Genomic DNA, 72,089 nt, shown 5'->3' with positions numbered 1-72,089 from the left:
CAAATCTCATTTCCTATGCCAATGCTAAACCTGGTTTTTAATATGGGATAGAGTTCTCTCCCACTGATCTTAAGACTCTCAAAGCAAAGGCTGCAACTTGCATCTTATTTCTGTGTTCTTGAAATAGCACAGTCCCAAGGTCTAGATTGGTAGTGGCCAGCTGAACATGAAACAGCTTACAAGAATCTGGGCCTCTGATGGCCAGGGTTTGAACTAGTGCAGTTTTGCTTTGTTCTGTTCTTTCCACTCTTGTTTGTGAGATTTCTTCACTAATTTGATTAGTGGTTTACTGATTTCTGCAAATGTAAGGATATTCTCGCAAAAACGTAAGCAATTCCAAAAGTGAATCTAATACAATTATCACTGTGGGGGCGTGGACTCTCATAATCAGTTCTACCCTTTGGTGATCCCAGCATCACCCTCCCTTCCTGACCTAAAACTATTTCTGAATATTTCACTTCAGGTTGTACCAACTGAGTTTTGTCATGATTAGCTTTAAAGCCTGTGGTTTTAGTTATGCTGATTACTTCTTGGATATATTCCTGGATTTTCAGTTCAGTTTTTCCATGTACCAACACATCATCCATGTATGATGTAACACATTTTGATGGTAATTTCATCCATGTTTGATACATTTGATCTGAAAGTCTTGAGGTACATGGATAAAACAATATTGCTTTCCCTCATAGTTAAATGCTTCTTTTTACCAGCTTTGCTCTGCTAGTGGAATTGCAAAGAAACCATTGGCTAAGTCAATAACAAAAAATCAGTGAGACATTCTGCTTAGTGCTACAACAATTTCAGGCATCTTTCCACCACAAACAACCTGAGAGGTGGCTACCTTATTTAAGTGTTAAAAATGCAATTTTAGGCTTTTTTCTTTGCTTTTAACCCTGGTCAACATGGGATGTTAAAATTTTAGGTCTTTCCGCTAGAACCTCACTTTCCAGTAAACTTGTTGATGGTGGGTTGGAGTCTGTGCTCTGCTTCTTGTGGGTGTTGATATTGGTTTTTTTGGGAAGGAGGATCTGGACCTTAATACACAACTTCTATTTTTCCACATTTTAACTTAGACACACAAAACTTGAGGAAATTCTGTTACCCAAATATCCACTGTTTTTACTTCCTCCGGATTCTTAATAACAAAGCATCAATGACTTGCAGGAATCACTCCACCCTCACCTCCCACTGGTCACCTCCAATTCCACAAACATCCGTAGCAAAATCTGCAGCTAATCCATTTTGTTTCAGCAAGGCTGTGCCAATAATTCCCTGCTGTTTATAAGAGGGATCCTCCCATTCCTATACTCAGAAGGAACTCCTGAACTTGGCAGCTATTTAACTGCAGGCAGAGATCTTAATACAGATGCTTGAACATCCTTTCATGCATATAATACAAGTTTTATCATTTTTTTCACTTTCTTGAGTTCCAGCTGGAACAAATATTCACTGAAAGGTGTTTATTGACACTGTGGTATAAATTAACATCATGGCACTAGTGGTAGTTAATGTTCTTCCTCTGACCACTTGGGACTAATATTATTATTGGCCATTTGCATTGGTTATGTTGTAATTTTGCCACTAGACCAGGGGCAGGTAGGCAGCAGAGTGTCCCTAGTCTTCATTACTGAGAGGAAGAGATGATGCCTGAAGACTTCACTGAGAGGGACCTGTTCTGTTTTGGAGTTTTCTTTCCTCCTCCTCATCTGTTTTTTTGTTAGCTTGACAAAACAAGCCAACAAGGAATTTGTGGATTCTATCCCATTTTCTCGTATCTTTGCCTCTTTTTCTCAAATTTTACCATTAGTGTTCCCTAAAGGAAGTTTTTATCATGTTCTCCAGGGGTCTTCTGCAGTTACTGTTACCACCTCTTTTTACACAAAGAGCTAAACCCACACTGACGACTGTTTTCCCATTCCTGTTCCTTTTGATCTTTATTTTTAAATGAAGCTGTGGGTCCTTTATGACTGTATTTCTGAAAATTACAGTATGTGCAGACCTTTTGTCAGATCCATAGGACTGAGATTTCCTTGCATTCCTTCTTACCTTCATTACCTTGTCCATTTGTTGAAGCTGAATTTGCAGCTCTTCCCATTGTATTTCTGCTTGATTCTCAGGTCCCAGAATTACTCTTGCTGACTTAACCCTTGTACCATTGCTACTTTAAAGGCACTGTGGTTCTTTTAACTCAGATACTTCGCCAGATGCCAATCCCAACATTTTTTCCAGGATTCATATGATTTTACATTCTCATAGCATTCTTCTAGGTGGAATAACCTGCTAGCCGAATCTCCTTTCAGTGCTCAGATAACTGTTCTGAGACATCTACCTAGTAAATTTCTTACAGGAGATTCTTCCTGCAATGTCGCTGATAATCATACTCCACTCTGAGGCAGTGTTTTTAAAGGCTGTGCAATCCTCACTAGTTAAGGAAAGCTAATCCTTAAGGCCTGAAAGCCCCATTTTACAAGTTTCTGAATTCAGTGGCCTCAAGGTTTAAGCAATTACTCTTGTTTGTTCTGCAGTCAGATCAATTGCTATTGTTATAATCTCCCAAGTTTTAGGAGCAACACAACCAAGCAGAAGTAGCCAGCACTGTGAGTTCTGTTTTTACCACTGTTTTGGTTATAACTGCGTAACTGGATCATAAAAGCCTATTTTGTTCTCACATTAACATGACTTTTCAGTATAGTTGTGGACTGAGTTTCCCATATATCCCTGTTTTGTTCTGGATAGAGAAATGTTAACATATTCATTACTTATAGTTCACAGTTGTGTCCTGGGTGACTGCTATCGAAGTAAAAGGGCTCTCTGAGTGTGCAGAAATCCATCTGTACAGTGTATTTCAGGATCTGTCTTCAAGTTAGTAAATGGTTCACTGCAAAGCTATAAGGTGAACCTAGCAATCAGAAACTGAGAACCTAATCCCTGCTCACTGCAGGGGGGTTGGGCTAGATGATCTCTCAAGGTCCCTTCCAACCCAAAGCATTCTATGATTCTACTCTTAAACACCATTGGACTAGTATTATATACCCAGATCAAGAGAAAGACAAAAGTCTAACTTTTTACTATCGTCTAGATCAAAGATGATGCACAACAGAGGATTTTGGTAACATTTGCCATTATTTCTACTCATATTTTGCTGGCATAGAAGATACTTCTTTTTTCTGTTGTTCACCCCCATCTTTTTCCATATATTCATATAAATATATGTGAAGAAGAAAGGGGATTTTCGTAGGTGAATAATGTTGTCATTGCTTTCCTCTAATTCTTATCATTGCTTAACACTAATGGATGAGTCATCTGATATGGCATGACAATCAAGTCCTTATCTGTATCCATGTGATCTGCTGGGAGGAGGTCAGTTTACTCAGTTTACCATTATCAGAATAAGCCACTACTATTAATATTATGCTAACACAAAGGATTTTTTGGTCACTGCCATAGTGGTGACACATAAAAAGAAACAGGGCAATAACTTCTACCCATTCTTGGGGTTAAAATGTTTATGGGGAACATCTTACTATGAAATCTCGGAGTAAGCATTTTTCTGCCTGCCTGTCTTCACGCTCTTGTGGACCAGAGGAAATTGTCAGTGCAGGTGCCAGATTTCACTGGAACAAGGTGAACTCTGTAACAAATTCAGTGTGATCACCCAATCTAACTCCCAGTATATGAAAAGGCCATACATGCATTCATGATGCTATAGACTTATCTTCATTTTTAGGCCTTACAGAAGCATGTACATACACTTTCCCTGAGACACCTAACACCCTTAAATAGTTCAGTCTACTTGAAATATGAATATAGGTGGAAATCAATTAGGAAAGTAGGTGGTAATGCTGTCCTGTGAAGTGGCCTGCCACACCAGTATTCCGAAAGGGTATTTGTCACAGATATATTTGGGACAAGATGAAGTACCACATTTCAAATAATTTTTGTTCTTGTAAACATACAAATTCACATAGTGTGGTGGGTTGACCTTGGCTGGATGCCAAGTGCCCACCAGAGCCGCTCTATCACTCCCCTTCTCAACTGGACAGGGGAAACAAAATATAATGAAAAGCTCATGGGTCGAGATAAGGACAGGGAGATCACTCAGCAATTACCATCACGGGCAAAACAGACTCAATTTGTGGAAGATCAGTTTAATTTATTACCAGTCAAATCAGAGTAGGAAAATGACAAACAAAAACTAAATCTTAAAACACCTTCCCCCCACCCCTCCCTTCTTCCCGGGCTCAACTTCACTCCCGATTTTCTCTACCTCCTCCCCCCGAGTGGCACGGGGGACAGGAATGGGGGTTGCAGTCAGTTCATCACATGTTGTCTCTGCCGCTCCTTCCTCCTCAGGGGAGGACTCCTCACACTCTTCCCCTGCTCCAGCATGGGGTCCCTCCCATGGGAGACAGTCCTCCATGAACTTCTCCAACGTGGGTCCTTCCCACAGGCTACAGTTCTTCACAAACTGCTTCAGTGTGGGTCCCCCGTGGGGTCACAAGTGCTGCCAGCAAACCTGCTCCAGCCTGGGCTCCTCTCTCTCCATGGGTCCACAGGTCCTGCCAGGAGCCTGCTCCAGCGTGGGCTTCCCACAGGGTCACAGCCTCCTTTGGGCACATCCACCTGCTCCAGCGTGGGGTCCTCCCCGGGCTGCAGGTGGATATCTGCTCCACCATTAACCTCCATGTGCTGCAGGGGCACAGCCTGCCTCACCATGGTCTTCACCAGGGGCTGCAGGGGAATCTCTGCTCTGGTGTCTGGAGCACCTCCTCCCCTCCTTCTTCACTGACCTTGGTGTCTGCAGAGTTGTTCCTCTCACATATTCTCCAGCTGCAGTTTGTGTCCCACTGGGGTTTTTATTGTTTCCCCTTCTTAAATATGTTATCCCAGAGGCGCTACAACCATTGCTGATTGGCTGAGCCTTGGCCAGCGGCGGGTCCATCTTGGAGCTGGCTGGCCTTGGCTCTGTCAGACATAGGGGAAGCTTCTAGCAGCTTCTCACAGAATCCACCCCTGTAGCCTCCCTGCTACCAAAACCTTGCTATGCAAACCCAATACACATACACATTAGATTTGGATTATCCAGTTGCTGTGTGAGAAATTCTTCCTGGTCCTGTCACATACAGTAATAGAAATCTTTCTTTGCTAATATGTTGCCAAGATGTTCCATAAATAACCTAGCCAGATATGTTCGCCTCCCTCATGTGCACCATACCATGGGACTGGTTTTGGTTATAGGATTTGGCCTTGTTCTGGTCACACCTGCTTATAACTGCCAACTCAATGGACCTCTTCATGAACCGATTGCCAGTCATGTGTGATCACTGCAGAAATCGCCTGTCGTCTTTAGGATGTAGGATAACCTAGCAATATATCTGTGCCCAGACACCATGGAAAATGCTATAATGTCTTCTGCAAATGGCCCATGACATGGAATCACTACCAGATCTTTTCCTCTAGTGGTTAGATAAAAGGCTTTGTTCACATGCCACCAAGTCCCATAGATACTCACCAGAGGTATTTTAAAACAGATTCATTTTCTAAATTCAGTTCTGCTTCATAGTATTGACTTATACAAGAAACCCCAGAGGATGCTCCTGTTGAGGAATCCCTGTAGTATTTAATAAGCAAACCTTTTCCACAGGGGGAACCTGTGGATCCTTATGATGTGGGCCTTAGGATCTCTAATTTCTACTGGAACAGCATTCCTAGTGTGCCAGGTGCAGACGCTGAGTACAAGAGATATAGGCCTTTTCTTACAGTAGCAGGTATCTCAGTTTGACTAGGTGCTCAAATGAGCTCATGAGAGTTGCTTCCTTGAACACTGTTCCATACTAACAAAATCACTAGCTGTCAGTGAATGGTGACATGGAAAACAGGGCTGCTCTGAACACTTTATTTGGTCAGGATGAGCTATTAATCATTCATTATTTGTTGCTGACTATGAAGAGAAATCAAGGAATTGTATGTAGTGTCATGACCCTCACACAGGGTCACATGTCATTGCGTGCAAACAGAATGTAAACTGGGCAGAAGTAGTGACTCAGGGTTCAGTCAGAAAGGAGGAAGTCCAGAGTGCAACGGGTGAGGAAATTGGAATATGAGCAGGGATCACTGTATTCCTTCAGTTATCTCTGATGGTGCTGAAACACTGTCCTAAGCCTAATGGTTCAAGGGTCCCTGTAAACATCGACTTTTTGTGGAGCACCCCCCAGCCGTTCTGTCTCTGGCCTACAGCCTTCATCTCCCATTCTCTCTGGGAAGTAGACAAGAAATCATGTGATTTCACAGTCCACGCAGGGAAGTGGAGAAAGCATTGAGGAAGACCCGCTGAGGCTTGCCGATTAGTTAAATACTTTGTATTGGTTCTTTCTGCTGTTTATTGGGCAGGAAGGTCTTTGTTTACTAATATTACTCTAAGAGTTTGGCTGTGCTTAGCACTTCTTAAATTTCATTGATCATGTAGCTGTTTAATATGGTATGTCACTTTTATACAAAATTTATGCTTAGAAATGAGTAAGAAATAAATAAGAAAAAAGATGAAATTTGGATTTTCAAGGCAGAAGTCTAATAAATTCAAGTTTCAGTGGGAAATGTATGGGAAAAGGTTGTTCTGCCCTTGATATGGATAATATTTGGGAGTACAGCAATAAACCTTGTTGGAATCAGAATACATTTTAATGATCTTATGATATGCCAGCTTGTCAAAACTGGAGTGAGTTTTGATTGAAAAAGAACAGAGAAAAATATAATTCTTTGATTTCTTTTTATAGTCGGCAACAATGAATGACTAACATGCAGAACATGGTCATAGTGCCATAATCAATCTCTTATGAGATGAAGTGATTAATTTTAGTCACTTCATTACAATAACAAAATTCAATATACAAGATTAATAAGTAAGTATACTTCCATACTGCTACAGCACAAGAAAGTCAAATTAGTTATAGAAATTAAAAATATTTGCCCACTTTTGAAATAAACCCCAGTTTGGGGTACTTTCCTCAAAAAAAAAAAAAAGCTGTGAAACAGTTTGAGTCCAGAGGATAGCAATGTCAAAGATCAGTAGCACAAACTCTATCCAGAACTCTATCCAGGTTATAGGAAATGTTTTTTTTTTTTTTTCTAGAGAGGACAAACAAAACTTGTGAAAGCAGCACTAAAATTTCAAAAGTACTGCAAAGTGGAATGGAAGAAGTTGTTCTTCATATTTGCTGTGGATAGGAAAGGGGTAACAGGTCTAACCTATCTCAAGGACATTTCAGGTTAGACATAAAAACTTCCCAACAGTTCTAGTAGCCTAAAAGTCTCCATCTTTGTTTTTGGAAACTACCAACGGAGTGACACAACTCAAACATCTGTCAAGAATGACAGATGGAATAATTGATCTGATCTGGAGGAAGGAGTATGTACGGGATGACATTCTGAGGTCTCTACCACTCCTCATTGTTGTGATTTGTAAGGGGTATGATGAACTGTAACTGTAGAATAAAGAAATAAACAAAACTTTGGAATTCAGTATTAATAGGCAGAAGCTAAACAACAGGTTTTTTCATTCATTCATTTCTTCTCATATTTTCCTGTGTAATCTAGACATTTCACAAACTGTATGGAATAGAATGCAACTATTTATAAAATACAATTTAAAATAGTAATGTAGAAGGGAATAAGTCAATAAGAATAGTATTGATTTCTGTATAGGATATAATATTAATACTGTTATATATTTCATATGTCATGACTTGAGTTTGCAAACTCCTTCCCCTCTTCCTCAGGAGTTCAGCTGTCTGTGATCCAAGACACAGCAGCGTAACCCTCTCTCAGACTTGTAAGGAAATTGCTAAATTCTGAGCAAGGACTGTAAAAAAGTTGATAGGGTGGACTTCTGTTTGAGAGGTAAAATTGCAGACAGAGGTAAGTAACACTCGAGGTGGAGCTAGGCAGCAGTTCAAGGATTCAAGAGGAAAAACATCATCATGAAAAGGAATAAAATCCTAAGGGAAAATTAGGGATTTGGAAGACAGCAATTGAGTCACACTGAGGATCCATTCCAGGGGTGTTAGAAGCCAGCCCTACCCCACCTCACTGAGAACTTCCTGGCTGGCAAAGACTTTTTCTGTTTCTTATGCGGGGCACTGAGCATATTAATAAGTTTAGTATTTCATTAATTGAAGTTACCTTTTGTGTGTAGTAGCTAATCAGTAACTGCTGAATACTTTTAAGTTGTGTATATTCAGCTTACAAAGGCTCTTTGTGCATGGCAAAAGGTGTCCAATCAAAGTGATTCAGTGAGGGAAGGATAAAAGCTCATTCAAGTTCCTTGGTTACTTGTACTGTTACAATGTTACCAGGCATATCCTTGGCTAAAAAAATTATCAGGGAAAAAAAAATTGGATGTATCTGTAATAATTTATGCTTTATTCAACTTCAATATGGAAAAATGTTTTCCACCTGCGCAGAAAGTCACTTTTATTATTGTTTTTCCATTATTTTTCATATAGCATATTAAATACAGTAAACTGAAATAAAGTCCTGAACACTTTTAAATCCCTAATGTTCTATACTATATTTCTTTGTATGAATATATCTTGGTTTTCCAGATTCAAAAGGCATCTGTTTTTCTAGATATGCTGACAGTGAAAACATCTGCTAATGCTCTAGAAAGATGGAACTTTTAAATCCTGCTTTAAATATTTTAAGAAATTTAAGACAAGCGTAAATACCACTTCAATTAAATACATTTTTCTGTTGTAACTGTAGTAAGAATCTCATTTTAAATGCAACTATACTGCAAGAAATGATTATGAATAGTATTATCTCCTCACATTAATGCATGAAACATGGTGGGACGACTCTCATGACTGGAGCGCTGCACTGGATGGCTATAAGCTCTTCAGAAAGGATAGGCAAGGAAGGAGAGGCAGTGGGGTGGCTCTGTATGCTAGGGAGTGTTTTGACTGTATAGAGCTTGACAGTGGTGACGACAAGGTAGAGTGCTTATGGGTAAGGATGAGGGGGAAGGCCAGCAAGGCAGATGTCCTGTTGGGAGTCTGCTATAGACCACCCAACCAGGATGTAGAGGTAGATGAAGCATTCTATAAGCAGCTGGCAGAAGTCTCGCAATCGCTAGCCCTTGTTCTCGTGGGGGACTTCAACTTGCCGGACATCTGCTGGAAATACAACAGCAGAAAGGCAACAGTCTCGGAAGTTCCTAGAGTGTGTGGAGGATAACTTCCTGACGCAGCTGGTAAGCGAGCCTACCAGGGGAGGTGCCTCGCTTGACCTGCTGTTTACTAATAGAGAAGGGCTTGTGGGAAATGTTGAGGTCGGAGGCCATCTTGGGCTTAGCGACCACGATATGATAGAGTTCTCGATTCTGGGCGATGCCAAGCGGAGGGGCAAGAAAACTGTTACTATGGACTTCCGGAAGGCAGACTTTGGCCTCTTCAGGACCCTGGTTGGGAAAGTCCCTTGGGAGGCAGTCCTGAAAGTCAAAGGGGTCCAGGAAGGCTGGGCCTTCTTCAAGAAAGAAGTCTTAAGGGCGCAGGAGCGGGCTGTCCCCGTGTGCCGTAAGAACAACCGGCGGGGAAAACGACCGGCCTGGCTGAATAGGGAGCTTTTGCGGGGACTCAGGGAAAAAAGGAGAGTCTACCACCTTTGGAAGAAGGGGCAGGCAACTCAGGAGGAGTACAGGGATCTTGTTAGGTCATGCAGGGAGGAAATTAGAAAAGCAAAAGCCCAGCAAGAAGTTAATCTGGTCAATGCTGTAAAAGATAATAAAAAATGCTTTTATAAGTACATCAGCAATAAAAGGAGAGCCAAGGAGGATCTCCATCCCTTGCTGGATGTGGGGGGGAACATTGTCACCGAGGACAAGGAAAAGGCTGAGGTACTTAGTGCCTTCTTTGCCTCTGTGTTTAACAGCCAGACCAGTCATCCCCAGGGTACTCAGGCCCCTGAGCTAGAGGATAGGGATGGGGAGCAGAATGGAGCCCTCATAGTCCAGGAGGAAGCAGTTAATGACCTGCTGTGCCACCTGGATGCTCACAAGTCTATGGGGCCAGATGGGATCCACCCGGGAGTACTGAGGGAGCTGGCAGAAGAGCTTGCCAAGCCACTTTCCATCATCTATCAGCAGTTCTGGTTAACAGGGGAGGTCCCTGATGACTGGAGGCTTGCCAATGTGACGCCCATCTACAAGAAGGGCCGGAAGGAGGACCCAGGGAACTACAGGCCTGTCAGCCTGACCTCGGTGCCAGGAAAGATTATGGAGAGGTTCATATTGAGTGAACTCAACAGGCAAGTGCAGGTCAACCAGGGGATCAGGCCCAGCCAGCATGAGTTCATGAAAGGCAGGTCCTGCTTGACCAACCTGATCTCCTTTTATGACCTGGTGACTCGCCTGGTAGATGATGGAAAGGCTGTGGATGTCATTTATCTGGACTTTAGCAAAGCTTCTGACACCGTCTCCCATAATATTCTCCTTGGGAAGCTGGCAGCTCATGGCTTGCATGGGCATACTCTTCACTGGGTAAAAAACTGGTTGGGTGGCCGAGCCCAGAGGGTTGTGGTAAATGGGGTTAAAGTCCAGTTGGCAGCCAGTCACGAGTGGTGTTCCCCAGGGCTCTGTTTTGGGGCCAGCCTTGTTTAATATCTTTATCAATGATCTGGATGAGGGGATTGAGTGCACCCTCAGTAAGTTTGCAGATGACACCAAACTGGGTGGGAGTGTCAATCTGCTCGAGGGTAGGATGGCCCAGCAGAGGGACCTGGACAGGCTGGATCAATGGGCCGAGGCCAACTGGATGAGGTTTAACAAGGCCAAGTGCGGGGTCCTGCACTTGGGTCACAACAACCCCATGCAAAGCTACAGGCTTGGGGAAGAGTAGCTGGAAAGCTGCCTGGCCGAAAAGGACCTGGGGGTGTTGGTCGACAGCTGGCTGAACATGAGCCAGCAGTGTGCCCGGGTGGCCAAGGCGGCCAACAGCATCCTGGCTTGTATCAGGAATAGTGTGGCCAGCAGGAGCAGGGAGGTGATTGTGCCCCTGTACTCGGTGCTGGTGAGGCCACACCTGGAATACTGTGTCCAGTTTTGGGCCCCTCAATACAAGACAGACATTGAGGTGCTGGAGCGTGTTGAGAGAAGGGCAACAAAGCTGGTGAAGGGTCGGGAGCACAGGCCTTATGAGGAGCGGCTGAGGGAACTGGGGTTGTTTAGACTAGAGAAGAGGAGGCTGAGGGGAGACCTTATTGCTCTGTACAACTACCTGAAAGGAGGTTGTAGTGAGGTGGGTGTTGGTCTCTTCTCCCAAGTAGTTAGCGATAGGATGAGAGGAAATGGACTCAAGCTGCGCCAGGGGAAGTTTAGGTTGGATATTAGGAAAAATTACTTTACGGAAAGGGTGGTCAAGCATTGGAAGAGGCTGCCCAGAGAGGTGGTGGAGTCACCATCCCTGGAAGTGTTCAAAAAATGGGTCGATGTGGCACTTTGGGACATGGTTTAGTCTAGTCTACCCTTGATTGGTTTAGTGTGGTCTTGGTAGTGTAGGCTAATGGCTGGACTGGATGATCTTAAAGGTCTTTTCCAACCTAAACGATTCTATGATTCTATGATTCTGTGATCATGGAGTCATATTTAATAACTTCAGTGATAAACAAACACCAAGAAAGTTGTTTTCTGTATATAGGAAATATCTCTCAAAGTGAGCTGTAGATTTGTCTGGATTTTCTGTTGTTGGTTAAATATAAGCCACAAAAATTTGAAGCTTTCAGAAACAAGACTGAGTTTGTGAAGCTGGAAACTGACACATTACTAACAGGAAGCTAGTGACATTACTTTAGTTTGTGGCAGTCCCCCTTCCTAGAATAAACAATTAATTCCAAATCAAATCGCAAGACAGTGAAAGTGGAGCTTTGTAATTTCATCAAAACATAACAACATAAAAAACATAAAACCATTAAAAAGTAGACTTTCTTTTTAAACATAAATAGAAGCTTGATGCTTACAATAACTTAATTTGGCCTCATGTTTAGACCAGGACAAATAAGATGTCTAACAATTCCTATAGGTGGTATCTTGTGGCTGAGCATACAGCATAGTTCAAGGAACACAAAGTTGTAATTTTCTGACTGTTTGATAATTCCCTTCATATAGGACAATTGTCATTGATAGAATGGTGGCCAAGTTGGCAAAATTCCTGTACAAAGTAGTATTCTTTTCCAGCACGGGAAAAGGCTGCTAAGATGGAACAGGAGTTCCCTGAGTATCATAAATCAGAGCTTGTTCACAGTTGTTCTAACCTATGCTAGGGCTGAATGTTGTTGAGGAATCATTACAGGATTCCTGGGACCCTCTCTACCATTTCACCTACTTGGAGCTTATTGCAAAATCCAACTCTCCATCTTTAATGGAAATAAAAGGAAAAAAATAGTTTGTGTTCTTTTCTCTGGTTATAATATATAAAGGCTTTGAAGTATTTGCCTCAGTTTCTTGTCTTGTTTGCTATTTTTATTGATAAGCATAAAAAAATAGTTTTTCTTGATACTGTTCAGAAAATTTTGAAGGTATTATGCCATCATTTCACAATGTTTTGACTCTGATGTCAAAGTTAGATTAAAGTTTCTGTGTCAGTTGTTTATTCTGATGTCATGTGTCAATTGGTCATCCTCTTTGCTGGCCTGCATCAGATAAAAAAAAAATACATGGAACCAATGTGTGATTTGTGGGATGAGATTCTCTTAACACAGATTCTTTTCTGTAAGCATCACTAGTTGAAACTTCACTACAAAACATGAGCGCCCTATTTTTCAAATGCCTTTTTCTGCCATTCCAGAAGCTGACTTATGATCAGTTTGTTCATGTAATATTAAGACATTTTGACCTATAGGAGAGGGTTGGATAAGTAAATTTAGATAAATAAATACATGGAAACAGTCTGGAATAATTAATAGTGAGTTACAATACAGAACGATCTGTGTTACCTAACTTAACTGCAGTCCAAAAATTGTTATATCATGCAAAATACAACTTGAACAATTTTGTGAAGAACAGAGCTATACTGACAAGACTGGTGGATGGTCTGTAAGAGCAATGAGTTAGAGAAGGATTTAAGGTTTGTCATAGGTTATTTTTACAGTACAATCTCTCATTGCAGTAGAGTGCCCAAGAGAGGTGATTCAAACCATGCATTTCTATCAAGTAGGAGAAGGGAAGTAATTGTGCTTCAGTCTACAGAATTACAATCTCTCCAGAACATTTCAAGGGACTTAATAATCATCTTTCAAAAATGCAAGTTTTTATGCTCAAAATTCTAAAAAAGATGTGTGAATATAATCCAGGAGCCATAAAACGGTTAGGTGAAAGGAAATTGGCTACTACTTAATAAAGAGAGGGTTGAGTAAACCTTACGAATATTTATAAGTATTTTCACATAGAAAAGATACCTGACAATGGAGGTCCTCATAGATGTAATAATAGCTAAAAGGTATTGTTCTGTCTTGAACTAAACTATTTCCATGAAGGGAAATGGAGCATAGAAGCAGCTAGCCGATAGGTGCAATGACCTTGTGAGCAATTGCAATTTTTTAAGTGAAACTAGATGTTTTCCTCATGTATAGGCTTTAATTTAGACAAGGTCAACTTTCCTGACCCTATGAGTGACTTTACAGAATTTTCAACCAGCTAAAATCTCTTAAGACATTTACCACGTAACTCAATAGAGGTAGCTCTTTGAGCTGTAGTCGTCATTATCTTCATAGAATCCCACTGATCCGCTGTGGGATAGGGCTGAGATGGACGTGCAGCAGAGTTTTGGACAATCCATTTTACACTTGCTTGTACAACAAGGGATTTGAATTGTCTAACAGTTCCTATATTTACCAGATCCCTGCTTCTTCTGATCATATGATAACAAACTGGTTTGGGAATGAATTTTTCATAGTTTATGAGCCTTAAATAGCTCAAAGGTCATAGATTGGTCATCTCTGTTTAAATCCATCTTCTGTGGGAAATTTTGTGACTAGTAAGTAGGAGGAGAAAAAGAAAGGTTTTCCTTCTTGGACTTTCTAGTGAAGTGGACGCCTCTTTCAAGATGTTCAGAACAACTTTGCATTAAATCAATGTCCATTTGATACAGACAATGTCTATATGAGATTTCATGCTTCAGCCTATAGAATTAAAAAGAAATCTCCCTTAATGACATCAAAGATTGGTTAAAGCTGGGAGTAAGCTTTTGATTTAACCAGATAACTGATCTGAGGGAAGACAGAAAGTATTTTTCAAACACTGGGTTTATGGATTCTGCTTATATATTTAGGGCAAAACAGGTTGCCATACTTCAGATGAAAAAGTATTTCTCCTCAGATTAGATTGACTGGCACCTTCATTCTTTCTGGGTCTTTCATACATCTTGGGTTGTGAATTAGCTACTGCGTTCACCTACATGTTTTTTATATACTCAAGTGCAGGCAATGTGCAGTGGTGATGCCTCAGATTCTTCTGTTGTTGGTTTATGACACAAATTTAATCTCTTCAGACAGAAATTATACAGTCTAGCTCAAATTATCAGTTTTAACATGGAAAAAACTGAATGATTTATAGTAGACCATGAGAAACAAGAGATTAAAAGAAAGATTTAGTGATCTTTTTCTGGCCTCAAATTCTGTGGAATTGTGAAGCTATGTCACTGAAAAGTCAAAGTACAGAAGCTATAGAGAAATACCAGAATTTTGTAGCTTATTAAGTAGATGTAAAATACTGTACTTTCCCAATTTTCCCACTTTTTTAATATCCGTTTAGCTGGTTCAGCTCCTAGAGTGATAAAACTGGTTGTAAAACAGTCTTTAATTTTCTTTGCACTACTGTATGCAGGCAATAGAAACTCTGGTACAAATTGCTATTCTGATTTATTTCTATTTCACTTTCTTACCATGATTGTACTGCAATAGCATTGAGACATTGCAATGAGGTAACAGAACATTGTGACAGATCTTGCAGTTTTCTCCATTTTCCCTTTAAGGTGAAACAGTTGTGAAAGACCTGCATATACTGTTTCATTTGTTCTCTAGAGTCTCTCATTCAACTTTATTCATTTTCCACTGAAATAATTGGACCAGTCCATTAAGACCAAGTCCAGCAAAGCACTTAGGCACACAAGTTAAAACCCAGAAGTATTCCCATTAACTGCTGTGGATAGAAGTCTATACAAATATCTCAGGATGACTTTTCATAAACAGATAATACTTACATTTACTAATCCTTTATATTTTGCTTGACTGACAATGGTAAACTACCCTCTCTAAAGTAATCCTCACTCTGATAAGACCCTTTGTATTCCAAAACATTGTAAAAGTAATCAGTTTTATCAAAATTTTGAGATTACAAGTATGCACGAATAAAAAGAACAAACATTATCTCTTCTGGTTAATTATCAGATTAAGTAAGTTTTGTTTGAGTAAAGTGATAGGAGACCTGCAGAGAAATTCATATAAATCTACCTGTCTTCTAGGACAAGGATTTTTATTTAACTTTTTAAAAATTTTACTTCTGTAAAAGCATTGAACATATCTGCTTTACTAGGTACATTGAAATAACAGTTAAGAAGTGCAATTAGTTTCCTTTAAATGTTTTAAATATTTGTTATTATTTTCATTGAAGTAATGCCTACAGATACTGGTAAAAACAATACATTCCACAATAAAATAAATGGTCCATTTCAAACCGTTTAGCATCTGAACATACATTCAAAAATCAGAAGGATACTAATTGAGCAGATTTCTGCTGACTGTAGCTATTTCCAAACTATTTCCAAATGGAGTCTGGAACTCATCTTGCTGTTCTGCAGTTACTCAAATGAGAAATGACATGCACTATAGTAAAATCCTGTTTTCTTTCAGGCTAGATGGGTCATGTTTTTCTGGATTAGACTCAGAAGAAGGGAAAAGGAGCAAAAGAGTAAAACATTCCTTTTGTGTTATTTGGTTTCATTCTCACTGTGTATTCAAGAATGGATTCATCCTTAAGTGTTACAGTTATTTGGAGCATTCAGCACTATCTCTAATAAGGTAAAGAGGAATTCCTTGGAGTTTTAAGGGGCATAATTAAGCCAACAGTAGATAAGGGGAACTTTTCCTGGTGGAAGACTAGACTATTCAGGCTTGTTTTCCCAGCTAACAGTGAAATAAATGTGTTTAGGGACTTTGCTAAATATTCCCTTTAGGAAAAGGGAGGCAGACCCCAAAGTGCATACACTTTAATCTCCAAAGTAGGTGAGGCAATGGGAGTGGGGAAACAAGAGAAAGCTGTTCATCGTCTCTGTTTTACATAAGAAGAGCAAAGTCCAATCATGCTGCATGTCCTTAACTGTACTAAGTCTGCTGATTTTTGAATAGTCTTTCAGAGGACTAGACGCAAACCAAGAACAACCTTCACAGTATGTCAATAATTTTTTTTTTTAGAATCAGAGATATTTGATAAAATTCACTGATAACTAAAATTGGGAAAATTCCAAATAACTGCATATGCTTTAAAAAAAATCTACTTTCTCATTTATTTTGTATATCTGTGCTGAATTGCAGAAACTATAATGCTTTTATCATTTGAATTAAATTAAATGAAGGACCCACAGTTATCAAACAGATACAAATATGAAATGTAGATGTTTGTAAGCAAACTCCAAACATCTGGGCTTGTTTTGACATGTTTATACTTGCCCGTTACGAGGATTCACTTGCAATGTATGACATTAGTAACTTTATTGATTTTAATAAGTATCTATGTTTTTCTTTTAAACAATTGGTCATTAAGATTACTGTCCTTGGCTTAATGGTTGTATATTTCTTGGTCAAATATTATTTTACAGGGAGCTATCTTAAATAAATTTAAAATGCATTCTGAAGATGAAAAGAAGCAGAAGCATACTGCAGATGGAAATAGTCATGAGATCACTGCATCAAGCCAGCATCATGAATCTGAAGACAAACAGTAAGTATTCTTAAACATTGTAAACATGTCCTGTATTTAAGCTTATAAAATTACATTATCTTATTTTCTATTTTATTTTCTATTTTATTTAATTTCATTTTTTATTTTATTTTACTTTATTTTATCAGGAAAGCCTAATAACAGAAAGCTCTCAATTTGAGAGTAGCATTGATTGACACATTCATTTTGTGCAGAAGGACCTTTTATCTTTTTCCTTTAAGAACTAAGTGTCCACAGTATTGACTACAGTGTATTGAAAAACATTTCTAAAATATGACAGAAATTATGTTGGAATGGACATCTTGGATACAGTTATGTCATCAGCTAAAAATTATCTTAAAATTTTTAATATGGTAGGGAAACAATATTTTACGTACCTTGAACATTTTATTTATTCCCCATCCCCCATGTGCAAAAATTTGATTTTATAAGTTATCTTCCTCTTTCCCATTTTGAAAGCTATGTACTGCTTCTGTTCACGACTTCCCTGATCAGATAATGGAACCACCAGCCCTTGCTGGTGTTGTTTCACCCTTGAGAGGGATGAACTGGGAAGAGCTTGACTTAAATTTACAGCAGACAGGAGCTGATGCTATTTATATACCTGGAGGTTTAAATACAAAAATCTCAAGAATGCTCAATAAATCATATTCATTTTACACACAATTGTTTCCTGTAAAATTATTTCATAAGTATATTTTACTTGAACATCATTAATATATTGCATTAGTGTTTCTGTGAAATGTTGTTGTTTTTTGAATGCACTAAAACTATCATACCTTTTAAGCATGGGAAATAAGAAGAAAAAGAAAGCGGCAAATGCTAAGATGGTCAGCCCATTTACACTGGTAAGATTTATTCTCTCTATATATGTGTACCTATATATACACACATGCACATTTCAAAGTGTAAACAAAAAATGGTTAAAATTATGTTAGAGTACTGCATATATGGTCTTGTCTTTACCAAATACTTTGACACTACAAAATATTGAATATAGTATAGCAATCAAGCAGTTCTTTTTGTGGACGTAGTTTTATTAAAGAAGCTGTCTTATTACTAATATGGATTCTTAGGAGTCTTCCCTTAGTAAGTTATCATGTTAAACATGCCCGTACTAGATTTTTGTTTGTGAAATGTAGAGATTTCTATGTTCAGTCATTTCTTCCGACACAATGAAAAGGGCCGTATACCTAAGATTATGTGTGATCTTGTCCTCTAAATTACCTGAGTCAGGTACTAAGCACATTAATTACCCCCATTAATCATTATTCAGTCACCTGAGTCAGCAGTAAAGGACAACTGATGGACTGATGAAGCTTAAAGTTAACAATTGTGTGCTAAAAAGTACTTTAAATTCCAGAATTTTTTTATTTTCTGTATATTTTTAAAAAGGTGATCTGTTAATATTTAATCAAAGTAAATCCTGGGTCGTCTTTTAGTAATACTGAAATGTTTTAAATTTGTATGTTTAGTGTGCGTAATGCACACCAATGATATGGCAAAAAACAGAAATAAAACTATAGCCCATCATGGTGGCCAATGCCCGATTTCTCTGCTTTGCTATACCAACTTGCACCTATATAATTACTTCATACCACTATAATTTACATCAGTAAACTTAATACTTCACAGTGCAGAATAAAGCCAATGGTTTTGTTACAGATGAGCTCAAGCTTTATTAAGTTCAATGGCAAGAGGTATTTAGGATTTCAATACATTTTGATAAAGTCTGTGCTACATTAGGAAGTTTTTCTGACTGCATAATAATGAATTTACAGTAAAAGTAACTATTGCCTTGATTATCACAATGCCATTAAAATTTCTTATAATTTGAACTTTAAATGGCAAATTTCTTATGCCTTGTTTTCATATGGCCTTTCTTACCCAGGTGCAGATATTGATGCATTAAAATAGTACACTTCTGTGGTTTTGAGAGTTTATAGTATAGAAGCACTTACATTAGAAGGATTTATTCCTGTACATTCAAATTGTTTTGTAAACTTAATTTCTAATCAGATAAAGTTGTAGTTTTGTGACAGTAGGTGTACAATTGATAGCTTTTTCTTGACTTTCTTGACTTTGTAGACATAGCATTGTGTTAGCATTCTAATACCACAGTTAGAATTAATTTCTCTTCTCACTTACAGTTTCGATACTCCAATTTGTCGGATAAATTACTAATGATACTAGGCACTCTCATGGCAATAGCCCATGGAAGCAGTCTCCCTTTTGCGATGATAATTTTTGGTGATATGACTGATAGCTTCGTTGGTTTTGGACACTCAAATTTTACAGGTAAGAAGATACCTGCTATGAAGAGAACAATGGCTCGTATTTGGAAAAGAGCCAGGGAGATTCAAGCATTTTGACAGGAGATACTGATGTCAGAAACCCCAACTTGCTACCATACTATGATGCAAATTAGTAACTCTTGTGTTTGTTGTAATAGAGTTACATATAGAATTTTTTTTACTCCTAATTCTTAGTTTCTGCATTAGTAGATTTTATTTTTAATTTTTTCAAATTGTGCACTACCATGCACATTCAGCAAATCACGTTTAACTGTGACTATGATAAGTAGAAAGAGGCTGGTTTTCCATCTCCTCAGCATGAGTTCCTGTTGATTCCCTTGCATCAAATCTGACAATTATAGTTCACAAGGTGAATCAGATCAGTAAGTAGATCCAACAGAAAATTTGCTACCAAAAATAAAAGTACTAATTTTATTTTGGATCAATTTGTTCAGTAGCCTCATTTGCTGAATCAGAAGTACGAAACCAAACACAAAGGAGGGCAGGCATGTACTGCTGGATACAAGAGGGAGGAGTGAATCTGTCATTTTGGTATCAGCTCATAGTTAGACCAGATTACATTGTCCTCTGAACTCACACATGAGATGTTAAACTTGTGAACAGGTTTGTTGCCTGAAATATTATCTAATAAAATTCTATTAAACATTTTAATAAAAATCTATGGTGATACAGAAAAAATAAAGGATGTGACTATCTTCTGTCCTGCATCCATTTTTGCTCTTATTATGCTGCTATAAGACAGAAACATGGGCATACTGCCTTTAGCAGAACAAATAATTTATGATTTACTCCTTCCCAAGTACAATAAATTGATCGGATTTTTATGGTGCAAATGCAAAACACTGCAGCTGTAGTCTTCTCAAAACATTTGTCACTAAGGTCTCATGTGGGGCAGTAAAATTTTAGGGCTAACACCAACATCATAGCCAATGTTTTCATAATGGGTTAAGCCATCTACAGTTACTGATTTGATGTCAATGTCTAGGCCTGTATTTTTAATGCATTTTGGCATTATACAAGTTCCCTGTGTTTTCAAAAATGAAAAAAACAAACTGAGAATTTAATGAATGCTCAGGAAGACCTTTTAGTCTCAAATTACACCGATGTAGTTTTGTAACCAGTGGAGTTATGACTAACCTCATATTAGTATAATCATTGTTTTAGAATAGGTAGAAGCCTGAAATAGTCACACCCCTTCCATTAAAATAAACTTGATTCAAAAGGAGATATAGCAACTGAAAATTTGCTGAACATCATGCAGGAAAACAAATTTGTTAAAATTTGCTGTATTAAAAGTATTTACTCTTTTCTTCCTGTCTAAGGAAGCATTTCTGCAGTGAATCCCTCTTTTGCTAACAAGTTGGAAGAAGATATGACAAGGTAATTAGAAATTGCTATTTCCTCTTCTTTTTTAATGTAGGCACACATTTCTAGTCAAGCCATTCTTCTCCCACAGATGTTTTGCATACTTTAAATGACATAAAATAAATGGTTGACTGAATAATGTATGTAACTAAAGATTTGCCTGGGATTATGGGAGGCCCTTGGAGGATTTTTGAACATCCCCAGCCATTCCAAACAACTTCCCTGTAATCTCTTGCTCTCACCCATCCCACCCACTTTTCAGGAGTGCTCTGTATCCCAATGCCATCTGCATTTCCTTCCTTCTTTCTTCTCTTCCTCTGAATTTATAAACAGTAATTGTTATGCTAAAAAATTATATTGATTATATCATCCATCAATTCCTTGAGCTATGGTGATTCAGTGATAAAAAGCAGAATTAAAATTGCCAAGTAGTACCTACTTTGCTGCCAAAGCATCAAGTTCAACTAAATTATCTGGACTACAGAAAATACAGAGTTAGATTATATGCAACCTTAAATCTAGCATTCTAGAGCTGGCAATAGCAGAAGGCAATAGTAGGTGTTTCTGCTACAAAGTTTCATAAAGAAAAAGTCAAATAAGCAGAAACATCAGCTGCCAATAGAAGTGTTTTGTTAAGAGGCTTTGTTAATCACTGTCCATAGACTTGGTTTATGCAGGATGTCAAAAGTTCTCATGCAATTTCTTTTACCACTTCAGCTTCTTTTCTTCAGGTTGAAGTCTGTTCCTATTAGGTACTGAAAAACATCTGACATCTCAGGAATGCTGGTGTGGTCTTCAAGGCAATTGTCTTTTCTGAAGAGAAGGAGGAGATAAGGCATTTGCATAACTCTTGCTGTTTTATATTGAAGTGCATTATAATTTCTGGTAACAGTGTTCTGTAAACTTATACATCATTTAGATTAAATAGTTAAGTTTCTAATTTAAAAAAATCTATTTACACCAAAAAAAAGTTCTTTACCCTAAAATAAATGAGCAAAAGCTAGTTAGGAGTAGGTTGTTACTTAGAAATGAAGAACTCTTATGTAATGAGAATGAACTGGCAGGGAATCAGCAATTAGCTTTTGTAAGAGTATGGACACACAGAGTTTCTTGCTTCTGCAACATTTCTGTCAGTTAGTCTCTGACATGAATGCAAGCAGTGTGCCCAGGTGGCCAAGAAGACCAACAGCATCCTGGCTTGTATCAGGAATAGTGTGGCCAGCAGGAGCAGGGAGGTGATTGTCCCCCTGTACTCGGCGCTGGTGAGGCCACACCTGGAATACTGTGTCCAGTTTTGGGCCCCTCAATACAAGACAGACATTGAGGTGCTGGAGCGTGTTGAGAGAAGGGCAACAAAGCTGGTGAAGGGTCTGGAGCACAGGCCTTATGAGGAGCGGCTGAGGGAACTGGGGTTGTTTAGTCTGGAGAAGAGGAGGCTGAGGGGAGACCTTATCGCTCTGTACAACTACCTGAAAGGAGGTTGTAGTGAGGTGGGTGTTGGTCTCTTCTCCCAAGTAGTTAGCGATAGGATGAGAAGAAATGGGCTTAAGCTGCGCCAGGGGAGGTTTAGGTTGGAAATTAGGAAAAATTTCTTTACTGAAAGAGTAGTGAAGCATTGGAAGAGGCTGCCCAGAGAGGTGGTGGAGTCACCATCCCTGGAAGTGTTCAAAAAATGGGTCGATGTGGCACTTTGAGACATGGTTTAGTCTAGTCTACCCTTAATTGGTTTAGTGTGGACTTGGTAGTGTAGGTTAATGGTTGGACTGGAGATGATCTTAAAGGTCTTTTCCAACCTAAACAATTCTATGTTTCTATGATTCTAAGTAATATGTACACACCTTCAGCAGAATATACGTGTACCCAGTGACTTGAAAGAAAATTTGAAAGTAAAATTGCAGAACAAAATGATTTCTGCATGGATAAAGTGACCCTAACTGTTCTATGTTTAGTAAATACCTGATGTCTAGTTGCACAACATTTTCAAAGTCTGTCTTATGTTTATTCTAAGAGAACTTTAAAACTATTTAAAAATAGTTGTTCTTACTACATATGCAATTATAGAACTGCTTTTCTGAAACTCACAGAGATCTTAGTCTCCAGGATATATTTTGAGAAGTCCAATAGTTTTATAAAGTGTCATATAAGCAGCAATTCCTGTTAAAATCTAAAATTAGATCATTTGAATTTAATTGAGTGTTCTGTTATTCTTGCAAATGTAAAAAATACCTGATTTATTTTCTCTATGGCAGTTAATTATTCCCTATATTCCTACCTGTTTAATTATCTCTTTCTAGTAACTAGTCTTATGGTTGGATTGCCTTTAAAACTGTATCACTTGCTGTTATTCATTTCTCTTAATTTTAAAGATATTTGTGTTAGTGTTTTCATTTCCACTTTGAAATGAAAGTAACATCACAGCTTTAAAATCAACATATTTTCTTGTCTACTCAAGCATATCTAACCTGTATTTTAAGAGCAGGATGTAGTAGAATTACACAAGGTATTACTGACTGTTATAGCATAATAGTAGTGTGTAAACCTATGTGTCATTTATAAGCCTTTTAGAGCAGCAGCCAATCAGAACTATTTTTGATTAATGGTTTGGGGTTCTTTTAATGTCTGAACTCATATCACATCATTTTTAGTTAAAAACAACAGAAATCTTCCCATTGTCCTCATTGGGCTATTGTCTAGGAGTCTACTGCTTAAAGAACAAAGAGTACAGGAAAACAGACAAGCTGACACAAAGAAAGTGTAAATGTGAATATGGGTCTACATCAACATCTAAATGTTGAGAACTGCCTGTTCTTGTGACCCTAAGAGATGGTCTATTTGAGGGAGATCTTTTATTAACATCATGCATGCCACCTGGTCTTTTAGACATTAACTCTGAATATGAATAAAAAGCAGCCCGAGTTTCTGTCTAGAAACAAATTGTTGAATAGGGACTGTATTACTTATTAGCAGCACGGGAATTGGTTCACTTTTCTAGAGTTTCTAGACAGAGCCTTGAGAATTTGTTCACTGTTTTGAAGAAGCTGTTTGTACCGACCCCTTGTTTCTCTAAGAACACCTGCCAGCAGGTCAAATAGTAATTAAAAACTTTACAAGGACAAAGTTCTCACACAGATGTGTTCAAGTACTAACTATACATGTGGACTTGGTTGTGTTCGTTACTCAAACAACAGTGTGCCTAAAAGCCAACTATTTCTCAAAAGAAAAAGAAACACTATTTTACAATGCAGTGAGCATTTACTCTCTGTTAAGTTTCAGCAGTGAATTTACAGACTGTGCTTCATCAGCATGAAATCTGGCAAAGATATCAATCCCTTTTGATAGTTTGTCATGACACAAAGTCCAAGCAGAAAACAATTCTTTGAAGTGATGTAACGTCATAAAGGAATCGTCTAAAGTAATTGCTGATGAGTTTTGAAGCAGTGTTCTTGGTTTTAGTTTGGTAGTTTCTGTGTAGAGTTTTAACGGAACTGAAAATAATCGAGGTCGACATTCAATGAACCAGCATGCAGTTAGGCATTAACCCATTTTTCTTAAACAGTTTAGATAAGGATTATTTCATAACGAGTATAGTTCCAATGTCCCTGACTAAACTGTATGGCATCTTAGCCACAAAAAAGACTGGATGAAAATTTGAAAACTTCCATCTATAAAACCATTCTCTCCTTTTTTGAGGAGAGCATTTGCACACAGATTCCTGCAATTTGCTCCTGTCAGGTTTCATGCTACAGTTCTAAAAACTCAGTATGCATAACTTGCTACATGTGAGAGAAAATCCTAAGAATTTTAAAGCTTTTTGCTAATTATTTACTTTTATATAGATGCAGTAGTTTTACAATTACATGTAATATACACGACGAATATTTAGCCATTGGTTTTGGTCATGTTTTACAAATGGAATCAGTTTAGTTACATTTTTCTCATTTAGTTCCGGTTTAAGTTCACCTGTAACTGATTCTGATGTCAATTCTGAATCAAATCAAATCTGATTTGATTCTGTTTGAACAGTTTAGAACTGTGGCTCAAACAGTTCCAGTTTAAGAAATATAGTGGTTTACACACTCCTTGGTTTTGATTTGACACCCCACTCATAGCACAGAGCTGAAGAAATAAGTTTTTGAATTCTTTTGCTCTGTATTTTATTTTTTTAAAAGTAAAATATCAGTTATGAATAAAATAGCAAAAGAGTTTTTGATCTAATGGCATTCGCTTGCAATAGATTTATATATAGTAATGCGATATTCTCAAATCGGAAAATACTTACAACATCCATGCATATATATATTTATATAGACAGGCATGTTTTATGATGTAAAAGTGTGTGTGAATATATGTATATGTGATTAGGTCTGTCTGTATGCGTTAAAAAAAATGTTCTGGAGTTTTTGGAAATGACACATTTAAGTGAAAAGGGTATTGTATCTAAAATATAGTTCTAAAATAATCCTCTGAGAAAATATATACTATATTGACAAAAAGAAAAAGTAATTCCTGTCTAACAATAGCTTTGTTTCGTTTATTACATATCTGAAAACTGATACTAAATGCTACTCATAGAAAACTTGGCAAGTTTTACAGGGAAATGTAAACTCTAGTATAAACATATAAACTCTCAGGTCTGAAACAGAAGAAGTAAGCGTCAAGCTAAATACAGACTAGCAAGGTAATTAAAGCTAATTTCAGAGAATCTTGCCTTTTTTTTCTTTCAGATATGCATACTACTATTCTGCAATAGCAGCTGGTGTTCTTCTTGCTGCTTATACCCAAACTTCATTTTGGACCCTAGCAGCAGGCCGGCAAATTAAAAAAATTAGAGAAAAATTTTTTCATGCAATTATGAGACAGGAAATTGGATGGTTTGATGTAAATGATGTGGGAGAACTTAACACTCGTCTTCTAGAGTAAGTATACTATACCTTTTGCAATGTTATTTAATATTATTAAGCATGTATGAGTTACAATTATTTTTATTTTTAAATTGAATTATTTCATTGTCAAATGAAATTTTACTGTGAAATTAAATTGAATGATTTCATTGTCAAATGAAGTTTTCAAGTTTTCTCATGGAGAGTCTCAGATACTGAACTTCTGATACTAGACTGTCACAAGGATATCAGAAAAGCATTTTGATAAGTTCCCTTGAACTCGGAGGATGACTAAAGCCCAGCCTATGAGATTACCCCCATGAAGAGAACGCATAGTTCGTTTCTGTGTGCAGTGAGGACTGAATAAGGTGCTGACTGACTCCAGCAGTGTGAACAGCTTTAACTGCATGACAAGCTATTCCTTTCTCTTTGCCTATATGAAAGGCTTTATCTTTTCTTTCCAGATATCCCACAGTTTCCAAAGAGATCAAAAATTTGGAATTAAGCAACTTTGCACCATAGGCATAATTTCAACCTTTTCAGACAAAACCAGGTTTATAGCATTACATTTTCACAACAAATATGGAATTTTCTTTGACCACACTATATAGTGCTTTATCTTGAAGTAAACAGTTGTTTGGAAGTAATTGAATAATAAAGATTGTCCTCTACACAGATGCCCATGTAACAAAACTGAAAAGCTTTCTTGTGCTTTCTACATTTTCCTTCCTGTCTGGATGTAATTTGTTTTCCAGTGATGTCTCGAAGATTAATGAAGGAATAGGTGACAAAATTGGATTGCTTGTTCAATCAATAACAACATTTGTAACAGGATTTATTGTTGGTCTCATAAGAGGATGGAAATTAACCCTTGTAATACTAGCAATCAGTCCTGTCCTGGGACTTTCAGCAGCCATCTGGGCAAAGGTAGGTTAACATACATTTAGTGTCAGGTTTTATATTAATGAGAGGTAATGAAATAAATCTACATATCTGAAATTATTACTGTTAGAATGTATTGCTTAGAACAATTATAGCTTTAGACAACATCTATGTACATAAGCTCTTAGATGAACTGTGTATAAGTACCCTCATGTAGTTTGAATATTTAATTCCTGTAGATTGGACAGACTTGTTTGATTTGAAGCTGTTTCTGCCAATATAGCATATTTTTATATAGAAAAGGAAGTAAGGTGCACAAGTAGAATCCACATCTGTAACTGTTAAACTTCATCCACATGAGTACTTGTTCTGTTGAAAGGAATAATTGCACCTCCTGAAAAAGGAGTGAATAAATTAGACCAAGCCTTGGTCTCAGACAGAGTTTCTTTTCAGAGTTGTTAACAGCTTTGGTAAGAAATTTTAGACACACTTAGGTGAGAGAAGTACTAAATTACTATGGGACTGGAGTGAGTTTACATTTGTAATTTGGAAGCCTTCAGATTTTTATAGTATTTTATTTCCCTTACATTTCAAAGATCATATAAGCCTTCTTTGCCATGAATGAGTATATTGCAGAAAAGGTAGGAGTAGAGGAGCATGTGCTACATATGTCTACTGGCTAAGAGTCTTCACGGACTGTGGCCAATTAATGTAAGCAATAGAGCCCTCTGACTAAGGTAGCCAGAGATGAGAATGAGCTGAGGACATCTGCCTGGGGAGAACCACACCAGTTCAGTATGAGTAGTCATCTAATCTCCTGCACTAGGTGAAAGCAGGGTGGAAAATCGAGCCCTTAGTTGTTGAGAATGGGTAATGTTGAACTATCTGATTGAATTCATAATGTACTTAAGGATTCTGATATTGAACATTCTGCACTCATACATAATATAATCAAAAGGCTTCATATTGGAAGAAAGTGTGATAAAAGCCATTAGGAAGTGCTTGAGCTTATTCTGTTTTTCTAAAGTCAAAATATTTGATCCTGTATTAGGTTCTCTCTGCTTTCACTGACAAAGAACAAGCTGCATATGCAAAAGCAGGTGCTGTTGCAGAGGAAGTTCTGGCAGCAGTCCGTACTGTAATAGCTTTTGGAGGACAGGAAAAAGAAATTAAAAGGTAAGAGCAATGTTTGCTTTCATAAGCTGATTTTAAAGTACTCGCTTCAGATGGTTTGAAATTTTCTTGTACCTTTGCTGTTGAAAGTCTGTCAGAACAAGTAAGTCTTGTGCTTCCTGTGTTTTTAGGTAATGGGAAATTGTCTGTTACAGGCCATATTATAAGTTTCACTACATGTTGAAAGACAATTAGTTATTTTTCTAGAAAATGATAAAATAAGTTGGTGTATTGTCTCTACTCTAGAAAGTGTACAAACTACTTTAAATATCATACAGTGAGATCCGTAAACAAAAAAAGTCCCTGCCGTGAGAAGGGATTGTGGTATCCTTGGTAATCTGATTACTTGGTAGCTGTTGTGAAGGTACTAATAAACAATATCTCTATTTCCACTATACTATAAAACATCATTCTTGTGATATATTTCAACCTTTTATCTTAAGCTAACAATTATAATCTCAAAACCTGTCATGAATGATTCATGATCAAAGTTCACTGACCTGCAGGTTATTTAAAGAACCGGAATGCCAGTCCCTGAATTGCAATGCCCTTGTTTTCTGTATACCAGGTTGACTGTTGTTGGCCTTTTTAGGATTTGCCTTAAAGGCTCTGTACCTGACTAGCAGGCTTACCTTTGTACAGTCGTAGGGTTATATATTTTAGATATCTAGTTTTACTTTGTGGGTGTTCTTTTTCTAGTTCATCCACAGAGTTTTTGGTGCTGTGTGCCATGGCACAAGACTGAGTCTATTTTGAACTTCTGTATTTCTTCCAGATACCATAAAAATTTAGAAGATGCTAAACGGATCGGAATAAAAAAGGCTATTACAGCTAATATTTCTATGGGTGCTGCTTTCTTACTGATATATGCATCATATGCACTGGCCTTCTGGTATGGAACTACCTTGGTCTTAAATAATGATTACACTATTGGCAATGTTCTTACAGTAAGTATTTATGAGTAAATTCCCAATAATAGTGAGAAATACTAAAGAAAATACATTAAAGTGTATGTTGGGAACTTATTTGAGTTTAATAAGAATTATGTGCCAAAATTGGCAAAATAGCATCCCTTCTTCTTAACAAAAAGATTCTCACAGCAAAAGTCTACATGTTGTTACTATAGTATCTCAAAATCTACATCAAGCCAAGTAAAACATACATTGTTTTCAACTGTTTCTACACTGTTTTTGAATTCCATAAGATCAGACTGATATAGAAACAGTTCAGTCAAAAACTGAAGTACAGTACCCTTCCTAGTTGCTTGTTGTTTTCAGATTTGTGAGGCTGAATATATTTTCAGGATGCAGAAACAAATACTTTTTTTTTTAGCTGTTGTGAGGTCTAAGTAGATAATTTTATTGGTACTTTTCTTATATTTTGCACCATAAGAGCTTGGAATCACTTCTCAGTATTTTTAGAAATCGAGGGGGAGAAAAATATAGTTGTGGCCAGGAAATACATCACCACCAAAGGACGAAAACCATAACTCATAAATCATAACTTAAATTCTTCTCTTGATGTGGCAGCCATTCTAATTTTGTATGAGATATCAAACAATTATGGTAAGAAGAATAACTTTGTTAACCATGATGAAACCCAGCCAGGAGACCATATGTATATGCTTCTATCTTTTTTAAACTACCTGTTTTGTTTTATTTATGAATCACTGAAGTTTGCAAAAAATGGCTCTGATATGTGTTATTGGCTCTTTTGAACTTACCTTTTTTTTTTTTTTTAAGACAGGCTGGCATACAGAACATGTCAGTGAGGTTCATGTCCTTGTGTGTATTTTTTTCAGTTCAGAATATTTGCAGTTTCTGTTTTCTATGTTGTAGTTCATTGGAATGGTGGGTTTAGAACATGAAGGGGAGGGTGTTGCCTTGTTAGGTATCACATCTGTGAATGAACACTGTTGGAGAAAAGATGATGGGTGTGATGGACCTTTGCTGTGACATACTATGGCTGCTGTTATGATCTCTGTTTGAGCAGTGTGGTTTTATTACTTTTGCTTTGATACTAGCTGAAAGCAATAAACTATGCTTCTCTGAGAAAATAATACATTTTTTCTTTTTCTGTTTTTTTGTCTTGTTTGCTTGCACTCACTCTCTTTCATTCCAGCAGAGGGACCCTTTATTACTTTGTGATGGAGAAGTTGGATTTGTATACTTCTATTTCATTGTCACTTTCAAAGCAGAATGATAGTGCTTTGCATATCTGCCTTCATTCCATTGGAGGGTATGCAATATACTTTCTGATCTTTGGAACATCTTTTGCCAAAGAATGAATTAGTACAATAAATCCTGAGACATCAAGTGTAATTATACATTTTCTGGCATAGATTTTGCAGATCTCAGTCACTTTTTCACTTCTTATCAATCTGTTTGCAACATTCACATTGTTTTTTCTTTAATTCTGGATTCCTTAAACTTCCATTAACAGGCATGGAGCCTCCTGACCCAAAGATATCTAATGTAAATAAATAAATGTAATTCCCTGTTTAAATAAGAATTTATATATGTCACCATAAACATTTCTTTCAGGTCTTTTTCTCTGTATTGATTGGAGCTTTCAGTATTGGACAGACTGCTCCAAGTATAGAGGCATTTGCTAGTGCAAGAGGAGCTGCCTATACAATCTTTAATATCATAGACAATGTGAGTATCTTTGCCCTCACTCTCATTTCAAAACTGAGAGACCCTTCTTTTTAAAGTACAGGCACTATATATGGATATGAAGTTAGTAAGAGTAAATAACAATGTGTAGAATAAGCAGAAATATAAACATAAGCAGAGAGAATGTGTAATTATGTCAGTTCCTCTTTGTCTTCTAGAGTTAATCAGTTCTTGCTTCAAAGGTAAAAGTACTGGATCTCTGAATCACTTGATGTTGGAGGTGTCTTCTAAAGTTTTTATCATGAAGGGCATGTCTATGGTGCTATATAGATAGTGATTACAGCTGATCTGTATATGATCATATATATATATATATGAGCATAGGTTTCAAGGTATCGGTGGTATCACCAGTAACGTGAGTGTCGGCAAATTAATTAAACACAACCTTGTAACCTGGATATGTACTTCAATTGCCAAGAGAGTCTGAAATCAGGGAAGCTGTGATTTTACTAGCTAATGAAGCTCTATGAAATGCAATTGCATGTTTTGGATTATTGTTAAGATGTGCTTCAAGTTCTAGACCCACTCTGGGTGGAAACAAAACCAGTGATAATTAAGAACCCTGTTTCTGCTTAATGGTCAATGGATTGGTTCTTTTTCACACAAATTGTTTCAGCAGAAAGGGCGAAGCTATGAATAAACAGCGTATGAACAGCTCATTAGGGATGATCTGTTCAGGTTAATCATCAGGCAGTGACATGAATCTCAAAGTATGGCTAGCTGTAGATACAATCTTAAAGACAATGTACTGAATTCACACAAAAGCTTAAATGAAGAAAGTATAAAAGTAGCCTTGCATGAGCAGATCATCAATGTTCTAATGAGACAGCAAAACATCATGCAATTTACATGTTTCAGAAGTCTCACCTAAATTACTTTAAAATTACATTTAATATCTCTGCAGAATAATGGTGCACTCGAGGACTTCTTTATGAAAAAAAATTATTAGGAAATAAACTGGGTTTTTTTTTTTATTTTGTTTTGCACAGGAACCTCAAATTGACAGTTTTTCAGAGACAGGTTACAAACCAGACCACATTAAAGGGAACTTGGAATTCCAAAACGTTTACTTCAGTTATCCATCCAGACCAGACGTTGAGGTACTGTAAATGAAACTTTATACATATTGCAGGTAAACATGTGGATCATTTGCTAGGAAAAAAAAGTCACATAAATAAAATTTTGTTGAATATATATCAATTCCAAGTTGATTCTCTAATTTATATAAAACTACCTTGCCATCACAGTGATTTTAGCTAGAAGTATTTACACATTAGCTAAACATGTTATGTTTTCTGAAAAAATTTCTGTCTAAAGCTATAGTCAGTGTGGCTATGCAATAAAACTTAAAGATTTATTGCTATCAGAATTTAAATTTATGCATCTAACCCAAGTGTTTGTGTATAGTAATAATAATGAGATAGTGGGTTTCAAAAGTACCTGCAATGCAGCTCTGTTAAGGCTTTATCTCAACCAGTTAAAGAAAGCAGATCCAGCAAGGACTTGTTATGTATGGAATAGAGATCTGAATCTGTATTTGTCTGTCTAGACAGTGCAAAAGTTTGCTTTTTAAAGGACTGTCATAAATCCAGAGTCTTAAGGCGGTGAAGGTGGCAGACATTTGAATGATTTCTGAAAATATTTTCAGGAAGAGTGTCTTTGCAGTATGTAACTGTTTCCTTCCCTACCTTGACGTAAAATCACTGGCCTTGATAAATGCATCTTTCTTACTTTCAATAGGCAGAAAGGAAAGACACAGAGCTTTCTTTTTAAGCCATTTTTACTCATAAATATGATAAATATTTTGGCTTTTCCTTCTATCAAGAAAGTGAATGATGTGAACATGCTTGATTTTTCTTCATATAGAAATATAAATGAAAAGACAACTATTGATCTCAGTGGATTATTGCCATGGTTTAATGCTAGCCAGCAACCAAGCATCACACAGCCGCTTGCTTACCCTCCCCCCCGGTGGGATGGGGGAGAGAATTGGAAGGGCAAATGTAAGAAAATTCATGGGTTGAGATAAGAACAGTTTAATAATTGAAATAAAATAAAATAACAATAACAATAATAATAAATGGTGAAAAGGAAAACAACAAAAAAGAGGAACAAAACCCAGGAAAACCAAGTGATGCAACTGCTCACCACCCACTGACCGACACCCAGCCTGTCCCCGAGCAGTGATCGCTGCCCCCTGGCCAACTCCTCCCGGTTTCTATACTGAGCATGATGTCATATGGTATGGAATGTCCTTTTGGCCAGTTTGGGTCAGCTGTCCTGGCTGTGCCCCCTCCCAGTTTCTTGTGCACCTGGCAGAGCATGCAAAGCTGAAAAGTCCTTGACTTAGTATAAGCACTATTTGGCAACAACTAAAACATCAGTGTTAGCAGCATTATTCTCATACTAGATCCAAAACACAGCACTATGCCAGCTACTAGGAAGAAAATTAACTCTATCCCAGCTGAAACCAGGACAATTATTTTGTAAGTTTGTACAGGTATGATACAAATAGAGATTTCTCCCCCATGGTTTCAGACATAATGATTATAGGAAGTTAAGACTAAACCAAACATATAGGTAGTATTTCATACATTACAGTAAAGGGGAAAACAAGGATGCCAAATAACTCAGGGTAGTTCATTTCTATCTAAGTTTTATCTACCTGACTTTCAAGTTAACTCTTCAACAGGATTAAGTGCAGCAAAGTAACTGACAGGCACGATGAAGGGTGCAAGTTACTTCCTATCTCACTGGACTGATTTATTTGCCGTCCTTACTCTCTCTTCTCTGTTTGCCTTAAGTTGTTAGAAGCAGCCTAAATGGATTTAATTATGAATTTTATTTTGGTATAGGAAAAAGATTCTGATCAATAGTCCACTGTAATCAGTGATAGACCACAGCTTTTAGATCAACTTCTTTTTGCTACTTTATTTACATTAGATTTGTTTGAGTTGTTTTGTACAAGGTCTCTAGACTAAATTATCTATAGCATTATGACCAGAAGATTCAATAAGGCCGCTTCATAAATTTTCAGTTGTTATTATTTATGTTGGACTTCTTTTTTTCATCTAAAAATATTATAGCAAAATAAGACATACTAAAATTTATGATTTGTCTCATTCCTAAACAGTGAGATATATTTCACTTGTAAAGCACACAAACATTGGTACTAACAGTGAAGAGGCAGTGGTAGTGCTGAGAGTAGAAATTTAGGAAGAAAGAGATGATGACAAGGATACAGGGCTGCAAGGTATTGGGAAGTACAATGGGAGAGTATTGGAATGTATTAGGGCATGGCTATGCATTTAGAATGGAAAAATGCACTTAGCCATGATGCAGATGCTGACATTCAGGTATGCATAGTTCATTGTAGCCTAGTCCTTCTAGAAGACTAATTAGCAAAAAATATGCTTTTCTCCATTTCTACATTTCCAACCACAGAAGTTGTACAAAGTAGTGAAAGCTGTATAGACTCCTGTACACCTTTTGTCATGTGAACTAGAAACAAAACCACTTTATGCCTTTTTTCCTGTTCTATCTTCTTACTACTCAGGTGAGCAGGTTAAGCAGAAAGGTGGGCAAAATTAAATATACACAGCATGGACATGCTAACTGTGTGTCTGTTTTCCAGCCCCACGACAGAGCCCAATACAGGTTATATTCTTGAAAATAAAGTAAAAAAGCAATGACATGGCACCAAAAAGCTACATTTATCCTTTGCAGAAGTCCCAAGGAAGGCAAAATTTTGTATCTTCCATGGTTGTGAAATGCTATATTTTTTGCTAACTTGTACAAAAAAGTTATATATTGTGCAATGAAATGTCACCGTTGTAAAGAAGCCCCACCAGCAATTCTAATCAAAAGGGGGAAAATTAAGGATACTTCAAGGTTACTATAAAGACTTTCCCTCCAAAACAATGTAGAGTATATTCTGTCACTTTTAACCATGACTTTCACTGTACAATAGTTTTCCTGTAGTTTGCATGGTACGTTAAAGAAAAAGGTGAGGCAACATAATACAGAAATATTGCATCACGTTGTTTCTGTAGTATATTTTAGTTGTGGATAGTAATCATATTATTTTTTTGTCATATGAACTGGTTCATGATATGAGTAATTGTGAAGTGTGTTGTATAATACATTGATATTGGACCAATTGTGACATAAATATGAAGAAAATTAAGCTGAAGTAATTAGTTATCCAAAATTTAAACTCACATGTTTATAAATTTTATTTTGTACCAGATTCTACTGTAAATATGAAGGATATTTTATTGTAGTCTTTAGAGTTTCTTCAAATTTACACTGACATTTTTACATACTATGCTATGTTTTTGGTTACCTTTCTTACATGCACAGATACTGAAGGGCTTGAATCTCAAGGTTAGTTGTGGACAGACAGTGGCCCTGGTTGGTGGCAGTGGCTGTGGGAAAAGCACAACTGTTCAGCTCATCCAGAGATTTTACGATCCCAAGGAAGGCATGGTAAGATACCTCAAGTGAGATGACTGCTCTGTGTGTCACAGTTGTTGGAAGTCTAGTTCTGGCCTCACTGCCCTTGTTCCAGTGACACAGTAAAGTCTCCCCTAAAAAGGCATGTGCCAACCTGGGGAGAGAGGTTCCTTGACCAAAACAGTAAACAATTTTTGTCTGCTTCCTTTTGTTTAGATTACCATTGATGGCCAGGATATTAAGACCCTAAATGTAAGATATCTGCGGGAGATTATTGGTGTGGTGAATCAGGAGCCCATGCTCTTTGCTACTACTATTGCAGAAAATATTCGTTATGGCCGTGAGGACGTCACTATGGAAGAGATTGAAAAAGCTACCAAGGAAGCGAATGCTTATGACTTCATCATGAAGCTACCCAATGTAAGCAAACCAGCTGTCCTGCTGAAATAATTTCTCCTAAACCTTCTTGTGCCAAATAGTTCCTTAGAAGGAACTCTAATATAAACTCTCATAAACAGAGGATGATATCCGTGGAGCTGTGAATAGGCAGAACTATGCAAAGCTTCCTCATAACCTTTGAGAATAATGTTAGTTTTAAATCTTTAGGTCATGACTTGGTGAGCATTTGAAGAAATATTCGAATTCAGGGACACAAACAATTAAGCAGGTATATCCAAGTAGGTGTTTATCCTGTAGTGTTTCAGAGGAAGGAGAAGATGCTGCTGGGGTTACTAACACTGATGTGCCTTTTCTTCACACTGCCTTTCTTTGGTGAAAGGACTGTGCCACTGAAGTGTTTTGGAAATGTTTGTGGTTGTCTTGTAGAAGTTTGAAACTGTGGTTGGAGAAAGAGGGGCACAGCTGAGTGGAGGCCAGAAGCAAAGAATAGCAATTGCCCGAGCTCTGGTTCGCAATCCTAGAATTCTTCTGCTTGATGAGGCAACATCAGCTTTGGATACTGAGAGTGAATCAGTTGTGCAGGCAGCACTGGACAAGGTTAGTAGTGTTCTAAAATGAAGCAGGTAAGCAGGAGCCTAATATTTATTTTTCTTCTAGATATTTGTTGAAAGAGCTGAAAGAAAGAGAGACTCTTAAAACACAAAAGGTAAATTTGGATTTGGCACATATTCTCTGTACAGAGAATTTTTGAGATCCTGCAGGTATTACGAGAGGAATCTTGTTTCAAGTGAGAAGATGGAATTATGTTTTCTGCATTATTAAGCTTAAATCCAGGTTTTCTTGGTGTAAATACCATCCCTTGCAATTATCTGTCTTACTGACATGCATATTGTTGTCAGTCACCTACTTAATTAACTTGTATTGAAGCCTGACAGACACGGTAAGCACTACCAGCATACAATAAGTGATTGTAGCAGTGACTTGGCAGGAAACACTCCAAGGAAACGTTTGCTTTGGTTAACATGAATGCTTCTAGGTGTTTGTTTTGTTCTTAATGTAGAGCTATCTCATTAAGGGACAGCCAATCCCTGGTGCAACTCAGGAGTCTCTATATTCATACTGAGGCTGTACCCCCAAATGGTATTCTGAATTTACTCAGTCAGATTCTGCTGGAGTACTCTAATGCTTCCCACTGCTGTTGGATAGAGAAAGACAGTTTGAGGAGAATTAGTAATGGAAATGCATTTAATAGAGAAGTTATTTGTCTAGCTTTTCTTGGTCACATTGTCTTATAAATTTGGATCCTCATAAACCTTTGCAGAAGACCTAGGGACTCATAGAATTGTAGAATGGTTTGGGTTGGAAGGGACCTTTAAAGATCATCTAGTTGAACCTCTTCTGCCATGGGCAGGGACATCTTTCACTAGATCAGGTTGCTCAAAGCCCTGTACAACCTGACTTTAAACACTTACAATGATGGAGAATCCACAATTTCTCTGGGCAACCTGTTCCAATGTCTCACCACCTTCATTGTAAAAAATTTCTTCTTTATATCCAATCTAAATCTACTCTCTTTCCATTTAAAACCATTGTCCCTTGTCCTGTCACTACAAGCCCTGGTAAAAAGTCTCTCTCTATCTATGTTATAAACCCGCTTTATATATTGAAAGGCCACAATAACATCTCCCTGGAGCCTTCACTTCTCCAGGCTGAACTACCCCAACTCTTTCAGGCTTTCTTCACAGGAGAGGTCTTTCAGCCCTCTGATCATATTTGTGGCCCTCCTTGAGGCCTGCTCTAACAGGTCCATGTCTTTCCTGTACTGGGGACTCCAGAGCTGGATGCAGTACTACAGGTGAGGTCTCATCAGAGCGGAGTAGAGGGGCAGAATCGCCTCCCTCAACCTGCTGGCCACGCTTCTTCTTATGCAGCCCGGGACACAACTGACTTTCTGGGCTGTGAGTGCACATTGTTGGCTCATGTCCAATTTTTCATCCACCAGTATTCCCAAGCCCTTCTCTGCAGGGCTGCTCTCAATCTACTCATCCCCCAGTCTCTATTGGTATTGAAGATTGCCCTGACCCAGATGCAGGGCCTTGCACTTGGCCTTGTTGAACTTCGTGAGGTTCACACAAGCCCACTCCTCAAGCTTGTCAAGGTCCCTATGGATGCATCCCTTCCCTCAAGCAAATCAACTGCACCACTCAGCTTGGTGCCATCTGCAAACTTGCTGGGTGTACGCTCAATCCCATTTATCTATGTCAATGATGAAGATATTAAATAGTATGGGTCCCAGTATGGACCCTTGAGAGACATCACTGCAGATAAACTCCATCCAGGTTCCAATTGCTTGGGATCATTACTTTGATTACTTAAACTAAAATTTGCTTGACCATTTTAATACAACCTGGTAATTAAAATGGCAAGGTGTGACATTTGATACATTATGTGTGATAGGCTTTACAAATATCCAAAGATAGTTAGTTAGTTGGAATGTATTTCACACGAAATCGTAGAGAATTTTATTTTCAGTGAAGCTACTTGAGTTGGCAATGACTTAGAGGTTAAAACACTGAAATTTTTTAAATGTCAGTGTGAAATATGTTCTAATGCTTCTGAGTATAAACTATCCTTCACAGATTTTAAGGTTTAAATGAACAACTATGGGCTTAAATATAAAAACTTCTAGCATTTTTAAAATTTTAAGGTTTGTAACATTGTAACATTCTAAAATTTTAAATATCGATAATTTTGTTTAGATATTTGTGATCAAAATTTGATGGGTTTATATGCCACAGTGAAAGATTGTCTCTAATATTATTTTTCAAGCTAAAGATTGTATTTCTGTTTTAAGGTACTCATTGAAATCTGTTTTTAAAATTTTTTTGAAAGGTATATTTTTCTGTGAACCATTTTATTGTTTCCCTTAGGTCTTATTCAACTCTAATATGAACAATTTTTTAATATACTTAGAAATACTCATATTAAATATTGTTATTTCTAGGCAAGGGAAGGACGCACCACAGTTGTAGTAGCTCATCGACTGTCAACAGTCCGAAATGCAGATCTTATAGCTGTGTTCGAAGGAGGAGTTATCACAGAACAAGGGAATCATTTTAAATTGCTTGAGAGAAAGGGATTCTACTACAAACTCATTAACATGCAGGTACCTTTTTCTTGCTAGGTGTTGCCTCATTTTCTTTTTTGTGTTCTATGCCCATAGTTATTGTATGCTACCAGAAGTATGGGGAATTCTGCAGCATATTTTGTTAACAGCAAAAAAATATGTACTTTGAAAGGAGAGAAGTAATTTGAGAGAGAAGACCACTAGTTTTGATACCAGGCCTATTTAAACCCAGGATAGCACTTTTTTAATCCTCTAGGGATTTAAACTTAAAAGATTATTTTATGTTTTCCTTTTATGCAGTTAATGTAGAGCAGCTGAAAACACTAGTTTGCTCTTCCATTGCTTCTTCTTAGCCTACGATGAAAGGTAAAATACAGTAGCTGATACTGGATGAACAGAGCATGTATATTTTAAGCTGTGTAGTTATAATCCTTCATACTGAATTTCTTTCTAAAGAAAAAAAATGTGGAGGAATAGGAGAAAAAGAAAAATAATCCAGCTACGCTGAGTGCAAAAGATACGTACACTTTTAAAGTTATGTAGCCAGAAAAAAAGAGATCGGAAATTAATATAAATATCAGAAACGTATTAGTTACTAAGTGAAGAACAAAATACTTTGGTACATCCTAATGTCCCATGCAATAGTTAGGTTATAACTGAGTTTCACTGTAGCCTTCTGTGTCACTGGTGCTTTACTGCATAATCACCAGGCCCATGAAAGAAACTGAAACTCCTATCTCAGTAAGTCAGACTGAAAAGAGTAAACTAGGCCAATTAAAACATTCCTTCATAAAGTAACTATGAGGATGCATTTGGTCGCCTTAGATTCAAAGTAACTTTTTATTCAAGCAAATGCAATAATGGGAAAAATTAGGAAATATAAAATGGAAAAAAAATTTAAAAATAACAGAAAATAACAAAAAATGGAAAGAAAGCAAAAGAAGTTTTTTTTATTAGTAGTACAAAAAGCAGTAAGAGATAAAAACTTTCTGGAAAAAAATAAATACAAGTTGAAGGCAACTTTGAATCCAGTTACTATTATATACCTCAGTGATGGGTAGACATTTATTTATTCTGTCAAAAAGACTGGCAAAACTACCACCAAAAGTAGGGCTCTTTTCCAGACTATTCAGATTTTTCAGTCAAAATCTCTTTTTGACCTGTTCCATCCTGACTTTCTTATTACATTTAAAGTGTGTGTTCATTTAAAGAGTGTTCTGCACTAAAGAGGGGTAATTTTTTCTCACTTCATGAATAAACAGTGTATCCACTGAGAACTCATTCAAAAAGATACCAAGATGAGTACAAATGGTTTACACTCAATTTAAAACCCTGTTAGGAGTTAATTCCTAAAAAAAAGAGCAGCCACTTCCACTCTCTGGCCCTCCACTTAGTGTAAGTATTTTCTTGAGAGGTGGGATACTCTTACATATGAATCAAGCTCTGAAGATAGACATCTACTCAAATATAATACAGATTTTCACATCTGCTTTATAGTATTATGTATTGTTTTCCCATATCTCTTTCTGCCAAAACAATCAAAGTTACTTTTACTTTGATTACCTCATAATTTTGAAAGTTCAAAGTAATATATGCATAATTAATCTTAGCATCATGTTCTTCCCTTTTTTAGTCAATAGAAGCTGAAGTTCCATCATCAGAGAAAGCTGAGAATGCAATTAGTGTCAAAAAAAGTGAATCTGAACCAGAATTTGAAAAATCCTTAACAAAAGGATTGAGAAGACGATCAACTCGGGGAAGCATGAAAAAGCCAGGAGCACAAAATTATGATCCTGATGAGAAAACTAGTTCACCTGTGAGTATCTTTGCAGAGCTATTAGTGAACTTTGATTCCTTTCAACAAAGTATGTTAAAATTAAATTCATTCTCCTGCTCCAGTGTGGTGGGTTGACCCTGGCTGGATGCCAAGTGCCCACCAGAGCCGCTCTATCACTCCCCTTCTCAACTGGACAGGGGAGACAAAATATGACAAAAAGCTCGTGGGCCAAGATAAGGACAGGGGGATCACTCAGCAATTACCATCACAGGCAAAACAGACTCAATTTGTGGAAGATCAGTTTAATTTATTACCAATCAAAACTGAGTAGGGTCATGAGAAATAAAACCACATCTTAAAACACCTTCCCCCCCACCCCTACCTTCTTCCCTGGCTCAACTTCACTCCCGATTTTCTCAACCTCCTCCCCACGAGCGGCAAAGGGGGACAGGGAATGGGGGTTGCGGTCAGTTCATCACACGTTGTCTCTGCCGCTCCTTCTTCCTCAAGAGGAGGACTCCTCACACTCTTGCCCTGTTCCAGCGTGGGGTCCATCGCACAGGAGACAGTCCTCCACAAACTTCTCCACTATGGGTCTTTCCCACAGGCTACAGTTCTTCATGAACTGCTCCAGCGTGGGTCCCTTCCACGGGGTGCAGTCCTTCAGGAGCAGACTGCTCCAGTGTGGGTCCCCCGTGGGGTCACAAGTGCTGCCAGCAAACCTGCTCCAGTGTGGGCTCCAATCTCTTTCCTTGGGTCCACAGGTCCTGCCAATAGCCTGCTCCGGCACGGGCTTCCCACGGGGTCACAGCCTCCTTTGGGCACATCCACCTGCTCCAGCGTGGGGTCCTCCCCGGGCTGCAGGTGGATATCTGCTCCACCATTAACCTCCATGGGCTGCAGGGGCACAGCCTGCCTCACCATGGTCTTCACCAGGGGCTGCAGGGGAATCTCTGCTCTGGTGTCTGGAGCACCTCCTCCCCCTCCTTCTTCACTGACCTTGGTGTCTGCAGAGTTGTTCCTCTCACATATTCTCCAGCTGCAGTTTGTGTCCCACTGGGGTTTTTTTTGTTTCCCCTTCTTAAATATGTTATCCCAGAGGCGCTACAACCATTGCTGATGGGCTCAGCCTTGGCCAGCGGCTGGTCTGTCTTGGAGCTGGCTGGCCTTGGCTCTGTCAGACATAGGGGAAGCTTCTAGCAGCTTCTCACAGAAGCCACCCCTGTAGCCTCCCTGCTACCAAAACCTTGCCACACAATCCCAATAAATCTAGAAAGGTACAAGAAGAAGGAAGCATTTGATAGGGGTGAAAAAAACATGAGGATTTTCTAATTCTAAATAGGCTTTGGCTGATTATATTCATAATTTGTTTTGTTATTCTCACCATGAATGATTATACAGATAAAATGGGACTTTAAAAATCTATAACAAGGATGAGTTTATTCTTGAAAATCAATTTGCTATAAAAGAAATATACCTACATATATTTGCATACCATACCGACATAGTCTCTATACAGCTTAAACATTCAGTTTTTGGATTAAAACCAGAACATTTGGCCCAACATATAACTCTTACAACAAACCTTACAAAAAAACCCCCCATACAACAAATATGATTGAATTCATATTTGCAGCAAATTCTTTGCTGTTTATAGGTTGCTTAATGAACAATCACTTGAAATAATCTAGGCATGGATGACACACAACAATATGCCCAGAATTAATAGTTCAGTCACCATTGACCAATACCAAGAGTGATGGTCAACAAAAATTACATAGATAAACTAAAATATGATGACAAGAGCTGTAGATATATTCTAACAGCTCTTTCTTCCTTGTATTAAAATAATAAAAATAAATGTACAATCAGTTAATTATTCATGTTATTAAAAAGTATACATTTTGAGTTCTCCTGAGGAGATTCTGGGAGTAGGAAATTGACTATTAATCTCTCTTTTTCTCCATATTTCTCCAAATACATACATGTTTGTCCTAACAGAATTCCCATTTTTTAGGATGAAGAATTACCTCCAGCTTCATTTCTGAAAATTATGAAGTTGAACAAAACTGAGTGGCCATACTTTGTAGCTGGAACTTTCTGTGCAATTGTCAATGGAGCTTTACAACCTGCATTTTCAATCATATTTTCAGAAATTATAGGGGTAAGTTTGAATGAAATATGCAAAAAACTACAAAGCCCACAAAATTTATTTCTAATAAAACCAGGTCTTAAACAATCACTGCATAATGAAGCTGAGGCGTGGATGTAGCACTAATACATAAAGCTGGAGAATTGTATGGGATTTACAAAATCCTAAAAATCTTGCTACAACCTGAAATTTGCTTGTTATACCTATAATCATATGTAATACATGCTCAAATTTTATATGAATGCAAATGAGTACCAAACATAGTTATTAAAAAATATGGGCGTATTTTAGATTATTAGTTGATTTTTTTAAAATGTTGTTTTAAATATTATTTTATAGATTTTTTCAGAAAACAACAAGACCATTTTAAGAGAAAAGAGCAACTTATATTCACTGCTGTTTTTAGTACTTGGGATCATTTCCTTTTTTACTTTCTTTTTTCAGGTATGTTTTATTGTTTTAGTGTTATTATAATTGTTCATGTTGTTTTAGAAACCAGATCTGAAATATACTAAAAATTTGTATCTTCTTAATACATGTCTCCAACTCAAACCAGAACCCGTATTTATGGTTCTAGATGTGCCTTGTGCTGAAATGAATCTTTTTTGACCCAGAGCTTCTCATGTGTTAGACACCTTCCAACATATTCTGACCTCTTAACTTCAGAACTTCCCCTCTTCTTCAGCAGTCAAACACATCTCAGCATGAAACTCTGGATTCTCTCACTCTTTTTTCCATTGCCACCTAAGGGCCAACCCCCTCAGCCTTTACACTATACCAGTCCCTTCTCACCCTCAAGCCCTCCTATTTGAATCTGTTAGTAATTGCAAATCTACCAATCTTCTGCCTTAGCTCTCCATTTTTTTACTCCCCTAATCCCTTCTCCATTCAAGTCTTATCTTGTGAGCCCCCCCCAAAGATTTCCAGGCCCAGTTCCTCAAGTAACACCCATCATCCTGATATTCAGCTCCTCCTGCTTAAATACTAATGGTTGAACATTAATACCCCATCCCCTGCTCTCACTGATCTCTATAGCCATCTCAACTTTACAAAAAGAGTATTTTAACTTTACCCTAATTCTTATATGTATCTAACTGCTACAACAGTGCCACAGTAAAAAAAAGAAAAAAGAGGTAGCAATCATACATGTGCAAACTTTGGCATTTAAATATTTTCATATATAGTCTGGTTTATAATTTCTGAATGTTTGTATAGTTTTATCCATTAAAGGAGCCTACAAAGTGAAATAATAAAGTGCACTTGGGACAGCAGCATAGTCTCTTGCAAAAACCTCCTTGTTTATTTATGGAATTGTCTTGTTGCATATGCGTGCAAGAAGGCCTTGAGTATAGAAGACTGAGTTGTAGATGACTATGACAGGTTTGCTCCATTTATAAATGTTCAGATGTTTTAGATATGAGTGGGAGGAGTTCATTGAGATGTAACACCCACAAATCACTGAAAAACATTTTAATCATTCTTATAATCTCTTTATATAGTGCCCATTCTCTGATGTACTTTTATGATTTATTCTAAGTCACATACTTGTGCAAATTTACTGATAGTACAGGAGCACAACAAAGATAATGATCAAAGTTAACTGAGAAATATTTGCTGATTGGAATATGCCATAATAATTTTTCTTAGTATCACATAGTACAGTTGCATCTGTGGTTTGTATTTTAAGAATATTCAATTTCACAAATGTAGATTCCAAACAATTAACATTTGTAATCACATAAAAGTGGTAGTGAGCTAGACAAAGCTAATTATAAACACTGATGTTATACCAAAATGTAGGAAGAGTGTATCTTCCCAAAATTTTAACCAGCATATTTCTTTTGGCTAAAAATATGTTCAGTTCATTATAAAACATCACTTATGTATTACTGCTGTTAGCTATATCAGTTTGTGTTAGAATCCCAGGGAAGAAATCTTAATTCCATTGGAGTCAATGGGAAATTTGTGTTTGACTTCAATGAACCCAGATTGCCTTGTGAAGTCTTTAACCTAAAACAAGTGGCCTAAAAGCCACTTGTTTAAATCTGACTTAGGTCAACTCAGATAAAAATTAAGTCAAAGGGTTGATTAGTGATCTTTTCATTGAAGCATGCTGGTAAAGCAGTGCTGGGAAATATGCTCTCTATATTTTTTTGAGAAATAATATTTGAATGTCTGTACTGTGAACCTACTAGAATTTATGAATACTAAACCTGTTTTTACATTTGCTTTGTGCAATCAGGACTGCAATATTTTGTACTTTGACATTGTAGAGACACTGTATCTAAAATATTTATGGAATAACCACAAAAAATGTAATAGTATGCTAAGCATTGTACCTTTTCTTAAATAGGGTTTCACATTTGGCAAAGCAGGAGAAATTCTTACAATGAAGCTTCGATTCATGGCATTTAAAGCAATGCTTAGACAGGTAAAGATAATAAATATTTTGATTTCCAGGGTTTTAAAAATAATTAATTGTATAGATATCATAAATATAGAGATCCTTTCCAACCTTAATGATTCCTAGTTTTTACTTTCATTAAAAAATAATCCAGCCACCGAGCCAGGAGACATGAAATTACTACTCTACCCTTAATTGGTTTAGTGGTGGACTTGGTAGTGTTAGGTTAATGGTTGGAATGGATGATCTTAAAGGTCTTTTCCAACCTAAACGATTCTATGATTCTGTGTTTCTAAAATAACTGTATTCTGCATTATTCTAGCATATTATGACTTGCCTACAGAATAGGTTCTTTAAATCAGTCTGGAAACCAATTTGGTTAGTTATATGTGGTTAAGCAAAGTATCCTTAGAGGGGGAGTCTTAAATCAATGTAAGTACAAGAGTTTTTTATGTACTCCCTGCAAGGACTTAGATTTACAGCCAAGTTACTATGGCCTGACAAGTTAACATGCACCAACAGTATCCCATTACATGTTCATTTGCCTGCTTTGCTTTCTTGGTGCCCTTTCTCCCCTAAAGAAATGCAATGCAGCTTACATTGTAACTCTTACTTCAAATCTCTGATTTAAATTGTCATGTGTATAGATATGTTTTTATTTATTTATTGAAGGTGTCTTTCAAGGAGTTCTTAAATCTATAGTTGTTGTTCGTTAATACAATAATGAGATTGTATACTCAAGTCTAAAGGCACTTTAAAATATGAATATTTCATAGTGTTTTTAAGTAATTCATATAGTTATCTAAATTGGCCTTAATCTTGCATGATTTCAGGATCAGTATTTTAGATTCTCAAATATACAATATAATATTTTTGGGGTTTTATGTCTTGCACATAAAGCTGCATGTAGACACAGAATTTGATTCATGTGAACATGACTATTTACAATGCAGACAGACAGTTCTTGTAGTCTGAAAAACTATGATTTATAGATCAGCCTCACGGAAAACGTAATGAAAGAGCAATCTTACAATTGAGTCTTGAGGTCACAAATGCCTGTACTACATCACCAGGTCTTCATTCAATGCATATTACTCATGAAAGTTTAAATCAGGTATTTGGTCACATGGTGAATAAATTATAAACTCTGTACCTAACCCCAACAGTTGACTTTGATCAGATAGACCCGTGTGTTTTGGGGTTTTTTTGTCTCATAGCTTCCAAATAAGCCTCTTCAATCTAGGGAGAAACAAAGCAATGGATTGGGAGTTTTTGAAAATGCTTGAAAATGGTTTACACTTCATTCATCCCCAAACAGCTTTGCAATTGTGAAGGAGTGTGACTGAAGAGTCGTCTCCTCCAAGGGGATGCAGATTCAGCAGTGGTGGGGGAGGGTAGATTTTGGTTTTGGGAGTCCCCCAGACTGCTCTCCTTCCTTCTCAGCAGTGACAGTGTGCACATCAGATCATCCACGAGCATACACTTTTTTCTAGAAATATTCATTGTACAATGAAGGAATTAGACTTCATTAAATATGCAGAACTAATGCACTGCCACATACACAGTCTTCTGACACTGAACTTAGTTATATTAGGTTACCTTTGCGGTTCATATGAATGTCCATAAACAGGTCCTAAGAAAAATGTTTCTTATTGTAGGACATGGGCTGGTTTGATAATTCTAAAAATAGCACTGGCGCATTAACTACAAGACTTGCTAATGATGCCTCACAAGTGAAAGGAGTAAGTAAAACTTTGTTTTGTAATTTTTCATATTTGGTTTAGTGTGTAGTAAAGTTGCGGCTTGGATTTGACTGGCTGGATAACAGTCTTGACTTTCACAACTAAAATTTACTATAAAATGATAGCTGGTGTAGAATGCACTGATATGTTTTATAATAGTGATGGTAATATATGTTTACAAAATAATTTCCAAGTAAACCTTTTTTTAAGTTTACTACTGTGCTGTATTGTGATCTTCATTATTAAACAAATTAATTGAGAATCTCTTTATCTAAGAAGTCTGTTTATAGATGTCTTATTTACCTAAAGATATGCATCTAAATTTGTTCGGTTTATTTTTTTTCTACTATTTTTTTGATTGTACAGATTCCTTACATGAAAAAAATTAGACATAGTAACAATAGACTTCCTTTTCCTTGTTACTTTTTGGAGATTGTTTAGAAGTTATTTGTGGACTTTCACGTGTCTGTAATATTAGGCTAAAAAGCACTGAATGTAATTATTTATGTATGCTTAAGTAAATTTTTACTGCTACATGAAGTTATGTGCTTCTTTCCCGAACTGAGGAATTCTGTAGTATCTTTGGCTTTATAAGTTAAACATTTAATTTTCTTCTTCATTGGGCTCCATGTGATGACTTATAAAGCTAGCTTCATGATCTACAAAATGTGACAGATTTTAACGTTTAGCTGTAAATGTAAATATGTGATATGCTTAAAGTCTGTTCAGCTTCAAGAGCAGAATTTAGAAATTGCAGTGCAAATTTAAGTAATCAGAATATGGGGAGAGAAGAATTAAATGTGATCTAGATAATTTTTTACAAAATCATTTAAGAAACTTGATTTTGAAAAATAGCAAAACTGAGTTAAGGCTTTCTAAATAGTGTTTTGAGAATCAGGAATATTATAGGTGAAAATCCTTTCCTTATTTAAGATGTAGTTACTTTAGCAAGAAATGTCTTTTTTCTTCCTCCAGGCAACTGGTGTCAGACTGGCATTAATTGCCCAAAACATAGCTAACCTGGGGACTGGAATTATTATATCATTAATTTATGGCTGGCAGCTGACCCTGCTACTTTTAGCTGTTGTGCCAATCATTGCAGTGGCAGGAATGATTGAAATGAAGATGTTGGCTGGGCATGCTAAAAAAGATAAAGAAGAGCTGGAAGCTGCAGGAAAGGTGGGTCTAGAGAAGTTTATCTATCTCTGTGTGATGTATAAAGTCATGTTTACCAAAGCATCACTGATGGATGTATTACTTCCAAATACAGAACATATCATAATACTTAACTTCCAGGGACAGCCAGACTCTATGTAGTTACACTAGTAGACCTACAGAGCATAACACCTCTTCAGTAATAACTGAAGACTTATGTTATTAACTGATATTTATTTTTATAACTGATAAACCCCAGAAGGTGCTAAGCACTATTCAGGCACATTCCTTTATCCTTCCTCTTCTGATCATCTCTATTTTCCTTATTTTGCAACACTTTTCATTTTGACATTCTCTTTTTTTCTTTTCTGTCATCCCTTTTTGACATGTCATCTGTCTTACATATATTATACTGCTCTTTTTTTTCTCTTTAATCTTATTAGTATTCGCAAGGATAATATGTATATATCCACTGGTTTCTGAGTCTAGTTGTCATTCCTTTATTTCTTGAGTGGAAGAGAAAGATGAGAACTGAAAAGCAAGAAGGCTAGACTCTTGTTTAAGAATTTAGATGAAGGCATTTAAAGTCACTTCATTCCAAAAATCCTTTTGGGACAGAACAACTATTTCATCACTTCCCAGATACTGCTTTCTTCAAGGTAAAACTTTTCTAAAATCCCTTCCTACATCCTAACTGTTTTGAAAAGTTGTTGAGAAGAAAATCATTTCTCTAAGGCCCGTGCACATAAGGAATGGTATTAATCTTCAGATTTGATGTTTAAATGTGTGTGTCTGCATATGTGCTGGCAGTCTAATGTCCCCTTATAGCTATTGGAGATGCCATAGTGTCTGGGTGGCCTCCAGCTGCCATTTCAGAAGAGCATGAGTCTACTCTATGTTCTATGGCGCATCTGCCGTGCCTTACCCAAATGTTTTGAGTATCCTAGAGTAACTCCAATGGCACAAGCCACCTGCATGTGGGCAACTGAATTAGAGTCCTTCCCACTTCAGTCAACGATCCTGGAGAAAGAGACTAGGTAGGCACATAGTGCCTAGGCAGCTGAATTGCTTTCTAGTTCTGTTGAATAGGTATCCATTGACTGCACTGGTAGCTTACACACCTAAATTCAGGTGTCTTAATCTGGATCTGAACACCACACCCCCCTCCCAGTAACTCCTATTTACTAAATGGGTTTTATTTCCTTCCATGATGTCTGTGGATAAACCCTGTGGAGGTTTTTTGTCCCACCAAGTCCACAGGAAATTCTGTGTAATGATCTTTCCATGGGCTTTTTCATACAAGCCAAAGGATGCATTTCCTTTCCTTTCAACTGACTACATTTCTTCTGCTTCTTCTTTCTGATGGCTGAACATTTATTTCATATTGTTTCGTTGTAAGATGCAACAGAAAACAGTTGAAGATGCTTGGAATAGGCACTAGAAACTTTCTTAATGCAGCAGATTGTGAAGAATTAGCACAGGTGTCACAAAAATTTACGATTTTTTTGCAAAGCTTGAGAAAATACTTTCTTTTCTTAGCAATGTATGAGTTTCCCCTCTCAAGACCACCTAAGCAAGCACTAGACTGCAGGTATTTTATTCAATTACCAATTTTTTTAAATCAGTTTTCTTCAGTGAAAAGGGGGTTCTACCTCGAAAATCTGCTTTCTGCAAAGGGTTGATGAACTTACATTACTAATGAAAAAAAGACTACTACTTTGAGTATTGGTGAGACAATATAACTAAGAAGAATAAAATCTTATTTCATTTCTGTGTTATCATTAACATTGTGTATTACGTTCGAATCAATAAGTTAGTCAATTTTGTGCAAATTTTCAAACAGTGGCACAAGCATTACTGAGGCAATAAGATAATTATATCCCTGTATTTTAGAACAAAGATAACAGTGCCACAGTTTAAAAATCTTTGGTAACAGTTCATGAAGAAAAATGCTTTCAGGTGTGTGGTTTAACTTAGATAAAAGTAGCGGGGTGTGGAGGTTATTTGTTTTTCTGTTTGAAATTGTAGGCATTTGAACTGTATGGTGAATTGCCATAACACTGGTGTCCTATAAGACATAATATACAGGATCACTTTTCAGGATAGAATTTCATTCTGTTCATAGAATCAGAATCATAGAATATCTTGCATTGGAAGGGGCCCATAAGGATCATCAAGTCCAACTCCCTGCTCCTTGCAGACCTAACTAAAATTAAACCATATGTCTAAGAGTGTCGTCCAGACACTCCTTGAACTCTGACAGGTTTGCTGCCGTGACCACTTCCCTGGGGAGCCTGTTCCAGTGACCAACCATCCTCTCAGTGAAGAACCTTTTCCTAATGTCCAATCCGAACTTTCCCTGATGCAGTTTCATGCCATTTCCTCACGTCCTATCACTGGTCACCAAAGAGAGATCAGCACCTCCCCCTCCACTGTCCCCCTTGAGGAAGTTGTAGACTGTAATGAGGTCGCCCCTCAGCCTTCTCTTCCCTAAGCTGAACAAACCAAGTGACCTCAGCTGCTCCTCAGAAGTCCTGCCCTCAAGACCTTTCACCATCTTGGTGGCCCTCGTCTGGACACACTCTAATAGCTTGATGTCCTTATACTGAGGCACCCAAAACTGTACTCAGTACTCAAGGTGGGGCTGCACCATTGCAGCGTAGAGTGGGACAATCACCTTCCTTGACTGCCTAGCTATGCTGTGCTTGATGCACCATCAGTCCTAATATCCCCACTTCCTTCTTCTTCCCCCAGCTTTATATGCTGAGCATCATGTCATATGGTATGGAATATCCCTTTGGTCAGTTGGGGTCAGCTGTCCCAGCTGTGTCCCCTCCCATCTTCTTGTGCACCCCCAGCCTACTCGCTGGTGGGGTGGTGTGAGAAGCAGAAGAGGCCTTGACTCTGTGTAAGCACTGCTCAGCAATAACAAAAACATCTCTGTATTATCAACACTGTTTTCAGCACAAATCCAAAACATAGCCCCATACTAGCTACTATAAAGAAAATTAACTCTAACGCAGTCAAAATCAGCACAGTATCATCACCATACTTACTTAGTGTACATTCAACTCCTGCATCTAGATCATTTATAACAACATTAAAGAGCACTGGCCCTAAAATTGAGCCCTGCAGAACCCCACTAGTGACTGGCCACCAGCCTGATGTAACCCCATTTACTGTAACTCTTTGAGCTTGACCGTCAGCCAATTGTTCACCTAACGTACTATCGACTTGTCTAGCTGTATGTTGGACATTTTGTCCAGAAGGATAGTGTGAGAGACAGTACCAAAATCTTTGCTAAAATAAAAAAACCCCACATCTACTGGCTTCCCTTAGTCAACTAGATCAGTGACCTTGTCATAAAAGGAAATTAAGTTACTTAAACAGGACTTTGCCCTTGTGAACCCGTGCTGGCTATGACCAATGATTGCATTGTCTCTCAAGTGTTTTTCAATAACTCCCAGAATAACCTTTTCCATAATTTTACCAGGCACTGAAGTGAGACTGACAGGCCTGTTGTAGTACAGTAACTTATTAAAAGTGCTCATGCTTCTCCCTGAAGCTTCTCTCCTGCTTTTTGTTTAAGTGCTCAGTTCAGAAAGCTTTGTGCAGAATAGGGACTTTGCTGACTTCTAGGCATGAGCTGGAAACAAAAGGAGATCAAGGAATTAGGTCCAGAGAAGCACAGTGTTCCAAAGCACTGGTTCTCAAAGAAAATATAAGCCATGTAATATACCAAACGCAGTAACAATATTATGTAAAATAAATGCATATCTATTCAATGCTTTCTAAAATTAAAATATAAAATAATGTTAAGATTGAACTTTTGTAAGTTTTAGGATGTTAAAAAACCTCTCCCCAGCTTCAAATGTTTAGATGCAAGGAATCAGGGGACTCACCACACCTGTGGGGAAAACCCAAGCATAAATAGGAATTCAGTACTGAAAAAACACCATCACTATGTAAAGCCCTTCTTTTATAATCTGAATTTGCATGAATATAAATACGCAAGCAAATGTACCTGATTTCTCACCTTTTTCTGGGCAGATGCCAGCTAATGGTTAGCTTCAGATTTATACCTTGAGTTATTTACAGCACTGTGATCTTGTACCCCATAGCCAGTTCTGCTTATTAAGACTCATTCTTGAGTCTTTTGCCTAGATATACTTTCCTTTGGTTATATTTTCCCTTGACCTTACTTTGTGTTCTTTCTTAGACTAAAAGCATAAAGCATGAAATGTATATTTCAGCAAAATACCTTAAAGCCTTGAGGGTCCTTTGTAGACAAGGTCTACAACAGTCTAGCTACATTACTGTTAGCATTGTCCGTATTAATTTCCTGCTAATGTATACTTTCTTGTACATACCGTTCTCTGAGTTATAAACAGACATATTACTGTGCATTTGTACAGTATCTATGCTCGTAAGTGAACTCTCCTGCAAAATACCCATCCTTAGAAATGAGACTGGTTGGCAACTGACTAGAACCTAGATATAGGTGTTTAAACACTATTTGAGATGCATTAGGAAGTTGAAAACATCCATCCCTACGGGGCTGTCAGGTATTATACAGTACATGTGGGAATCCCCGCCGTCCCAGAGCAACAGTAGCTGAGGCCAACTGGAATACCCAACATACCATATATTGCACCAGAGGTAATGTGTAGATCATGGACTCAAGCCCCGTGTTTCAACCAGGGGTGAATAGAGGGATGCAGCACTTGTTCTGGTGTCTAAAGAAATGTGTTTTTTTCGGGTGTCTTCTGTTGGCCATTTCTAGGCATCATCCTCTTCTACATGCATATGGACTGAACTGACTATACAGGCTCCTAGCCTCACTGTGTGGTCATTGAGGAAGACTTTATGGGCACCTACGCAGACTTAACAGACTACATAAAAGCCTTGAGTCAGTTGCTCCTACATAGGCAAGCATCTACTGCCTTCAAATGTTACTAGGTAGCTTTGTGTATGCAAATGATTCAAAGCTAAAGAATCTGCAAGCTTAAAGAAAGTATTATTGATCAGATCAAATATTTACTGCTGAGATCTAAGTTAGGCTCTAGGCACATAATTAACCTGGACATTCTGATTACAGCCCAAACTCAGTGGCCTGGAAGTTGAATGCTAAATTGCCATTTTTCTTATTGAATATCTTCTCCATAATTGTCACTGCTGTCTGATGGTTTGTCACTACTTATTTAGAGGACATTAAAGAGGTCTTATCAGAAAATTCTGAGCATCATCAGAAAACCTCACTGTCATAACAAGAAAAATGTCAAATGCTTACTTTTGATATCAAAGGCCCATGATTTTAGTAACAATTATAAAAAATATAAAATTATATTCCAGCAGACTCTTTTTATTAATTTAGTAGAAAGAATTGCAACATAATCTTAACTTTTGATTAAAACATTTGTTTCTATTGCAGATTGCCACAGAAGCCATAGAAAATATTAGAACTGTTGTTAGTTTGACCCGAGAAAGAAAATTTGAGTTGATGTATGGAGAACATTTGCATGTACCATACAGGTATAATAAAAATAAGCTAAAAGAAGTTCTGTATTTAAATTGTAGAATAAATTACAAACATTTACTTGGACTAACATTGATTTTTTTTGATCGTGTGTATGATTTAATGTATAATTTCATTACCTCAGGATTAATGTAAATATTTTGCATATTTTTTATTAATAAATGCAACCACCAGCCAACATTTTTGTTCTTTGCTTTAATTAATTTTCTGTGATAATATTGGTATCTTCTGTTGCAATGTCACTTGGTTTGGAAAAATGTTAGTTTTAAGTGAGCTTTGGAAGTCATCTAGTCTAACCTCCCACCCGAAGTGTTTAGATATTTAATTAAAAACTTTTAAATGTAAGTTGAATATTGAATTAAGCCATTTTTTAAAGTATGAATAGGATTGAAAACATTTGAATAATTACTTACTGGTTTGTGACTGAAAAAAAAAAAAAAAAAGGAATATAAATGTGCCTGGACTAGACCAAAATTAAAAAGTCTTAAAGTGAAAAATTAAAAAGATACTGTCAATTAAAGTTTTATTTGTTCTAGAATGAAATGTTTCATTTTCAGACATCCATGAGAAAAGTAAAGGAAATGAAAGCATATGTACACTGATATAATGGGAGACAAGTAGGGTTGCTGCTAATACATCCACCATAATAATTGAGTGGTTAGAGCACAGTGCAGGATGTAAAAGATATTACTTTAGCTCTTTTCTCAGGCTGCTAGGTTTTGATTCTGTATCTCACAACTTGCAGGACAGTGCCTGACCATTCTCAGGGTTGATATTGATGGAATTGCTCCAAGACTTTCATCTTAATGTTGTTCTAGTATAAATAAGAACATATTGCCCTATGGATCAATTTATCTGGAAGAGATAGGACCTGTGTTTTTCAGTTAATGTTTCAGTGCATGTTAAACCACTGATTAGGCAAAGAGTTCCTATTTTATACAAATTGAGCTTAAGCCTTCTGTTATACTTGATTAACGCACAAATCAGCTATGTAAAAGAGAAGTCACAACAGCCTCTTAATCAAAAAAAAAAAAAAAAGCACACTAGTGAATCTGTCTCCCATTTGTTTTGGTTTGGGTTTTTTCCAGAAGGAACCGTACAGTTGTGACTTAGTAATAGCATCAATAAAATAAAAATATTTTCTTTCTTTTTTCCTTGTATCCTTCATAGTTACAGAAAATTTTATCTCTGCCTTGCTTTTAGTTACAGGCATAGTTTTATCATCCAAAATCTAATTTCTGCATCATACATGCAGGCCTAATCTTATTTGAGAGAGGAATTTTGACTGATTAAATTGAAAAGAAGCAGATTCTCGAGTGTATAATATTGAACTGTTTAATATCTTTGTTATCTGGTTAACATAAAATTGCAAGTAAAGAAAAAATGACACAAAAATTTGGCTTTGGCTGAAGGTGAGCTAACAGTTCTGCTCTTTTTTTTCTTATGTGATGCAGTAGTACAATTTCAAACATGTTATTTCATCTTGGACTGAACTGTAAAGCGTTTTAACACTCAAATCATGAGATGGTGACACAATAATTATTCATAGCAGCTAAGGTGTCACCTTTTTCTGCACTCATATTCCAAGCTGTTCTTGGAAGTAAATAAAATTCTGGAAACAAAACTAACTTCCTCTTGGACACAGTCTAATAGGAGGCAAGGGATTGTGGTGTTTAAGCATGAGTACACTTCCCATTCATAACAGTATCATCTGAAGTCAATTAATGGTTTTTTTGCATACTAGGACTTAAGTATGATTGCACATTTTTATGAAAATATGCATTCTTTCTTACAGAAATTCTGTGAAGAAGGCACATATATTTGGATTTTGTTTTGCCCTTTCACAGGCAATGATGTTCTTTACCTACGCTGGCTGTTTCCGGTTTGGTGCCTATCTAGTGACAAATGGACACATGGACTATAAAAATGTATTTCTGTAAGTATCTCTTTTGCAATCTTTTTTCTGTCAGTCCAGACAAAGGTCTTTGTTTACTGCAAGAGATATCATGAATCCATTGGGTAAGCTATGAGAAGCTTATATTGGGACTTTTTACTGGGACATGTATTTGGGACTATTATGTTTTCCAGAGGTTGAAATAGTATCCTACTTACGTCACTTTGTTTATTCTCACCAATCTTATTATTCATGTAGCTGTGAGGTCCTCTGTATATTCTACAAGAGACATAGTTGTACCTGTTCATTGAAGCATAGTAATACTGTAAAAATCTTTTTAAGAATAGGTCATCAGTGTCTTTGTTATTTCTATGTCACATTTATTCATTGAAACTTGAAATCATCTCTAAAATACAGGTTAAATAATTGGAGAACAGGATTCCATAAGGTATATGCTGTTCAGTGTAAGGGAAGGATAACTAAATTATTTTAGATGACATTCTGATAGGAAGATTTGTTCACTTAAATGAACCAATTTTTGCGTGGGAAATGGAAGTATGAACCATGAATGTAAGAACAGTATGTAGAGTACTGTACATATCCATATTCAGGTGGAACATTTTATTTTTAATTTAGAGAGGTACTGCAAATAAAATATGATTCTAATCTGCAGTATTCTTAGAAGGTGTATCCATTGTAATCTGAAATTATGCAAGGAATAGTACAATTGTTTGTCTCTAAGAGTACTTTATAGGCTTTTAAGGGCAGAAACTGTACAAAAATTAAAGGAATGGTTTGGAAATTATAAATTATCCTTAGCTTCTTACTTTTATATTTTGGGTTTATAATCACTGTTTGTCCAATCATTTGCCATAATACCTAAAAGCCCCTATCATAAGTCCCATTCTTCTAGATCATATGTAAACTCAGAAGAAATATAATAAGAAGCAATAGCTCAATTTAGGCCTATGGAAACAAGTATGAAAAGAATGAGATTCTACCAGTATGGATATCAGTGACCTCAATACCTAAGAAAGGGTAATCATACCAATTTTTTGTTGGCAACCTGATTAAAGATAGTTACAGCTCTTTTTGACTGGAAATGATGGAAAGTGTCTGTATCCCATCTGCTAGGCTGAACGTCTCTAGCCAGCTGGGGGAGTGAACTTCCAGTGGCTCAGTTAGATTTGGAAGGAATTGTCTGACCTAAAACTATGTGAGCCCTTCTAGGTTGTTCAAATACAGAATAAAACAGATAAGTTTATATAGCTTTGAAGATAAAAGACAAAAATTAATATAAATGAATTTATTTTACTTTGCCTTAAAACAGGCTAAGCGGTCTCATATGTCAATTAACATTTCTCAGTGATGAGTAATCCTATGTTGTGTGGCAGTAATTAACAGCTGAGGACAGCAGGTTCTTAAACCATTCTAATGTAGCCTGTAAGGATACATCTACATTCACCATAAAATAGTAATAACATAGTTTCCAACCTTTTTTTGGTGTTGTGAACCTTTCAAATTTTTTCCAGCAAAGCTGTGATAGCAAAATAAATCTTTACTGTCACCTTGTTACAGGCTTGATTTCTTATTTTAATTGATGCCTTAAAAATGAATCATTAACTCTGAGAGGTTATTGAACCATAGAGAGGAAACCACAGCAACAGTAGAACAGGATTAAAGTAATGATTTTAACATCCATTGACCACTTTCCTCCTAGCCCCAGTTGAGACTTAATAAAGTTAAACAGTATTGATAATTAAAGAAATTAGTGCTAATAAGTAATGAAAACATTGAATTTGGAATGGAGGGTTGTTTATCTCACTTCATTAAAAAAGGATAAAAACAAATTTCTGGACCTAAATGAGTAATTAAAGCAATAGCTGGTTACTACTTTATTCTTTTTAAATTTAGTCTCCTTTTTTCTCTGAGTAAAAGAAAAAGTTGACTGCAGCCCCATTTCCATTGTCCTTTTCTTCATTGTCTATTTATCGATTTTTTTTTTTCCTGATTTCTCTTATAGAGTGTTTTCAGCTATTGTATTTGGTGCAATGGCATTAGGACAAAGCAGCTCTTTTGCTCCAGACTATGGCAAGGCCAAGGTATCAGCAGCCCACTTGTTTCTGCTGTTTGAAAGAGTACCCTCAATAGATAGTTACAGCGAGGAAGGAGAGAAGCCTGTAAGTAAGCCATGTGTAATGGGCGATACTATTTATTGACAATATGGACAGCACTCTTCTCACTTCCTTCAAACTGATTTTTCCTCTTCTTCTGGTTACTTCCTTATCTCAATGTATTCTTGACTCTTTATCCAAATACAACATGGACCAGGTTCTCTCTTGTGACTCCAGCTTTTGTCCTCACTGTCTACAGGTTTTTTGGTTTGAAAATCTGGGTAAGGTACAACCTGTGTGGAATTCAACCAGCGGAACTATGAGCATTCTCAAAATAGCTCAGTACTGTACTTCAATTTTATAGCTTCACAAAGATTCAGATGACAGAGTTAAAGACAGTGTTCCAGCAAATGCAAAACTCTCTTGATTTCACTGGGGGAAAAAAGACTTCTGCAATTCTATTTGAATCATCTATCAAATTGTCTTAAAGATGTAACATTGATACTGTTTCAATTATAGGAGACATTTGGGGGAAGCATAACGATCAAAGATGTGGCATTTAACTACCCAAACCGACCAGAGGTCAAAATCCTCCAAGGTTTGAATCTAGAAGTAGAAAAGGGACAAACTCTGGCTCTTGTTGGTAGCAGTGGCTGCGGAAAGAGCACTGTTGTTCAGCTGCTTGAGAGATTTTATGATCCACTTGACGGAGAAATTGTAAGTACTTTTGTAAGAACATGTCAACATGTTAAATGGGGGTGTGCTTATTTGGTTTTTTGTGATGTGATAAAGTATAATAGATTTTTTTTTTTTTTAATATTTTTAATGCTAAAGACAAGCAGTAGCTTATCAGGGTTCCTTATTTAAATGTGATGAATAATATAATGGAAAAAGTCCCAGTTTCCCACATTATAATGAATTAATGAAACAAGATCTGTGTGGTAAAAATATGCCTTAACCACAGCCTAATGATAGTTTTCAATTCAGAGCAAATTTCCTGAGGTTTTTATGTTAAGAACACTTTAAAAGTTATTAAATATATGTATCTACTTCTGTATAATGTAGTAATAGAATTTGCCATCTATGTTCTTTCCTAAAACAGTGAACATTGACAAAAATAATTTTTATCATAATTTTACTTGTCAGAAATGTCTTTCAGAGTGTGCCCACTTACCAAGCAATAGTTTGTAAATACTTTTAGTAGTTTCAGTTTAAAATACATCTAGGGCTTCCCACACTACTTATTCAGCAACTTTACATATTTTTTTCACATAACAGTATTGTTTATTGCCATTTTCTCTTTGATGTAAACGTGCTCAGAGATTTTGTTTGGAAAAAAGCACACACATTTTGGGTTGGATTAGGTGAGAATAAGAAGGATTTCAGAACTTCTGTGTGCAGAGATACTCACAAAAGATAAAGCAGTACTTAAATAAGGCCTAGATGCAATGGGCAAGATTTTTTTGAGGTTGGAAATGCCGATACGGGTCCAGTGTAGCAAACTGATGTATAGAAAGAAGCAGCATAGGTGCCCCAAAAGTATGTTTAACCAAGTGCAACTTCATCACCAATGTTTTTGAACTTGTATCCATAAATAACCAACAATGGTTTACTGAAGGGAAAAGCACAGACCTCTGGCACAGAAACCACAAAAGCAGTGGACTCATTCATAAATTCATAAACATGAAATTTCTACTCTACCCTTAATTGGTTTAGTGGTGGACTTGGTAGTGTTAGGTTAATGGTTGGACTGGGTGATCTTAAGGGTCTTTTCCAACCTAAACGATTCTATGATTCTATAAGCTCAGTTGCACTGTGAACTGAGTGAAAGCAGCGTATGCTTAAAAGCACTAACTGTCAGAGCAGCTGTTCACAACAGTGAGCGCTATGCTAGTCTGGTAAAGAGAGTAACTATGCCTAAAAGTTGTGGTGGATTCAAAATGCCTAAGAATTCTTTGGAATTCTAAGGAAAAGAGATAGCAAATATCTATGTAGTTGAAAGCATTTTCTCCTTTCTAGCTTTTTTTTCCCCTTTACATCTGCAGATGTAAAAATGCTGCCACTGATTTCAGTGGATTTTGAATCAGGTTTATTATGAACTCTTTCCTTTGAAAAACAATTATATTGGCTGTGAATTGGCTGTTCTAACACAAACTGTGGAATTAGTAGATTAATCATATCCAGTAGCCATGCTATGAAGGGGGCAGTTCTTTAATTACCCAGCTGATCATGTCACTCAACACAGAGCCTGAGGACTCCACTGGGTGATTCTAGGAGAGATGTAACAGCCCTCTTAATGTCTTGGTATATTTGTGTCCAAGTTGATATGACTTGTATAATTATGAAACGGATCTATCCAGAAAAAAAATTCTGTTGTCCTTTATCTAAGAGACAATGATAGTAACTCAGTAGCCAAATTTAGCAGAAGTGTGACAGAGTTGCCAATAAAGAAAACTGACTGCAAATGATATATTGAGGAATCCAGAAGTAAATTTGTCCATTGTCAGGCATTACATCACAATTAAATTTAAGATTGGATGCTTGGCTTAGAAGCGTGTGAATGAATGAACCCAACTCTTCCTTTATTTTAATGGAATACTACTGCCAATGGAATACTACTGCCAATCTGTTCCTTCAGTGGGAATATATATGGAAAATAGAGGAAATTTTTCCGACCACCGAAGAAAGAAATGTACCCAGAGTTCTTTGGAGTTGCCTCAGCATATCCTATCTTCACTGTCTTCAAAATCCTGATGAAATCTTGAAGCAAAGAAAAGGACTGGGGCAGCAGAAGGGACTAACCTCACTTTTATATAATAGCCCTTAGAAAATTTTGGAACGTAGAGGAGAAGAAGGGGAAGGGATTATGTGAGCTTTCAATATGGTATCTCTAAGGAAAGAGCTGCAATTGCACAACTTCTGTCTATGAATTTACAGTAAGTCTCAAACACACATATAGCCATGTGACTAAAATTTAAAATGTTTGGTTTCTCAGCTTTTTGATGGCAAAAATGCAAAGACACTGAATATCCAGTGGCTGAGAGCTCAGATTGGTATCGTCTCACAAGAACCAATTCTGTTTGACTGCACTATTGCTGAAAACATCGCATATGGAGATAACAGTCGGAAGGTGTCACATGAGGAAATTGTTAATGCAGCAAAAGAAGCCAATATTCATTCCTTCGTTGACTCTCTGCCAGATGTAAGTTACTCCTTTTTTCTCCTACTCAGAACTGGAGGTGACCTACTGTGGCAGGGAAAAATTGCATCCATTTATGATTCCCTGGGGTACAATAATTCCCTGAGATACAAATAGATCTGAAACTGATTTTTAAATCTTATCTTTCTTAATTGTGTTTACCACACTTATTTTTACTCTGGGAGACTCCATGGTCAGGTAGGAAGCTGAACATTTAAGATATCAGGGAAGAAAATCCACAATTATAACTAATTGAGCGCTGCAAGTGTGGGGTGGGCTTTTTTAAGTGAGTTAAACATTTCTTTTTAAGCTCCTACTTATCTCAAGCGTATGTAAAAGACTCTCTTACACTTATGCATTTCTTATGCATAAGTTTCTTACGTATTTCTTCCAGTTATACCTAGTCAGAGTTTAAATTGCTAGTATTCCTGCAGTTCAAAAATTACTAAGAAAGTTTTTCATATATATTTATCCAACCAACACATAATAATGTAAGAATTAACATCTTGGGTCAGATGAAGGGCCTGCCATGCACAAAATCTTGTCCTGGCAGTGACCAGCAAGACATATTTACAAATAAGTATTCAAAAAGGCTAAATATTTAATCACATTTCCCCTGAATTGTCATCTAGCCGTGTAATTTGTGACTCAGGAACTTCACAAGACAGAAATCATGTTTTACTATTTAGTAGTTCTGAATGGATTTTCTTCTGTGGGTTTGACAAATCAATTTCTGATCTATGTCAACTTGTATCCAAAACTTCCTGAAGCAAGGAAGTTGCCAGCTTAGTTGTATGTTGTATATATTCATCTTAATTTCAGGCTGTTAAGCTGCTTTTTTGCATATCTTCAAAAATACAAAGGCCAAAGCCCATGGCTTTTCCAGATCATGTTTAGTTTCTAATGACTTGTCAAGATCTGCTCTTTCCAAAACTTTGTAGAGAAATCTTGTGATATATAATGATGTCTCATAAAACTGGTGCTTTTTGCAACCAAATATATAATACCTCAAAGACTACTGTGACCTCCACATGAGTTTGTCTGGAGGACCGACTAGTCCGTCTTAACTGACATGACTAAATTAAAAGCATAACTGTTCAAAACTGTAGTATAGATAAAGTGTATAATTGTCTATGTCTATATATAGATAGACTATATAATTTGTCCTGAAACTGATACATCTTATACATTTTTCTTCAGGATGAATAAATGTGGGTAGAATAACTAATTCATTAGGATGCTAGCTTGGAGTGTTTAAGGTCAGGGTTTGATTGCCAGTATTGTCGTAGACTTTCCCTGAGCTTTGGTATTCTCTCTCCTGGTGGAGAATAATGTTGCCTTCCAGCCTTAGAGGGGTTGTTGCTTTGAATTTATGAAATGCTTGATGCTACAAGGAAGTCTCCTAGTGAAAGATCTATAGATCTGTAACAGATAGCGGTTCTGGTCATCTGTTTTCAGAGATCTATTGGCATGTAACATACAGTATATGGATGGCTGGTGTCAGGGTCAATATGCTTAAACATATTTCAGAATTTATTTGCATTCCCAACCTGAACTTAATATATCATATTTCTAGAAATACAATACCCGCGTAGGAGACAAGGGAACTCAGCTTTCTGGTGGTCAGAAACAACGTATTGCTATTGCCCGAGCTCTTGTACGTCAGCCCCAAATTCTGCTACTGGATGAAGCTACATCTGCCTTAGATACAGAAAGTGAAAAGGTAACTTGATTGTGAGCCAGGAGTCCAGAATCTAAATCCATGTTTGTTTATATTACGATTATTGTTTTTACTCCCACAGATAAAAGCCCAAAGCTGGAAATGTGGTGTTTTACACGAATTACGTATTTATGCTAATAATAGACAAATATGAAGGTCTTACTCCTTGCCAAAAAACCCCATATATGTTTTGCATCTGTATGGCAGTAGGCAGGTTGAAGTAACAATGAAGAAGGCATTTCTTTGCCTGGAATTCTTCAGGCTTCAGCTGGAAAACTGCTATCGAAATTGAATCAGGAGGCACAAACTTCAGAAAATGAAAAGATTGAGGACACTGCCAGAGAACTTTTTGCCTGGGAAATGGCCAGATCTTGCTTTCATAATTTTTCTTGCTTCTCTCATTGCTCTCCAGTCCTTGCTGTATGTTCATGGCTAATATGCAAACTTCCAGTGAAAAAATTGCTAGAACATGTATTTCTTTTTTAAGCCCAAAGCTGCAAACTTGGTATAACGGAAGTAAAATATAGCTGTAGAAAATTAACACAGATTCTACAAAAGTACTTACTATTAGTGAGGCAAATGTTACAACAAATGTTGTAATCTGAAGAGCTCAAACCCTATGGACTAAGTTTTGATCAATTCTAGGCATAAAAGCATAAGGTTTGAGGGGAAAATGCCATTAAATAATTCTAGGATTCTTTGTTTTCTTAATTACATGCCAGTTAGGTACAGAAAGTCAATCTCTAATTTTATTCTGCATTAATAAACATAACAAATAAAGAAAAGAAAGCAGAGATTCTTGCTAGTATTTTTCTGCTAGTGCTAGCTTTAAGAAAAACATGATTCATGAGACTCCCTGCAAAATCATGAGAACTAGTATGGTAGTAGTTGGCCCAAGATTACTGACTTAACTCCCATATATAAATAATCAGTCATGGAGGGACCTCTGGAGGTCTCTAATCAAACCACCTCTTCAAACAAGGGCCAATACTGAATTCAAACTAGGTTGCTTAGTGCTGTGCCCAGTATGGTCCTTGAAAATCTCCAAGAAGATTCAACAAGCTCTCCTTTGTCCCTGTTCCAATGCCTAATTATCCTTGCCATGAATATTTTTCTTATATCCAGTCAGAACCTCCCCTGTTACAATTTATGACCATTTTCTCTTGTTCTCCTACCACGCATTTCAGTAATGAGCCTGGTTCCATCTCATCCTCTTAGCTATCATGGCATCATCTGCTATGACAGTTTTGACTCCTTGCCAACACAGGCTAATTCTAAAACAGGAAGCTCAAGCCACAGATATTCCCTTTTCCTCACTGTCATATTACAGTTTACTTCACAGATAGCAATTGAGGTATATCTCACAACAGCTGCCAGAATAGTTCACGTTTTGGTTTGTTCATTGTGCAGATTGTCCAGGAAGCACTGGATAAAGCCAGAGAAGGTCGGACCTGCATCGTGATAGCTCACCGCCTCTCCACCATCCAAAACGCTGACAAGATTGCTGTGGTCCAGAATGGCAAGATCGTAGAGCAAGGGACCCATCAGCAGCTGCTGGCTGAAAAAGGCATCTACTATTCTCTGGTCAATGTTCAAAGTGGGTCATGCAACATGTAAATTAAAGGCAGTACTTATCTCTGAATTGTCACTGTAATTATTTCAATACTGCTATTTTTGTCACTATTTGTAATTATTTCAATATCAATAGTCAGTCTGGATACTTTTGGTTTTCCGCCTTCCTTTCATAAGTCCTATGAAAACAAAAAATACTAGGTAACATGTACCAGTTTCTCACTACTAGTTTTCATTATTCAAACCATGCTACTTTGTGGCCAAAGCAGAGGCCTATTGCACTCATAAAAGTAGAAGTATGCTAAGCCAAATGTAATTAATATTAGCTGGCTTTGAACTCTGTCAAAATCACACTGATCAGGCATGTCTGGTAAACAAGCTGTAAACATTTTCGTGCTCAGTAAAAACAGTTTTGCTATTGCCAGAAGCAAACCTCAAGCCTTACCTTCACTGTGCCTGTGTAAGGCACAATCAGTCCTGGCCTATTAGGCTTGTTATCAACTTGTTATGAGAACTTGCAGGTCAGCTGGAGCTTGATGCCAGATGTCTCTTGTTATGATGTGGAGTTTTATCCTAGGATGACAGCAAAGGTCACAGGCTGAAGACAAAGGTCCCAGAACTGTAAGTACCTCATTGATGGTCAGTTACTGATCGTTGAAGAGGTGCAGCCTTAAAAGCTGGGAAAAGACTGTTTTAAATATAACACAGAAAAGAAGCAGCAGATAAGAAAAAAAACCATAACTGATGGGCAAGGCCAGGCACCTGCTGCAGCCTGGAAAAGTAGTATCTGCAAGTCTCCCAAAGTCCTAGGGGTCAGAGGTCAAGGGCTAAGAACTCTCTGAAGACTGCAATATTTTAGAAAAGGTGAAAATCTTGAATTTGGGCTTGGAGGAGGGGGAAGGAAGGACACCTTTTTCAGTGTTAGCTTCCTTCCTTGAAGGGGTCTTGAACCTGTTCACCCTGATGACTAAGACTCTCAACGTCTGTAACCATTGGTGCTAATTACATAGCATCAGCTCTGTGGTATTATATATTAGTTGCTAATTTAAGATGACTGTTAAGGACTAATTGCTTTGAATATGTAGTAATAGTGATTAATAATTATTATGCACTAACCATTAGCAATGTGTATTGTTAATGAATATCTATGCAGTAAAGTTTTGTTTTTAAGTTTAAAACTGGCCTGATTAATCCGTCTTCCACACTTCTGTCATAGCATTTTCTGATTCCCTGAGATTTATACATGTGATCTGTCTTATCTACATGTAGATATTTATACACATGCAGCCTAACTGATAGGCAGTTAAGCTCATCAATGTACTAGTAACACTCTCCAGAATGTTCATTGATGCAGTCTCATTGTATTCCTCGTGAATCATTTACCTGTTTTCTTCTGTTCCTGTCTTAGATGGAAAAACAATCTGACTAGCAAATTTGTTTGTTTCCTATTTATGTATTACTTGATACAGTAAGGTTCGTGTCTATGAGTAAGGCTATTAGTCTGTGCCATAATATAAGTTATACTTGCAATTGCAAGAATGGAATAGGTATTCTTTAACATTATAGTCTGAAGATTCAAGTGAGAACATATTTAGGTTGATTTTTTTACTAAATTCTGGATTTTAGTCTTTTATTTTTAAAACTAGTCTTTTTAATTTTTGATGATAAAATTTCTAATCATTGGATTAGTAATTATTGGATTGTTTCCCCAACTTGTATCATTTCAAAGACGCTTGATTTAGCAGACAAATTTAGCTCTTCCTGAAAATCAGGCAAGCACTGTAAATGTTTTGCCACAGACATATAAAAATAACTTTTGAAAATTTTAGCCATATAGTTTTAAATCTGCTTCAGGAAATCATGTCAAATGTAGATACCTTCCAAAACAATCTATTTTTCCCTACCCTTTTCTTCCACATTTCTAAAGAAATATTTCCCCTTTGTTGAGATTTACACAAAAATTTGCATAATAATTGCTAAACTCCATGCATTTGGTTGAAAGGGGCCGTAAGGAAAGTAAGCGCTTTCCTTTAAGGATAATGGATCTTTGTTTCCAAATGCACCGTAAATGCTTAAATAACTATGCTGCTGCTAGCAATTTCTTTCCTTTCAGAATTCCTTTCTGAAGACTACAACAACCATATTACTACTGTTGTGCTACCACTAGATGCCTCATCATGTAATTTTTAGTCACAAAGCCAAAAGGACAGACAGGGACACTTCCAAAAATGTGTTCTTCACCATATTCTATTCATACGCTTTTACATTATAATGCTTGACCCAAAGGAAGGGTTGACTGACCTAGAAAAATTCTGTGTTAAGGACCATTATTCTACTACATCTTTCTATAGGGCATAAGAGATCTTACTTCATAGCTCTGCCTTTTTAGTTAGGCTCTGAGATGTTTTGGTTCACCTTGATAACATACATATGTGTTGTTATTCTGAAGTAATAGACCTTTTTTCCTCTGTCCTGTTCTTCTTTTGAAAGCCTGCAGCAGTTTCAAGCAGAACTTACCTTTCTGGAGGAAGGTAATCTAGCAGTGTTTTTATACGTTTCTTATGCCTCTTCCCCCATTACCTTTGGAACAAGGCTTTAGAGAGATGTCAGCATCGACACCACCTTGGCAATCCAAACCACTTTCCACGCGTATGCCACTAACTGTGGGGAAAAAGGAAGCAAAAAGCACTTAAGTTCAACAGTCTGATAGCTCTCCTGCTGAAACAACTAATTAAAAGAGAGCTCTCAGAAGAAAAATGGGGTTTAGGTCTGGAAAGCCTTTCTTACTGCAGATTCTTATCAGGGTGTTGAATAGTACAGTGTCCTATTGCCCAGCATTCTCCAGCATACTTACCCCTACAAGGGCAATTTGCTGTTCCTTATGCAACAAATACCTCACTACTAAGCCCTTCTATAATTTCTGACACAGAGTGAGAGCATAAATAAACTCCAGAATTCTCCCCCCACTCAAAAGATTCTGAAGAAGTATTTCTCACCAATGCCATACATAGACCATGTACCATCTCCAAAGGCAGACTGTAGATCAGTTCTGGATCTCTACCAGTCTCTTCTTCAGGCATTCCTTCAAAGTTCTTCCTGAACTATCCCACATGTCAGGAGATGTTAAACAATCTTCCTCCCTGATATTGACTCCCCATCAATCTAGCTTTAATGGAACCAGTTGTCCTTCTTTATGAGTAAATCCCTTGCACATGTTGTCTCTTTCTTGCTGCTACACTTGTTTATGAAAACAACCTTCCTGGTAGCATTCATTTCTGCAAGACACTAAAGATCTCCTTGAAACATTTGTTAATGAGTAATTCTTGTAATCATTCATAGTATGAATAGACATACAGTTAATCTCTTCCTCAAGATGTATTGTCTAATTGTGCATTTATAACTTTTCCTCCTATTCCTCTCCCTCAAAATCCAATCTATCTTGTAGACTTGGTCATTGAAAGGAAAGAAGACAACTTGGAGGAGAGGAGAAACATGGCACACTGCCTAAGAATACAGGGTAAAAACACAGCTAGCAATTCCTGTGCAGAAAAAGCCATATTGTAAATGTATCTATAGAGAGTCTAAATAACTTACTGTCAAGTACCCAGTCTTTCTTCTAGATAAATTATCTAGAACAATGTAGTTCAGTCGTACATTCATTCTGTATTTCTAAGACAGGATGGTATCTTTTATTCTAGTTATTTTAATGCAGTAAACTGAAAGCAGGAAGTAAGAAACAGGACAGGCAGCCACTTCAAATCCTTTTCTGTGAATTTCATGGACTGCAGAGATATCAAAAGTAGAGAACAGGAAAGAAAGGAGCAGAACACATAACGCAACTATCTTTAGCAATCTCTGTTATAGTGAGTACATTTCCTTTTGTCTTTGTATGCTTATTCCTGCGTACATTCATTCTAGCTGTACTCTGTTAACTAAGGAGATCAGTATACTAATGCTGTTGCTGCAGAGGTCTAGGACAGGACTGCATCTAACTTAAAGTGAACATTCATGCCTAAGCTCATTTCTCTCAGCAAGCCCATCTTCTGCATCGTTTACAAAGGTCTGGGCAATGAAGTCTGGTGCACAGTTCATCCCATTCTAGAGCTGCTCTAACTGGCAGGCCAGATTAACAATAACATCATGTTGTATCTCTTCATAAAAGGATGTGAGCATGATTATCATAAATACCTACATTGTCAGTGCTTTAGTGTAGAGAAAATTTGCACACCCTGAATAATTGCTGTATTAAAATAAGCATCTTGGATCTTGAACTACATAATGTTTCATAAAAGTAGATTTGTAAACTCTAAATGCAGCTTTGTGTTCACCAAGACAGAGACTTTTTTTATGGAAATACTAGAAATTGTATGGGCCCAAACATTTACAGTCATTGATATTTTAGATAACTTAAACTACATATATAATGCGTATATAATCTGTCTTAATAGATTCTCCTCGAGTGTCTGTGCATAGAAATGATATAATTCATTTACTTAGTAAAGGAGACAAGTATGTTAACAAATGAATACAGCAAACAATTGTTCTAAGATAAAATAGCATGGTCCTTACATCATCTAACAAACACAAGTAGTTTTATTTTCATGTTACTGCTGATTTGGTTCTCAAATCAGTTATGAAAACGGGGTAAGTGAATAACTTGATTAATGTCAAATCTAAGAAAAAAAAAATAAGTTCAGGATATGCAAGATGTTAAAATGAAGCAATGTTGAGGGAGAAGGAATACATATCTATCTGTCACAGTAACTCCTAGTTCCCACCTACTTTTCAAGTGTCCTTAATTAGGTCAGCTTTGTTTACAGCAATATATAAAAAGAGTCAGGGCAGAACTTAAAAAGGATTAAGCTACTATAGCTGTAAGATGACTAGCATTATCTACTCTCTATTTACCACTGGGGCTCTGACAAGCTGTTTGGTTAACATTGACTTCACACTTTTCTTTCTAGGCACTCTTGGCTTTCCCCAATATTAATTTCTTCTTAACTTCACTTGTACATATATCACATTTTGTACAGCTTTTGTTTTGGATTAGATCAATGTGCTTCTTTGTTGTACAAACTCTTCAGTCATTCCTTGACGTGCACATATTTCATAGTGATGTAAAACAACGTGTCATTTCCACATTGTTCAAAAAACAAGCAAACAAACAAACAAAATTTATGCACACATTCCAAGGAATGGGTAGAAGAAGGCACTATGGAATTATGACGTTTCTCCACTCACAAAGCGAATTTGGCATAGAAATTCCTAATCTAAATTAAGTTTTCCCAAGATTTTCTGTTGGGTAGCTTTACAGAAGATTTATCTCCATGTACCTGTCTATTCTTCAATGTAACAGAAGATGAGTAATTAAAGATGAGAGTTATTTACATATCTTCTAAACCAGAAACAACTCAGACATTACTCTTCATGCATGCTAGAGTTGAGAATTACAGTTCAGGATAATAATATTTCAAGCTTCAAATTAAGGGTACAGTCAATGAAGCATTCAACAATCTAGTCTTGCAGGTGTTTATAATTTCATTTCCTGCAATTTCCTGAGGAGCTCGATAAATCATCAGCAACTTAGTTGCTCACTTGGCTCTCATTTGAAGACATTTGAAATCTTTCCTTTGAAGACATGATTATTTCTTCTCTCATTCTTCCATAATTACCTATGGTACTTTTAAGATAGAAAAATTGTATGCGCTTTCCATCTAAGAATCTTTCGTTGATAAAGAATTTCTAAAATATTCTTCAAAACTTCTCTAGAATTCCTCATGAAAAAATGAAAAGGTAGGAGAAATTTCTGCATCTGAACTTTCACACCAGTTTCCTTTGAGTTCATTATGGAAGGTGTGTACTTTCTTCATTATCACCAATACTATTAATCAATGATTTTTCTTTCTGTGGCCATGTCTTTAATTACCACATGATGGCCTCATTTGTTCAGACAATAGCTAAGTTAATCTGCATTTTCTTTCAGAAATTTATTTTTCTTTTATTCTTCATGTATATCTTGTTCAACTCAATATATACAGTGTTCTGTCTAATCCAAAAACCAATATTCTTAGGAGCTTTTGGTTACTGTCCAGGATCCCCACGCTCTTTTCTGCCCAACAGAATAGTAGCAATTTACAGTCCTGACAGCACTGCTACTGTGTCTAATAAAGTCAGAGTTCTTAAGACTAGACTAAGGCAGTAGATACTAACTGCTCTTCCCAGCTTGTTTTATGTTAAGGAGTCCTGCCAGAGGCAATCAATGATGGCAGAAGATCTTTATCTTAGCATTTAAACCAAAGACCTTTCATTTATTTCTTCCTAATTTAATCTTATTGTTCACAAAATAAGATAAAGGAGAAAGTTAAAGAAAAGTCTTCCCATGTATTAAAAATATTTCTGAGTATTACAAGGGCAAAGAGGTTTTCATTTAATTTGGGTAATTTGATTCCAGATATAGAGTTCGAATGCCATTTCTCTGAGTGAATTACTTCTTTAAGACATATTACATTCAACACCATCATTCTACATTGAATTTCAGGTGTCCAGTAAGTTTTAAAGAACAAATATAGAAATTTACAAAATAGGGTATTAAAATGCTACAGTTATATTAAGTGAAACTTTTCACCTGCAAGACAACAGGCATTTTACCACAAACATCAGTATTTCATACAAGGTGAATTTAGTATTTCCTGCTAATAGAAGATAAAAGCATTACATAATTGCTTGATTTTGCAGCTGTGGATAGGAAATTCAATGTTTGGTTCAATTTAATATACCACAGACTTTAAAATAGATGTACAATGCACTTTTACGTCACTTAAAATAATAATCTTGAAATAATTTAATTATATAATTGGTAATACTGGCTGCAATGAAGATACAGAGATGGTTTATCATTCTACACTGAGGAAAAATCTGTTTCTAGGGTGAGATTGCCTCACAAGAAGAAATGTCTGGTGAGTATATTTACGAGTATCATAAGGGATACAGCTCCCAGCTGCAGAGGAAATGTGCATCAGTTCAGTTGGTAATTAGTTTGGTGCTTGAGACACAAAACCAGAGTTGACATTTCTGTGAAGCCTCATGGAGCATTAACACAGCCTTCTCTAGCTGCTCCTGCTCATCCAGCTTTAGGAGTTTATCTGTGTGTAGCTGCTCGTGCAGTGGAGCACTGGCCATTACTACAATTCTTGTACTATCACCTACAAACATCACAATAGCAGCTGGAGTCCACCTGCCTGTAACCCACTATCTGTCTCCTTCTTGTGGATAGAGCAAACTCCTCTTTTAGGTGTTTGCCTCAGGAATCCTGTATCGTGTCCAAAAGCAAAGCATCAGAATATTCATGCAAATAAAAGGAACTTCTCCCTCAGATTAAGTCAACAAAAATTTTGGACTATTGTTTTCATCCATAGCTTTTGTTTCTAAATACTCAAAGGATATTGCAAATGTTAAGCTTCAGAATACCCATGTATCACTAAGAAATATTACACCTATTTCAGGCAGAATCATTTCAACATTTTCAAGTGGTGTGGCCTACTGACTTCAGTTTCAGAGATGATAAATAACTGTCAAACTGGCCACTTACTTGAATTCCAGCCTATGAATTGAGGTTACATATCTTAGGCATCTGAACATAATTTTTTTATCCATTTACCATTATACACAGTAAGTCATTAAATCTGTCATCTTAAAAAGTCCATAGTATGGAATTCACATGTTAAACAGGTACTTGAAAACTGTGATATCAATTTGTTCTCAAATTATACGTTTTCTATGTTTATAGAGGTAGCTACGTTATACTATTTGGTCACAGCAAATTCCTTAGGTTTACCTTATTATCTTAATTGTTAGAAAATCCATTTTTTATTGTGCAGTTGTTCTTCATCTAAAGCTATCTGGAAACTGATGTGAACTTTTGTTTCTGTTTCATCAAGAAGAAGGATCAAATGAGCTGGTGGCTGATTCCTCCCAATATGTTCCAGATTGTCAGGATTGTTATGATTCCTTAGATTGTTATGATTCCTTAAACTATAATAAAATACATATCTAGGATGTCCATGCCAGAGAACAGCCGACTTAAAATAATTCTCAATAACACACCAATGGTCTTCTCATTGTGAGTGACAATGTATGTCCATACGCATTACTCTTCTCAGTTGTATCCGGTAACAGAACAAGAAGCGGTGGGTCAAACTCTGTCTGAACATGAGAAAACAGTTTATTATTGTGAGGGTGGTTGAACACTGGAACAGGTTGCTTAGAGAGGTTTTGGAGTCCACATTTAGATATTCAAAACCAGACTAGACACAGCCCCAAGCAACCTGCTCTACCTGACCCTCCTTGAGCTAAGGTTTGGACTAGACGATCTCCAGAGGTGCCTGCCAACCTCAGCCATTCTGTGATTCTGTGCAGGAAAAATCATGGCCAACCATGTGGATCCAACCAACTAAACAGATCCACTCCATGTGGTGGCTTCCAGTATGTCAAAACCATTCAGTATATCACAAGCTGTATTAAGAAAATAGTCATAAAAATAACTCTTGAAAATCACTTTCTAAACTTTTGTCCA

General features: G+C 36.9%; 1 protein-coding gene across 1 annotated transcript; it reads left to right on the top strand.

Annotated features, from left to right (window-relative positions):
* The first annotated feature begins 16,883 nt into the window (after positions 1-16,883).
* Positions 16,884-63,562, top strand: ABCB1 (ATP binding cassette subfamily B member 1). The gene is made up of 27 exons (XM_075706445.1): positions 16,884-16,981; positions 17,769-17,829; positions 19,132-19,279; positions 20,619-20,676; positions 25,386-25,577; positions 26,297-26,468; positions 27,475-27,599; positions 28,372-28,543; positions 30,140-30,253; positions 31,261-31,371; positions 34,634-34,759; positions 34,943-35,146; positions 35,552-35,722; positions 38,130-38,291; positions 39,886-40,068; positions 42,047-42,193; positions 42,521-42,625; positions 44,535-44,612; positions 46,244-46,327; positions 47,303-47,506; positions 52,914-53,014; positions 54,814-54,954; positions 56,936-57,092; positions 57,546-57,743; positions 60,022-60,228; positions 61,802-61,948; positions 63,356-63,562. Exons 1-27 carry the CDS (start codon positions 16,884-16,886, stop codon positions 63,560-63,562), a joined length of 3,873 nt encoding a protein of 1,290 aa, XP_075562560.1.
* Positions 63,563-72,089: the final 8,527 nt, after the last annotated feature.

Source organism: Pelecanus crispus, chromosome 2, assembly GCF_030463565.1.
Source record: "Pelecanus crispus isolate bPelCri1 chromosome 2, bPelCri1.pri, whole genome shotgun sequence".
NCBI lineage: Eukaryota > Metazoa > Chordata > Aves > Pelecaniformes > Pelecanidae > Pelecanus > Pelecanus crispus.
Note: the sequence above shows the minus strand (reverse complement) of the source record. Positions and strands in the feature narration are given on the sequence as shown.

What these genes read in the sequence shown, in the direction of transcription:
- ABCB1 (XM_075706445.1), top strand. Translation starts at nt 16,884, where the DNA reads ATGCATTCTGAAGATGAAAAGAAGCAGAAGCATACTGCAGATGGAAAT. An exon ending in CATCCAGACCAGACGTTGAG is followed by an intron (nt 31,372 to 34,633) that starts GTACTGTAAATG and finishes TTACATGCACAG; the next exon opens with ATACTGAAGGGCTTGAATCT. An exon ending in ACAAACTCATTAACATGCAG is followed by an intron (nt 38,292 to 39,885) that starts GTACCTTTTTCT and finishes TCCCTTTTTTAG; the next exon opens with TCAATAGAAGCTGAAGTTCC.